General features: G+C 35.8%; 10 protein-coding genes and 1 long non-coding RNA gene across 17 annotated transcripts; 1 reads left to right on the forward strand and 10 right to left on the reverse strand.

The window, feature by feature from the left end:
* Nucleotides 1-810: 810 nt before the first annotated feature.
* Nucleotides 811-2,216, reverse strand: LOC140176905 (uncharacterized). Its single transcript, XM_072208468.1, has 2 exons — nucleotides 1,172-2,216; nucleotides 811-845 (listed from the first exon to the last, which is right to left on the reverse strand). Exons 1-2 carry the CDS (start codon nucleotides 2,214-2,216, stop codon nucleotides 811-813), a joined length of 1,080 nt encoding a protein of 359 aa, XP_072064569.1.
* A 565-nt stretch (nucleotides 2,217-2,781) lies between these two features.
* LOC112728740 (putative disease resistance RPP13-like protein 1) lies at nucleotides 2,782-7,419 on the reverse strand. Its single transcript, XM_025779019.3, has 3 exons — nucleotides 3,574-7,419; nucleotides 3,341-3,444; nucleotides 2,782-3,243 (listed from the first exon to the last, which is right to left on the reverse strand). Exon 1 carries the CDS (start codon nucleotides 7,284-7,286, stop codon nucleotides 3,591-3,593), a length of 3,696 nt encoding a protein of 1,231 aa, XP_025634804.1. The 5' UTR covers nucleotides 7,287-7,419; the 3' UTR covers nucleotides 2,782-3,243; nucleotides 3,341-3,444; nucleotides 3,574-3,590.
* Nucleotides 7,420-8,095: 676 nt separating this feature from the next.
* On the forward strand, nucleotides 8,096-9,341 carry LOC140177158 (uncharacterized). Its single transcript, XR_011868973.1, has 3 exons — nucleotides 8,096-8,235; nucleotides 8,767-8,892; nucleotides 9,102-9,341. It is a non-coding gene; the product is annotated as an uncharacterized lncRNA (long non-coding RNA).
* Nucleotides 9,342-9,482: 141 nt separating this feature from the next.
* Nucleotides 9,483-12,631, reverse strand: LOC112728743 (pentatricopeptide repeat-containing protein At2g02980, chloroplastic). Of its 3 annotated transcripts, none has more exons than XM_025779021.3 (2): nucleotides 12,190-12,631; nucleotides 9,483-11,704 (listed from the first exon to the last, which is right to left on the reverse strand). In XM_025779021.3, exon 2 carries the CDS (start codon nucleotides 11,671-11,673, stop codon nucleotides 9,859-9,861), a length of 1,815 nt encoding a protein of 604 aa, XP_025634806.1. In that variant the 5' UTR covers nucleotides 11,674-11,704; nucleotides 12,190-12,631; the 3' UTR covers nucleotides 9,483-9,858. The 3 variants fall into 3 exon arrangements, with proteins under 3 accessions (XP_025634806.1, XP_072066073.1, XP_025634807.1); XM_072209972.1 differs by having other exon boundaries at nucleotides 9,483-11,754; nucleotides 12,190-12,564; XM_025779022.3 differs by having other exon boundaries at nucleotides 9,483-11,707; nucleotides 12,190-12,504.
* A 1,172-nt stretch (nucleotides 12,632-13,803) lies between these two features.
* LOC112728742 (putative disease resistance RPP13-like protein 1) lies at nucleotides 13,804-18,579 on the reverse strand. The gene is made up of 5 exons (XM_025779020.3): nucleotides 15,707-18,579; nucleotides 15,435-15,611; nucleotides 15,071-15,281; nucleotides 14,389-14,634; nucleotides 13,804-14,232 (listed from the first exon to the last, which is right to left on the reverse strand). The coding sequence occupies exon 1, from the start codon at nucleotides 18,496-18,498 to the stop codon at nucleotides 15,724-15,726; it is 2,775 nt and encodes a 924-aa protein (XP_025634805.1). The 5' UTR covers nucleotides 18,499-18,579; the 3' UTR covers nucleotides 13,804-14,232; nucleotides 14,389-14,634; nucleotides 15,071-15,281; nucleotides 15,435-15,611; nucleotides 15,707-15,723.
* Nucleotides 18,580-18,714: 135 nt separating this feature from the next.
* LOC140176906 (putative disease resistance protein RGA1) lies at nucleotides 18,715-19,395 on the reverse strand. Its single transcript, XM_072208469.1, has one exon. It carries the CDS (start codon nucleotides 19,393-19,395, stop codon nucleotides 18,715-18,717), a length of 681 nt encoding a protein of 226 aa, XP_072064570.1.
* Nucleotides 19,396-20,112: 717 nt separating this feature from the next.
* Nucleotides 20,113-25,801, reverse strand: LOC112730706 (putative disease resistance RPP13-like protein 1). Its single transcript, XM_025780768.3, has 3 exons — nucleotides 20,935-25,801; nucleotides 20,597-20,708; nucleotides 20,113-20,492 (listed from the first exon to the last, which is right to left on the reverse strand). The coding sequence occupies exon 1, from the start codon at nucleotides 24,630-24,632 to the stop codon at nucleotides 20,952-20,954; it is 3,681 nt and encodes a 1,226-aa protein (XP_025636553.1). The 5' UTR covers nucleotides 24,633-25,801; the 3' UTR covers nucleotides 20,113-20,492; nucleotides 20,597-20,708; nucleotides 20,935-20,951.
* Nucleotides 25,802-25,847: 46 nt separating this feature from the next.
* On the reverse strand, nucleotides 25,848-31,255 carry LOC112730708 (putative disease resistance RPP13-like protein 1). 4 transcript variants are annotated; one of them, XR_003812802.2, is made up of 3 exons: nucleotides 26,627-31,255; nucleotides 26,423-26,510; nucleotides 25,848-26,198 (listed from the first exon to the last, which is right to left on the reverse strand). XR_003812802.2 is itself a non-coding variant. In XM_072209971.1 (2 exons), the coding sequence occupies exon 1, from the start codon at nucleotides 30,367-30,369 to the stop codon at nucleotides 26,647-26,649; it is 3,723 nt and encodes a 1,240-aa protein (XP_072066072.1). In that variant the 5' UTR covers nucleotides 30,370-31,255; the 3' UTR covers nucleotides 25,848-26,198; nucleotides 26,627-26,646. The 4 variants fall into 4 exon arrangements, 2 of the variants coding, with proteins under 2 accessions (XP_072066072.1, XP_029146794.1); XR_011868972.1 differs by having other exon boundaries at nucleotides 26,350-26,510; XM_072209971.1 differs by lacking the exon at nucleotides 26,423-26,510.
* Nucleotides 31,256-33,566: 2,311 nt separating this feature from the next.
* LOC112728739 (putative disease resistance RPP13-like protein 1) lies at nucleotides 33,567-38,934 on the reverse strand. The gene is made up of 2 exons (XM_025779018.3): nucleotides 33,965-38,934; nucleotides 33,567-33,863 (listed from the first exon to the last, which is right to left on the reverse strand). Coding segments are annotated over exons 1-2 (3,702 nt in total). The 5' UTR covers nucleotides 37,666-38,934; the 3' UTR covers nucleotides 33,567-33,862.
* Nucleotides 38,935-61,443: 22,509 nt separating this feature from the next.
* Nucleotides 61,444-65,689, reverse strand: LOC112728745 (putative disease resistance RPP13-like protein 1). Of its 2 annotated transcripts, XR_003166306.3 has the most exons (3): nucleotides 61,893-64,600; nucleotides 61,733-61,790; nucleotides 61,444-61,657 (listed from the first exon to the last, which is right to left on the reverse strand). XR_003166306.3 is itself a non-coding variant. In XM_029290963.2 (2 exons), coding segments are annotated over exons 1-2 (2,631 nt in total). In that variant the 5' UTR covers nucleotides 64,523-65,689; the 3' UTR covers nucleotides 61,444-61,789. The 2 variants fall into 2 exon arrangements, 1 of the variants encoding a protein (XP_029146796.1); XM_029290963.2 differs by having other exon boundaries at nucleotides 61,444-61,790; nucleotides 61,893-65,689.
* Nucleotides 64,734-65,591, reverse strand: LOC112730709 (putative disease resistance RPP13-like protein 1). Its single transcript, XM_072208470.1, has one exon. The coding sequence runs from the start codon at nucleotides 65,589-65,591 to the stop codon at nucleotides 64,734-64,736; it is 858 nt and encodes a 285-aa protein (XP_072064571.1).
* Nucleotides 65,690-70,706: the final 5,017 nt, after the last annotated feature.

Raw genomic sequence — 70,706 nt, forward strand, 5'->3', positions numbered from 1 at the left:
AAAAACACAGTGCAACCAAATACTTTTAAAGGTAAGTCAGAATGCAATCTACATGCTGGAAAATTCTTTTTGAAAGTATCCAACGGTGTGCAGTAATTTAACACACGTGTGGGCATTCGATTTATGAGATAGGCTGCTGTTAGAACAGCATCTCCCCATAAATACTTTGGAACATTACCCTCAAACATAATGGCATGTGCTACTTCAAGAAGGTGTTTATTCTTCCTTTCAGCAATGCCATTTTGTTGGGGTGTATTGGGGCATGTAGATTGATGTTGAATACCTTTTTTTTGAAGAAATTCACCAAGATTTTTATTAAAGTATTCAGTGCCATTATCACTTCTTAATATTGAAATTTTTGTGTCAAATTGTGTTTCTACCATTGTTGAAAAAAACTGAAAAATTTTAGAAACCCCAGATTTTTCATGCATGAGATAGATCCAACATAGTCGTGTGTGGTCATCAATAAAAGTTACAAACCATTTTTTTCCAAATTGAGTTGTTATTTTCGATGGACCCCATACATCACTATGAATCAAGTGGAAAGGTTTAGATACATGATAAGGTTGAGAGTAATAAGGAACTCTATGACTCTTTGAACGAATACAACTTTCACATTTAAGTAAGGAAGAATCAATATTTTTAAACAAACTTGGAAACAAGTGTTTGAGATATGGAAAACTAGGGTGTCCTAGTCTATTGTGCCAGAGAATTATTTGGTCCTTTATAGGCATAGAACTTATACCACTAAATCCTTGAGCTATTTTATCCTCCGAAATATCCTCAAAGTGATAAAGCCCATCCATCATCTTAGCACTGCCAATCATCTTCCCCGAAGTCCGGTCCTGAAAAATACCATGAGTGTCAAAGAATGTCATAGCACAATTGGAATCCTTGCAGATTTTACAAATAGAGAGAAGATTACAAGAAAGCTTTGGTACATGTAGGACATTTCTTAGGTCAATATTTTTGGACAGTTTAATTGTACCTTTTCCAGCAATAGATGAAAAACTACCATCAACAACTCTAATTTTTTCATTTTCAAAGCAAGGAGAATAAGTTTTAAATAAAGGGGAGAGGTTGGTCATATGGTCAGATGCACCTGAATCGACAATCCATGGTGCATTCAAGTTTGAGATGCAGTTAAGGGACATAGGAATACTAAAATTACCTGTTTGAGCCAAAGAACCACTAGGAGTACTAGACACAGAACTGGAATTTAACAGCCTTATGAGCTGCTCAACCTGTTCCTTACTCAATGATGATTTTTCAGCCTCATGAGCAGTTGGGGTAGAGCGTATTTTGAGACCAGGTTTGCTGCCTTTAAGGTGTGCTGGTTTTCCATGAATCTTCCAGCAGGTTTCTCGGGTGTGACGAGGTTTATTGCAGTGGTCACACCAAAGATTGGAGGGGTGCTTCTGATTTGATGAACTTTTAAGTGCAGTAGGTGCCACTAAAAGTGCATTAGACTCCAAAGAGGTCTGTTCAGTCTTGCCTTTTCCCATCATCACAGCTCTACGAGTTTCCTCTCTTCTAACTTCAGCAAATACTTCTCCAATTGAGGGTAGGATTGCTCTTCCAATAATTCTGCCACGAACTTCATCTAGCTCCACGTTGAGGCCTGCAAGAAACTGGAATATCCTCCCTTCTTCCACTGTTTGTTGGTGGTGTTTGGCATCAGCGGCTGAATTCCACTTGTAGTTATTAAAGTGGTCAAGATCCTGCCACACCCGCTTCAATGTGTGGAAATATTTGGTGACATTGTCACCCCCTTGTTGAATTTCTCTAGCTTTTAGAGTAAGTTCATAAATCTGGGATTTATTCCCAAGATCAGAGTACATCTCCTTGACACTATCCCACAATTCTTTGGCTGTGGTATAGTACATGTAGTTACTGCTGATATCCTCCTCCATTGAGTTCACCAGCCATGTCATCACCATGGAATTTTCGGTATCCCACACATGATATTGTGAGTCAGTGATGTTAGGCTGGCTTTGCTCACCGGTGAGATATCCAATCTTCCCTCTTCCACGGATATACATCTGAACTGATTGAGACCACCTAAGGTAGTTTGACCCATTGAGTCGAAATGTGGTGATCTGAACTGAATGGGAGTCACCACTAACTAGTATCCGTTGCTCAGATTTTAAATCTGATGGAGTAGGAGTGGTGTTCTCCTTCTGTTCAGGATTAATGACTGAGGAACTGTCAGCCATAGCTATAAATCAGAGGCACAGTGCAGAGATCCTGCTCTGATACCAAATTGAAGTGTTTGAATGTATTGTATTATAAAATGTACAGGGAATCAGCCTCTTTATAGAGGAATTACAGAAATAGAAATAACTAGAAAATAGAAAAGAAGGAAAAAATACTAGCCTAAAATAAAGGAAAGATTTCTAATCATAAAATCCCTAAAATTAAGCTAAACCCAAAAAGGAAAAGATTTATAATTAATTCTATTTACATAAGATTCATAAAAGGAATTAGGAATCTTATTTTGATTTGATTTAGTCAACATAAATATCATGAGAGTGAAAAGAAAAATAAAAATTACACATGAAAATTTCTAATTAGTTAATCTTACTATAGCAGCATACATATTGTCTGCATAATTAACAGAAACACTAAGAATTAGAATGGAAGAAAAATTTGTCACAAAAATGTTATAATTTTACACAAAAAACTAAGATAATATTTTTGCTCTTTAATTTTTTATACTGATATGTTTATAATAAGTTATTAATTGCTAGTTGTTCTGAGATAAAGCGACATCATTTGATAATTTCAAATTGACATTGTCAAGAAAAGACTTTTAGTTTCATGAAATACTAATAAAAGAATATGAGAAAAGTAATGTTCTTAATTAGAGGCAATACACAAAAAAACAGAAGAAGAAAAAATCTCAAATCACAAAGGCTTAATGGTGCAAAACAATTAATCACACTGCTCCACTAATAAACGCCAAGGTAATTCACCAATATAGTAGCATATGTCACATCTAAATCAAATTTCAAAAATACCAAATTAAAAAAAATACATGTCTGCAGAAGAATGTACTAACATGAATCTTCCAAAAACGACCATGACCATGAGGTTTCTAGGAAGTAGAAGCAAACCAAAAATCTCAATCTTCAGAAGGGTATGGGTATAGGTTGCAGAAAACATAAAGAAGCTAAGGAATTAAATTTTCCAATGCAATGGTGACTTGCTCAATTGTGTCCATGATTGTTGCTGAATTGGTTTCTGCAAGAAAGTTTCAGTCGTTTCCACCACATATAAGTTATCATATATTTTAAGTAATCCACGTTATTGAAATTTATAAAGTATATAAAAATCTTACTATTCTTAGCAATCAGGCCTATGTATTGCAATGATTGAATATTGTTGATGCAGCGAAAGCAAAAGCATAGGCGGAGAAGTTGTGTTGTTGGGTCCATGGATAATCTGCATGAGAAGGGAATGAAGAATGAAAACTAGTGACTCACTTTAGTATATGCGGAGTATAAATGATGGTGCAAAACATAAATATATTTAGAGAATACGAATAATGTGGTGAGAGAGAGAAAGAGTTACCTGTTGAAGTTGTTGGATTACCAAATCCATCTATCATCAACTAGAATGCCGGGGATGTGGGAAATTTTGGGCCAAAGCTGTGGGTCCTTCATCTCGCAGAGTTTACTCAACAAAGGGCTTCGAATGATGGTGAGTCGTATTAGAGAGGCGGGCAGCTTTTCTCCCTCGATATTCTCCAACTTGGCACATCCATCAATTCTTAATCGTTGGAGGGAGGTGAGGTGGGCAAGTCCCTTGCATTCCAACGTCTCCACACTTTTCATGCCAATCAGTGAGAGAGACTCAAGTGAGGCAGGCAACCAACCTTCTTTTGGGAAACACTTCACACTTACACTCTCCCGGTATGCACCTTCAATGTGAAGATCAGTTAACCCATGAAATTGGGAATTCATGAATGCTGCAGAGATGACCTGTTTCTGGTAGTAGCTGATGCTAAGAGATCTCAGACTACGGTGTGGATCCCCTGTGGGAGACAAATCGATCTCTGGGCAAGCCACTAATGCGAGACGCTCTAGCTGAGGTGCTGCCATCCATAGTGTCGACACGGATTTCAAACTCCAACAATGGTTCATCTCTAAAGAACGGAGACGTGGAAGAGAGCGTGATATCGCAACAGACTCCATCTTTTTACAGTACATGATTTGAACCCGCACGAGATTTGGAAAAGAATCCAACAACGAGAAGGATGTAAGTGAAGAACAGCTTTTTTCTATTAGTAGTTCCTGCAGGGAGTGATGTTGCTCATCCATTTGGAATTCTAATTTTCTGCACTCAGATATCTTCAACTGTTGTAGTGATGGGGGAATAGCACTCACTGGAAACCATATTTGAGAGGAACAACCTGAGATGCGTAAATACGTCAAGCAAGTCAATTGCGTGAGGGTAATAGCCTCTACCACGGACTGCACTAGATGATCACTTCTTTCAATTGATAGATTACCCAGTAAAGGAGGTAGCTCCCCAATTCTCACTTCATTGCTGCCTTCTATCCTTAAAGAGGTCATCCCAGGAGTTCTTGGAACACAATAACTAAGCAGATCGCAATTCTGGATCTCAAGTGAATGCAAAGATGGTAGATGATTGGGCAAATCTCCTCTCAACATCGGACACCTACTTATGGTAAGCTCCCTAAGTCGGGGAAATGCATTGAACTCCAATGAATGCCACTTCTCCCACCAAGGCATTGACGAAAATTCAAGTGTTTCAAGCATTGGAAATGGCGTCTCCAAGAAAGATTTATCGTTCTGGCAGAAGTAAAACTCAGCACCCACAATCCCCAGATTTACAAAATTTGAAATTGTAAGGTGCTTCAAAGAGGGCAATTGTCCAAGTGAAGGAAGCACACAACAGTTCCTGCAACCATCCAGAGTAACTTTGGTGATGTTGTGATAAGAAGAATCCCCCAACCAATCTGGAAACGTTGTACCCCTATAACCCTCGATTTCTAGTTCTTTCAAATCAATGGAAGGTTGTAACTTGTCCAATATATCTCTTTCAACTTCGAAATCAACTATATTCTCATCTTCATCCCAAGACCACCTCAACCACAAAGAATCAATACCGTCCTTATCAGACATTCTTGCCTCCAAAGCTTCACTACTATTCCCCACATTCTCCAATTTGGTAATGGAAATTGATTCCTGTAGATTTGTCAGTGCTCCCAATTCTTTGATCTTGTTCTCTTCATGCTTCCCAACAACATAGTTGCTTAAAAAATGCAAACTTTCCAATTTGCTCATACCTTTCGGCATCTCATGTAACATAGTCCCCCTAATATCAAGATAGCGCAAATTTACAAGATCTTGCATGCTAGCCGGAAGCATTTTCAGATTGCAACATAGAATTAGCTTCAAGGTTTGCAAATTGTACAAATTACCCAAGGACTCGGGCAACGCCACAATGTAGGTCTCAGAGAGATTCAAATAACGCAAATGAATCAACTCACCTATTGAATCAGGCAATGATTCGAGAGGAAAGCATTTGAATGACAAAGCTCTCAGGTACTTCAACTGTGACAACAAGATACCAGGTGCATTTTCCATATTAAATGGGATATGTGACTCCAAATTGATTTCAAGAAATGTCCTTGTATGCTTTATTCTATCACAAACTTTCAAAAGTTTTGACATTGGATAATCGCCTTTGGCATTATGTGACAAGCGACGAGTTTTATCAACCTCAATTGTATTCTGAAACTTTTCAGCTCGGAAATAGAATTCTCTGGCAATGAGCATTGCTAAATCATGCATGATATCATGCATCACAAATATGTTTCCACGAGTATTATGAGGTTGGAAAAATGATCTCGCAATTAATTCATCAAAATATTCACCACCAACTTCTTCCATAGTCTTTTCTCCTATTGGTTGCAAAAAATTCTCTGCCATCCATAACAAGATCAATTCATCTTTGCTAAATTCATAGTCCTTGGGATACAAGGAACAATAAACAAAGCACTCCTTCAGATGTGAAGGAAGAAAATAATAACTTATTCTTAATGCTGGAACAACATTTATTTTGCCATCGGAGTGTTCCCAGATCTTACTCTTCAATATATGATTCCAATAGTTGACATCAGAATTTCCACGCAATAAGCCTCCAAGAGCTTGAGCTGCCAAGGGCAATCCACCACACTTCTTTACTATCTCTTTGCCGACATTTTCCAGGGTTGGATTCTTCATAGAAATAGTTGAAAGACGAGCATGTTTTAAAAACACCAACCAACAATTTTCATCAGACAATGGAGTTAGTTCATGAGGCAAAACAGTTTGCACCACAGAAGCCACCTTTTTACTTCTAGTAGTTATGAGAATTTTACTTCCCTTAACCCCTTTTTGAAAAGGTTTTAGAAGCTTATTCCAATCATCATAATTTTCATTCCAGACATCGTCCAAGACAATGAAGAACTTTTGCCTAGACAACTTTTCCTTTAAATCTAGCTGAAGTAAATTCAAATCTGTCAAGTTACAAGAAGTCGAAGTTATTGCCTCGATAATAGTCTTGGTGACCTTGAAAACATCAAACTCTGCTGACACGCAAACCCAACCTCGAAAATCAAAATTCTCCTTCACTTTATCATCGTAGTAAACCAATTGGGCCAAAGTAGTCTTTCCTATTCCGCCCATGCCCACAATGGGAATGACAGATAAATCACCATCAGCAGCATCATCATCATCGAACAACAGTTTCAGTATGGCCTCCTCGTCTTCTTTCCTGCCACATATCTCCGATGGTTCAACGAGAGATGTGGATGGAATTCTCCATGACATGTCCACCTTGACACTCTTCTCCAGACCAAGATAACGTTTGCGTCTTACAACGAACTCTAGTTTGCCAACTACTTTTTCCATGTCGCTATTATCTTCAATATACGAATCAACAAGACGAGACCAGGAAGAAGAGTTACCTGGATCCCTTTGAGTAGCAGCAATAGCGGCTTTAGTGGAGAGTTCGTCGAGCAAGTCATCAGCCATATAGAGAGCATCTTGAAAATCAACAAGCCACTTCTTCACTTTCTTGTCAGTGAACTGCTTCAGCTCAGCATCATCAAGAACAGGTCCAACATCATATAGACAATTCTGCAACCTTTCAAGCAATTCTAGGGCAGAGTCATTTCCATTGAGGATAGAGTCATCAAGTATTGAAGACAGGTTGTCCAAAATAGCATCAACAAAGGGAGAGAGGTAAGCTCCACCATAGAGTTTTGCAGCCATGACTATATTGAGTCTCAAGTGCAGCGGATGAGATCACGACAAAGAAAGAAAGAGACAAAGAAAGGTGATGGATGAGGGAAGAAGGGTTTGCAGTTTGGAATGTAGTCTCTGGGTTTTCTCAAACAGAAGCTAAGGGAAGTGTTTGTTACTTTTAGGTACACCAAAAAGTTGATGTTGAAAATTCTCACCTTTTCATATTTTATTCTCATTTCTCAATTATCATATTTTAACATATAATTTGTTTCCACAAATTTTGTTTATTGGTTTATTATATAAAAAAATAATTTACCAGAAACAATAAATTGTAACAAAAATATCTGTATTCAATGATTCATTTTCTTTTTTTCCTTGAATATGCATGGAGGTTTTTTTTGGTTCTTTTACCGATACATGTTTGAAAATAATAACTTTGTTAATACATGTTTTTGTGCTTTACTACTTAATTACTGATTAGCGCTGCCTTCACATGTTGTCTTCTTTTCTTATTGCTTCTCTTATTTTGATGGTTTATGGTGGAAACTTTCACTTTTATTGATTCTCAAGGATTTTATTGTTTATTTTATTGTTACTAGTGGACATACTCTGTTGTTATTGTCGTATTAATTTAGTATTTTGAGAACAGGGTGTAGTGCATTAGCAATTAGTAAACTAAAAATTAGGTGTAGCTAGTCAACGGTCATTAACAGATGATATAATTATAGTTATTGGGAAGAAATTTCTATAAGGTGGCGACTCTCTCATTATACTACTATTAGTCTGTCATGTTTTACAACTACATATTTATCTCACTCATTTCTCTTTGCCGCCATAGTTGAATCTCAAGTGAAGCAGATCAGATGGGATCAGAACAAAGAAAGAAAGAAAGGTGATGAATGAAAGGGTTGGCAGTTTCCGAAGTACTCTCGGGGTTTTCTGAGGCACAAGCTATGGGAAGCATTTGGTTTGTGTGGTGAGCAAAGGGTTAAGTACCAGTCAAATGACGCAACTAAATTATAGAGTTGAAAAATTAGAAATTTGTATAAAATATGATAAGAATTGAATAGCTTTTTTAAGAATTATAATTTTTCTCTTTTTTTACAAAAGGAGAACACTTCCCTCTAAATATATAGAAAAATACCTCAATTTTTTTTTTATATTTTTCTCTATCACTTTTCTCTTTTTCGATATCATTTGTTATCTAATGAGATTATCTATTTATGTTCAAATTCTTCTCACCTTAACCATACAATAACTATAGGTGGATAATGAGTATTACTTTGGACAGTTAATGTTTGATAGCTTATAAGTAAGATAATTTTCTCCTTTCATTTTGTTAGATTTTTATTTCTTTTTCATAAAAATTAACTTTACTCTTTTTTTACATGAAGTTGACTTTGATGAACTTTATGATTGTCTTCTGAGGTGATCACTGATCATGCTGAATGCTAGCACGCCACCAAAAATAAATAAATAAATAAATAACATTATGTTTCCTTTTCAGTGATTTCAGAGGACAATTATTTGAGGTTATTTTATTCTCAATCTTAGACAGAATGGCAGAAAATGCTGGCTATTGCTGCTTTGAAGAAATCTTACAGAATGGCAGAGGAAGAGAAGAATAGAAAAGGTAGAAGAGAATAGAAAGCAATGAAAAATGAATCTGAAGTTTGATTTAGTATTTGGAAAATTATTACAAGCCTTGAGTCTTCTACCTAAGTCAGAGGTTATATATATATATACTCTTTTGTAAGCATATTACCGGTTCACCAGTTATACAAAAAAGGCTATATATATGAGATTTACAGCAAATTAACATTAGCTAAATCATAATTTCAGCAACAAACTCAACTTTCAACAACAAATTCAAGATGTACTAATAATTTACAGCAATGAAATTGAAAGAGGAATAACAGGGCCGAAGTAAAACTCACCTGGGCAGAGAGACAAAGCAAGCGTTGATGAAAGACCTGGGCCGAAGCTGAAACCCTAAACCCAGACTCACGGCAGAGGAAGCGTTGATGGCCGAAGCAGGTTCACCAGTTAACCGCCGGTTCGCACACTGGTTTTTTGTCAGGCAGTTTTTTATCTTAACCGGACCGGCTACCGATTCCTGGCTAACCTGGTTGAACCAGTCGGTCCGGTTCGATTTTCAGAACCATGACTAATTAACGTTTTGCACAACTAAAAATTAGTCATGTTAGTTTCCACTAATTCAAATTGCTAATTCCACGAAAACTATCATATCATCATAAGCTGAAATACAAAAATCATCATTTACATAAACACGAGTGTCAAAATATACTAACAATAAGTTATATTACATTAGAATGAATCTGAGGTTCTAAACTATCCAAAGTATCCTTATATTACGTGATTTATAACATCCGTGTGTACAACTCTGTTGATTAATTACCTAAATTTGCCCAAGATGATGATAGCATTCCTATTCCTATTCCTCTCCCAGTGTTAAAGTAACAAATCTCTTCTTTTCGGCTGCATAGAGTTGGTATTCCAAGCACAAATAATAGCACTAAATTCTTTGGTCATGAATCAACCTATCATTTCAATATTGCAGAAGAATCAATAAAATCCATTACCAGTAATCCCCACAGGAACATTCCCCATCTTTGAAATGATGAAATCGCTGCACGTCTCTAAGTATGATTTGCCTACCAAATATGAATGATATAAATTTAGCAGCATTGTGGCAATCCCCACAGACCCGAAGGTTCTTCATGACACGAATAGTTGTTCCAGGAGGCGTATTCAGAAGCCCGAAAGTAATAGCTAGTTTCTCACTGTGATATCTGAGAATAATTTCTTTCTCTTCATCATCCATGTCTGCATGAAAAACTAGAGAGGTGTCAGGTACATACCCAGCCAGCTTCAATTCCTTTACCAATTCGTCAAGTGCATGGTGCAATGCATTCGAAGTTGAATGAACGCCATCCCCAGAGAAGAATTCATGCACAATATTGTTGACTTCTATAGAGCTACAACCAGGAATCTTCACTGCTCCTTTGTCTACCATCTTTTTCCTTAAGAAATTCACATCTTCCCATTTTCCATATCTTGCACACAAGTTTGACAGAACAACGTAGTCCCCACCATGTGAATCATCCAGCTCAAAGATTCTCTCAATTACTTGCTTTCCCATTTCAACATTACCATGGCTGCTACAAGCAGATAGCAATGTCCTCCAGAGAATCGGTGTGGGCTTGATTGGGAGTTCGTCTATGAATTTATAGGCTTCATCTAGGCGTCCGGCTCGGCCAAGCAAATCTACCATACAACCATAATGCTTGATATGAGGAACAATCCCATACTCATTAGTCATACTATGGAAACACTCGTAACCTTCCTCTACCAATCCATTGTGACTGCAGGCAGACAATACCGCTACAAAAGTTATCTCATCAGGCTGCACTTTCTCCTTCTTCATTTCTTCCAACATTGATACAGCACGGGAACCATGTCCGTGCGTTGCATACGCGACAATCATCGCTGACCAAGCCTGCGTGTCCCCCCTGCGCATTTGCCTAAACACCGAAACTGCATCATCCAAGCTCCCACACTTGGCATACATATCAATAAGTGCTGTGTTCACCTTTACATTGCGATTAAAACCGTGCTTCTTGACATACTCATGTATCCACTTCCCCAAGTCCAATGATCCAACCAAAGTGCAACATGATAGCACGAGAAGCATGGTGACATCATTTGGCTTAAGTCCACTCCCCTGCAGTTCCCTGAACAGAGCCAACGCCTCATTGGGCCTACTGTTCCTAGCATAACTAGTAATGATAGCATTATATGCTACCACACATGGTTCATCAATCTTATCAAATACTCTCCGAGCAGTGTCAACCTCATTACACACAGTGTACATATTTATCAATGTTGGACACACGTAAGTGTTCTCACTTACCCCAATCTTCATAGCAAGGCAATGCAATTGCTTACCTTCCTGCAAAGCCTTAACCTTTGCACAAGCCTTGAAGAGCGAGGAAAATGTGTAACCATCAGGAAGGATTCCGGAGCGAAACACTTGGGAAAACATCAGAATTGCTCTAAACGGGTCATCAGAGTGCACGAACCCACGTGCAATGGTGTTGAAAAGGAGAATATCTGGTAGGGGAATTTGGTCGAACAGGTGGTGTGCATGGTCCAATGAAGCTGGTGTAGGTCTGGCGGTGCATGAATTGATGATTTTGGTGATGATAGTGAGGTCATTTTGGAGATTGGTCTTGATGGTGTAGCCTTGTATCTGCTTCAGTTCTCTGAGAGAGGAGCATTTGGGTATGAGCGAAAGGAGGTATCGTAATGGCAGAAGTGCAGTTGTTGTTGATGTGTCTGTGTATGAGGGAAATTGTGGTGGGAGTCCAAGAATGGATAATGAAGATGCCATTTCTGTTATTGTGAATCTTCCAATTTTGCTGCTGCTTTTGCATTGAAGTGTTTCAGTGTTTGCGAGTGAATCAAGGACAATCTCAATTGCAAGGATCATAACAACAATTTAACAAATTAACAAGAACAAGACCCGAATAAAAAATCCATCAACTCAATAACAAAAAAACAAGGACAATCTCAATCTCAAGGAACACAACAACAACAATAATTTAGCAAATTAATAATCTGAGAAGAACACAGCAACCCAATAATCTCAAGGACAATAATAGGTACACAACAACAACAACAATTTAGCAAATAAACAAGAACAAGACCTGAATTAAAAATCTAGCAAATTAAATCGCAGCAACGTAACAATTTAGCAAATTAAAACAACACCAGCCGTAATTTAGCAAATTATCAACTTAACACGTTCAAGACCAGAAAATCACAAGGGCTGGAACAGCAACTTACTAATTAAAACAACAACCAAACTGAACAATTAATACAGGAAAGAAGAAGGAAAAGAAATCACCTTAGTTTTCACATGTTCTGAAAATCAACAGAGGAGGGAGAGGGAGCTAGAGCTTTAAAACTCGACGGAGATGGCTGAACGGAGGGCTGCACAGCGGTGGATGAGAGGCTGAACAGCGGCGGAACGGCGGCTGAATGGAGGCTCGAAAATGCGACGGAACAGACGCTGAACAGAGACTGGAAGACCAGGGCCGCGGAACGGCGGCTGAACGGAGGCTCGAACACACGACGGAACTGAGGCAGACAGAGGGGAAGCACGCGGAAGCGCGGCGAACAAGGGCGGAACAGAGGCGTTTCGATGACGCTGGAGCAGCGCGGACCACTATTCAAACCCACTATTTATTTGAAGGATAAAGTATTCTCCCGCAATTCAAAAATACCTAATCAGTCCCCAATCAAACAACTACCTATGTAACTTATTTGGTTACGATAATGTGAATGATGACTATTAAGTGATTCAATGTGTATATTATATTTATGATAAAAAATTTTTAGAAGAGCCTATTAACAATTTGACAAATTTATAGTCTAAAAAGTAATTATTGAAAGAAACTTGATCTTGAAATGACTAAGAAAGAAAATATAGATAAAGCTTTTGTAGCGTACTTAAATGGAGTATGTCACCGGTGGGGTAGCGAATTTGTCATTAATGGACTCGAAAAACAAGTACTTGTATCATTTAATATTTAACCTCAGCACTGAAACGTTTCGAACCACATCGATTGTTTGACTGCAAATAGATGATGCTCGCCCTACTAGAGCTTTGGCAGTGCTCAACGAATCTGTTACTCTTATTTCCTCTTTTGATGAGAATGGTCGCATTGAAATATCCATTTTGGGCAAAGTTGGTGTGGAGGAATATTGGGTGAAACCTTTCACAGTTGGACTTGGACCCGTTACAGATCTTTGTTATGCAATGGGAATGGATAACAAATGTGATGTAATATCCTTTATCAGAAACGGCAGCAGTGAATTGGCTTCCTTTGATGTCATCACGGGCAAAGTAATTCACAATATTGGATTTGAATCCAAAGTCATCACACAGTTCAATTCGACTTTAGTCATTGGACAAAGTTGCATGTCACTTTTGGCAGTTGGAAACTCACTGAGTTACACTTACACCCTTAGCTTGTAACTCATTTGACTTTTTTGATAACAAATCATGTTTAAACAGCAATTAGTGGACTAATTAAAATTCCTTTCCATTTTTAATATTTATCTCTTCCTTTTGTCTGTTTTATAGCAGCAAATTAACAAAAGAAAAAAAGAAAAAAAAAAGAAGAGCATGGGATGTTGTTTTGAATGATAAGGAGTTTGTTGATGCACTTCTAAGTCTGTGACGTTCTTTGGAGAGGAATCTAACTCTTGATGATACAGAGTGCTGCCTTCCCATGTCTTCCTATTTTTCATTGTCTCTCATTTGATGATTTGAGGTGGAAAATTTTATTGATTCTCAAAGATCTTACTGTTACTATTTAAATCTTCACTTATCATTTGTGGGATAAACATAGTTGTTGCTGCATTATTGACTAATTTTTGTTATTTTTCTAACGAAACATGCAATTCTTAATCAAATGCACAATAAGAGAGAGAGAGAGAGAGAGAGAGAGAGAGAGAGAGAGAATCTTAGACCATAAACACTTAAGGGTGAAAAACAATTAATCTCATTCCTCCAACATTAATCTTCCAAAAAGGACTATGTAGGGAGGAAAAATAATGTCATGGTATTAGAGTGACTAATGATGAATTAAACTCCAATAACAAGGAGCTGCTGTCAACTAATGGAGAGAGAGAGAGAGTGTAATCAGTTCTTAGAACAATAAGGAGGACTGTAATCAATATGGTAATGATCATTATTGCCACGTGGCTCTCTATGCAACTAATTGATCCCCTTGTGATTGGACCAAAAGAGCCATATCCAAGAACACATGATGAAGCTCATTGAGGCTCCTCTCTATATCAATAACTGTCATGCCTCTCTAAGCTCTCTTGAATATCATGGATTGTTGTTGAATTGCTTTCTGCAAGAAAGTTTCACTCTCTCCTGTTCCCACCACATACAAATTGTCATATTTTTTTAGTAATCAAAGTTATTTGAACAGTATAAAGTATATATTCCTTCTTAGAGAATTTTAAAATTCTCATGAAATGATTTTTTTTTCAAAAAGAAAAAAGAAAGAGTTAGTTCAGCCATCCATACCACTTTTGCCATCAGGTTTCTTAACCACCACTTATATGAAAGCAATCAAGGTGAGAATTCCATTTTCTTTGGAAGTTTTCTATTTTTGGCAGGGACTATGATCTTCTTCAAGAACCTTATTATCCTTGTCTTGTTTCTCAGAATTACCCACTGAGTATTACAACGATGGAATATTCTTCATGCATCAAAATTCAAAAGCAAAATCGTAGCTGCAGAAGTTATCTCTTGTTGGCTTCCATGGAAAAGCTGTATGAGAAGGTAAAAGTGTTAACTGTGTCAGTAAAGAATGAAGGATATAAGACATTTAAAAAAAAGAAGAATAACAATAATGTAAAACATAATGAAGAATGAAAAATTAGTGACTCATACTTTATATGCAGAGTATAAATATTGTTAAGATTTGGACTAGTGTTTGAATTTCATGTACATATTATTACTGTCGATTCACTGTACTAGCAAAATTACAATGAATAAATGCCATCATCTTTCTCTAATTCAGATGATGAGGTCAAATTATGCAAAGCTGAAACATAATTTAATGCAGATTAGTATCATCATTTTGTTTTATTAACCTCCGAAATATCTAATTACTTAAGTCCTACTATAGCAGCATGCATATCTTCTGCATTATTAACAGAAACACTATGAACTGAAAGATGAATATTTGTCATAAAAATCTTACATTTTTACGCACAAGATCATGTTTTTGATCTTTAATTTGTCATACTGATATGTTTATACTAAGTTGTCAACTTGTTACTTGTTCTTAGTTAAAGTGAAATCATTTGATAATTTCAAATTGTCATGCCTCTCTTGAATCTCTTGCATTGTGTCCATGATTGCTGCTCTCCCTTGTTGCTGAATTGCTTTCTGGAAGAAAGTTTCACTCTCACCTGTTCCCACCACACAAATTATCATATTTTTTGAGTTATTTATTGGAACATTATAAAGTATACACTCCTTATCAGGGAATATATAAATTTCCATGAAATGAAATTTAAACTTAAAAAAAAATTAGTTCAACTATCCATTTCAGTTGTGCATACCAATTTTGACATCAGGTTTCTTAACCACTTATTTGAAAGCAATCACGGATGAGTACTCCATTCTGTGTGGAAGTTTATATTTTGGCAGCAGGGACCTTGAATCTTGTCAAGAACATTATTAATCATCAAAAGCAAAACCATAGCTGCAGAAGATATCTTGTTGGGTCCATGGATAAGCTGTATGAGAATGTATAAATCGTTAACTGTGTTAGTAAGGAATGATCCAAGACATTAATAACATTTTGAGGGAGAGAGAGAGACAGTTAAGTTACCTGTTGAAGATGTTGGATTAATAAATAAACCTTTCATCAACTTGAATGGTGCGGATGTGGGAAATTTTGGGCCAAACCTGTGGATCCTTGATCTCGCAGCGTTTACCCAGTAAAGGGGTTGCTGTGATGTAGAGTCTGATTAGAGAGGCAGGCAGCTTTTCTCCCTCAATGTTCTCCAACTTGGGACAATGATAAATACATAATTCTTGGAGGGAGGTGAGGTGGGCAAGTCCCTTGCATTCCAATGTCTCCACACTTACAATCCCCATCAGAAAGAGAGACTCCAGGGAGGCAGGCAGCCAACCTTCCTTTGGGAGACACTTCACATTCTCACATTCACGTCCAATAGAAAGCTGAGTAAGTCCTTGAAATTGGGAATTCATGAATGCTGCACTACTCACTAGTTTCTCGCTGTAGCTGATGGTAAGAAATCTCAGGCTACTACGGTGTGGATCTCCTGTAGCAGACAAATCCATCTCTGGGCAACACAGTATTTGAAGCTGTTCTAGCTGAGGTGCTGCCATCCATAGCGTTGACATGGATTTCATACTCCTACAGCTCTCTATAGTCAAAATACGGAGACATGAAAGAGAACGAGACACCACAATAGACTCCATCTTTTCACACTCCCTGATATAAACTTCCTTGACATTTGGAAAGGCATCCAATGAGAAGGATGTAACTGAATCACAGCTGTTACGTATCCATAGTTTCTGCAGTGAGTTGTGTTGGCCTTCCACTTGGAATTCTAGTTTTCTGCAACCCCATATCCTCAACTTTTGGAGTGATGGGGGAATATCACTCACAGGAAACCAGATGTGGGAGGAACAATTTGAGATCTCTAAATATGTGAGGCAAGTCAGTTGCGTCTTCGTAATAGCCTCCACCACGGGATCCGCTAGATGCTTTCCTGAAATTGATAGATGACACAGTAAGGGAGGTAGCTCCCCAATTTTCACTTTATTGCCGCCTTCTATGCTCAAAGAGGTCATCGCAGGAGCTTCTGGAACACAGCAACTGAGATTGCTGCAATCCTTAATAGTAAGTGAATGCAAAGATGGCAGATGATTCGGCAAATCTCCTCTCAACATTGGACATTCGCTTATGGTAAGCTCCCTAAGTCGAGGAAATGCATTGTACTCCAGTGCACGCCATTCCTTCCAGCAACGCATTGACGTAAACGAAAGAGTTTCAAGCATTGGAAATGGTGTCGGTGCCTCCAAACAGCATGTATCTTTCTGGCAGAAGTAAAACTCAGCACCTACAATCTCCAGTCTTTCAAACTCTGAAATTGATAGGTGCTTCAAAGAGGGTAACTGTCCAAGTGAAGGAAGCATACGACAATTCTTAAAACCACCGACGGATCGATTGCCCAGTGTAATTTTGGTGATGTTGCGGTAGGAAGAATGTCCCAACCAATTTGGAAAAGTTGTACCCCTGTAACCCCACATTTCCAGTTCTTTCAAATTACTGTGAGGTCGTAACTTGTCCAGTATATCTCTTTCTATTTCGGAATCAATTATATTCTCGTTTCTGTCCGATGACCAACTCAAGCTCAAAGAATCAATGCCATCCTTATCAAACATTCTTGCCTCCGAAGCTTCTGTGCTGTCCACCACATTCTCCAATTTGTCAATGCAAATTGATTTGTGTAGATAGACAAGTGCTCCCAATTCTTTGATCTTGTTCTCTTCATGCTTCCCAACAACGTAATCACTTAAGAACTGCAAATTTTTTAATTTGCTCATGCCTTTCGGCATCTCATGCAAACTAGTCCCTCTGATATCAAGATGACGCAAATTTACAAGATCTTTCATGCCAACAGGAAGCATTTTCAGATTTGCACATCTAACCAGCTTCAAGGTCTGCAAGTTATACAGCTTACTCAATGACTCCGGCAATGTCACAATGTAGGTCTGAGACAAATTCAAGTAACGCAAATGAATCAACTCGCCTATTGAATCTGGCAGTGACTCAAGAGGAAAGCATTTGAATGACAACGCTCTCAGGAACTTCAACTTTGACAACAAGATACAAGGTGCGTTTTCCATGTCAAATGGGATCCATGGCACCAACTTGATTTCAAGAAATGTCCTTGCATGTTCCGCTCGGTCACATTCTCTCGAAAGTTTTGAGATTGGATAATTGCCTTTAACATTATGTGACAAATGACGAGTTTTAATATTAATCTCAGTAGCATTCTGAAGCTCTTCAGCTCTGAAATAGAACTCTCCAGCAAACATCATTGCCATATCGTGCACGAGATCATGCATAACAAATATCTTTTCATCGGTATTACGAGCATGAAAAAATGATCTCGTAACTAATTCATCAAAATATTCATCACCAACTTCTTCCAGAGTCTTTTTACCTATTGGCTGTAAAAAATTTTCTGCCATCCATAACAAGACTAATTCATCTTTATCAAATTCATAATCCTTGGGATACAATGAACAATAAATAAAGCACTTTTTTATCGCCGGAGGCAGATAATAATAACTTATTCTTAATGCAGGAATAACATTCATCTCGTCATCGGAGAATTCCCAGATCTCGCTCTTCAATATACGATTCCAGTACTTGACATCAGAATTTCCACACAATAAGCTTCCGAGAGCTTGAGCTGCCAAGAGCAATCCATCACATTTCTTTACAATATCTCTGCCGATCTTTTCCAAGGTTGAATTCTCCACAGAAACAGTTGAAAGACTTGCATGTTTTGAAAACACCAACCAACAATCTTCATCGGACAACAAACCCAGCTGGTAATGTAGATTGGTAGTCGCGACCATAGAAGCAACCTTTTCACTACGGGATGTTAAAAGAATTTTACTTCCATGTTTTCCATACCTAAAAGGTTGTAGAAGTCTCTCCCATTTTTGGTCTTTCTTATCATGCCAGACATCATCTAAAACAACTAAGAATGTCTCTCCTGTCAACTTTTCTTTCAAATGAGTTTGAAGTGAATCAAAATCATCTCTCTTGTAAGGTTAACAGGATCAAAATTTTCAGCAACACACACCCATTCTGGTGTTAAATTTTCCCTCCACTTTGGCATCACTGTAAACCAGTTGAGCCAGAGTAGTTTTTCCTATTCCACCCATACCCCAAATTGGGATAACAAGTGATTCAGCATGATGAGTATCATCTAACAACAATTTGATTATCTCCTCCTTGTCTTTGTTCCGACCAAATATGTCGGAACTAACAAGAGATGTGGATGGAATTCTACACGACGACATGTCCACCTTGATACTCTCTTTGAGACGAAAATAATTTTTCTTTGCTACAACAGACTCTAGTGTGCCAACTATTTTTCCCATGCCACCAGTATCTTCAATATATGAATCAACAACACGAGACTTGGAAGAAGAGTTACCTGGACCCCTTTGAGTGGCAGCGATAGCGGCTTCAGTGGAGAGTTCATCGAGCAAGTCATCGGCCATATAGAGAGCATCTTGGAGATCAACAAGCCACTTCTTGACTCTCTTGTCAGTGAACTGCTTTTGCTCAGCATCATCAAGAACAGGTCCAACATCATACAGACTTTTCTCCAACCTTCCAAGCAACTCCTGGGCAGAGTAGTTTCCTTCAAGGACAGAGTCATCTTCAAGTATTGAAGACAACTGGTCTAAAACGGCATCAACAAAGGAAGTGAGATAAGCTCCGCCATCAAGTTTTGCAGCCATATTGAATCTCAACTGCAGCAGCAGATCAGATTGGATCAGAACAAAGAAAGAAAGGTGATGGTTGAGGGAAGGGTTCGCAGTTTGCAATGTACTATCTGTGTTTTTTGAAACCGAAGCTAAGGGAAGTGTCTGTTTTTGAAAGTTGACTTCATGAACTCATGATCTTCGGACAAAATCACGTGGTGGAATAATGCTAGTTTTTGGGTACGGCACCAAAAAATTAATGTTGATTTTTGTAGCACAATTACGGAATTACCCATTAATGAAAATTAACAATACACGTTTTTAGGCTCTGCTTCCTTTGTTTAAGATCTGATATAACAAGAGCTGTGAAATGGGGAAAGATAAACAGTTGGTGGATGCAATCATAAGTGTACCAATCACATGCTTAGGAAAGTCTATGTAACTAACTCTTCATGAAATCATGATACTTATTGCTGCCTTCTTTTTTTATTGGTTTGAGCTGGAAACTTTCAAGTTTATTGATTCTCAAGGATTTTATTGTTTCTATTTAGTATATAAGCTTTGTTGTTGAATTATTTTAGTAGTTCAAGAACATGCTGTAGCCCATTACCAATTAAATAAACTAAAACAAGCTGTAGTTCTACTATATATGATTATCACTGATGATACAATTATAGAGTCAATGGAAAGAAATTTCTATTAGCTGGCAATCTCTCGTTGTTTTAGTTTCATGAAATACTGATAAAAAGAATATGAAAAAAGTAATGTTCTTAATTAGAAGCAATTTGTTGTCCACAATTCACAACAAACAAAAAAGAATATCTTATATCACAAAGGCTTAATGGTGCAAAACAATTAATAACGCTCTTCACCAATATAGTAGCATATGACACATTCTAATCAAATTCAAAAATCCCGAAAATTCAAATACATGTCTGCAACAGAAGGTACCAACATGAATCTTCCAAAAAGAAGCATGACCATGAAATTTCTAGAAAAAGCAGAAACGAAACCAAAAGTCTCAATGTTCAAAAGGGTAGATTCCAAAAGGAAATAAAGAAGCTAAGGTGTTAAATGGTGACTTGCTCAATTGTGTCCATGATTGTGGCTCTCCCTTGTTGCTGGTTTGCTTTCTGCATAAAAGTTTCAGTCTCAGCTGTTACGCCACATATAAGTCATCATATTTTTTGAGTAATCAATGTTATTCGAACATTATAAAATATGTAAAAAATCTTACTGTTCCTGTCTTATTTCTCAGCATTCAGCCCTGTGTATTGCAATGATTGAATATTGTTCATGCAGCGAGAAAGCATAGGTGGAGAAGTTGTGTTGTTGGGTCGATGGATAATCTTTATGAGAAGGTATAAGTGTTAAGTAAGGAATGGTATAACAGATTAATAAGAATGATTGAATGAAGAATAAGAATACTGTAGACAGAATGAAGAATGAAAACTCGTGACTCACTTTATATGCAGAGTATAAATCATGATGAAAAGTATAAATATATTTCGGGAATAAGAATAACGTTGTGTGTGTGTATGAGAGAGAGAAAGAGAGAGAGAGATAAACAGTTACCTGTTGAAGTTGTTGGATTACCAAATCCATCTGCTATCAACTTTAATGGCGCGGATGTGGGAGATTTTGGGCCAAAGCTGTGGATCCTTCTTCTCACATCGATTGCCCAGCAAAGGGCTTTCACAGATGCTTAGTTTTATTAGAGAGGAAGGCAGCTTTTCACCGTCCATATTCTCCAACATGGGACATTCATTAATAGTTAAACGTTGGAGGGAGGTGAGGTGGGCAAGTCCCTTGCATTCCAACGTCTCCACATTTTTCATGCGAAACAGTGTGAGAGACTCAAGGGAGGCAGGCAACCAACCTTCCTTTGGGATGCACTTCACACTCTCATCATGTTCACCAGAAATCCAAAGATCTGTAAGCCCATGAAATTGGGAATTCGTGAATGGTGCAGAGCTCACCAGTTTCTGGCAGTAGCTGATGGCAAGAGATCTCAAGCTACAGTGTGTATCTCCTGTAGCATACAAATCCATCTCTGTGCAACCCAATATTCCGAGTTCATCTAGCTGAGGTGTTGCCATCCATATCGTCCATATGGATTTCAAACTCCTACAATTCTTGATGAATAAAGAACGGAGACTTGAAAGTGAGCCTGACACCACAATAGACTCCATCTTTTCACACTCCATAATATAAACATCCTTGAGATTTGGAAATGCATCCAACAACGAGAATGATTTATGTGAATCACAGCTGCTACGTATGTATAGTTCCTGAAGTGAGTGGTGTTGGCCATCCATTTGGAATTCTAATTCTCTGCAATCCACTATCGCCAACTGTTGCAGTGATGGGGGGATAGCAGTCACTGGAACCCAAATGTGGGAGGAACAACATGAGATGGATAAAGACGTGAGGTAAATCAGTTTCGTGTGCGTAATGACATCCACCACGGACTCCACTTGATGGTTTCCTTCAATTGATAGACGACACAGTGAAGGAGGTAGCTCCCGAATTCTCACTTTATTACCACCATCAATGTATAAAGTGCTAACTGCAGGAGCACTTGGAAGGCAACAACTGAGCTGCTCGCAATTGAAAATAGTAAGTGATTGCAAAGATGGTAGATGATTCGGCAAATCTCCTCTCAACATGGGACACTCCCTTATGGTAAGCTCCCTAAGTCGAGGAAATGCATTGAACTCCAATAAACGCCATTCCTTCCAGTGAGGCATTGATTGAAACCAAAGAGTTTCAAGCATTGGGAATGGTGGTGTCTCCAAACAAGATTCAGCATTCTGGTTAAAGTAAAACTCAGCATCCACAATCCCCACACTGTCAAACTCTGAAATGTATAGGTTCTTCAAAAAGGGCAACTGCCCAAGTGAAGGAAGCATTCGACAATTCCTACAACTAAGCAATGTTATTTTGGTGATGTTGTGGTAGGAAGAATGTCCCAACCAATCTGGAAATGTTGTACCCCTATAACCCACGATTTCTAGTCCTTTCAAATTACTATGAGGTTGTAACTTGTTAAGTATCTCTCTTTCTATTTGGGAATCAGCTGTATTCTCATCTTTATCCAATGACCACCTCAAGAGCAAAGAGCTAATGCCATCCTTATCAAACATTCTTGCCATCGAAGCTTCACTGCCGTTGACCACATTCTCCAATTTGGCAATGGAAATACATTGCTGTAGATTTGCAAGTCCTCCCAATTCTGTGATCTTGTTCTCTTCACACTTCCCAACAACATAGTCGCTTAAAAACTGCAAACTTTTCAATTTGCTCATGCCTTCCGGCATCTCAGACAGACAAGTCTTTCTAATATCAAGATGGCGCAAATTTACAAGATCTTTCATGCCAACCGGAAGCATTTTCAGTTTTTTACAACGAAATAGCTTCAAGGTCTGCAAATTGTACAGACTACCAAAAGACCCCGGTAGTGACACAATGTAGGTCTCAGAGAGATCCAAATAACGCAAATGAATCAACTCACATATTGAATCAGGCACTGACTCAAGAGGAAAGCTTTTGAACGACAAAGCTCTCATGTACTTCAACTGTGACAACATGATACAAGGTGCATTTTCCATGTTAAATGGGATCCATGACTCCAAATTGACTTCAAGAAATGTCCTCGTATGTCTTACTCTATCACATACTCCGAAAAATTTTGACATTGGATAATTGCCTTTGGCATTATGTGATAAACGACGAGTTTTAATATCAACCTCAACTGCATGCTCAAGTTCTTCAGCTCTAAAATAGAATCCTCCAGCAAAAATCATAGCCAAATCATGTATGAGATCATGCATTACAAAAACCTTTTCCAGAGTATTATGAGGTTGGAAAAATGATCTTGCAATTAATTCATCAAAATATTCACCACCAACTTCTTCTAAAGTCTTTTTTCCTACTGGTTGTAAAAAATTTTCCGCCATCCATAACAAGATCAGTTCATTTTTTTCAAATTCATAGTCCTTGGGATACAAGGAACAATAAACAAAGCACTCCTTCAAGTATGAAGGAAGATAATAATAACTGATTCTTAATGCTGGAACAACCTTTATCTTTTCATCTGAAAGTTCCCAGATCTCACTCTTCAACAAATGATTCCAATACCTGACATCTGAATTTCCACGTAATAAGCCTCCAAGGGCTTGAGCTGCCAAGGGCAATCCATCACACTTCTTTACGATATCTCTACCAATTTTTTCCAGGGTTGGATTCTCCACAGAAACAGTTGAAAGACGTGCATGTTTTGAAAACACCAACCAACAATCATCATCAGACAATGGACTTAGTTCATGAGGTAAAACAGTTTGCACTACAGAGGCCACTCTTTTACTTCTAGTAGTTATGAGAATTTTACTTCCCTTAACCCCTTTCTGAAAAGGTTTTAGAAGTGTATTCCAATCATCATAATTTTCATTCCATGCATCGTCCAAGACAACAAAGAACTTTTCCCTTGACAACATTTGCTTTAAATCATGTTGAAGTAAATTCAAATCTGTCAGATTACAAGAACTCGAAGTTATTGCCTCGATTATAGTCTTGGTGACCTTGACAATATCAAACTCTTCTGACACACATACCCAAGCTTGAAAATTGAAATTCTTCTCCACTTTGTCATCATGGTAAACCAATTGGGCCAAAGTGGTCTTTCCTATTCCGCCCATGCCGACAATGGGAATAACAGATAAATCAGCAGCATCATCATCATCCAACAACAGTTTCAGTATGGCCTCCTTGTCTTCTTTACGGCCACATATCTCGGATGGTTCAAGGAGAGATGTGGATGGAATTCTCCATGACATGTCCACCTTGGCACTCTTCTCCAGACCAAGATAATGTTTGCGTCTTACAACAGACTCTAGTTTGCCAACTATTTTTTCCATGTCGCCATTATCTTGAATATACCAATCAACAAGACGAGAGCAGGAAGAAGAGTTACCTGGATCCCTTTGAGTGACATCGATGGCGGCTATAGTGGAGATCTCATCGAGCAAGTCATCGGCTATATAGAGAGCATCTTGGAGATCAACAAGCCACTTCTTGACTCTCTTGTTAGTGAACTGTTTCAGCTCAGCATCATCAAGAACAGGTCCAACATCATACAGACAAGTCTGCAACCTTTCAAGCAAGTTGTTCCTTTCGAGGAAAGAGTCGTCTTCTTCAAGTATTGAAATCGTGTTGTCCAAAACAGCATCAACAAGGGGAGAGAGGTAAGCTCCACCATAGAGTTTTTCAGCCATGATGGGTGGATTTCAAGTGCAGCAGATCAGATGGGATCAGAATTCAGAACAAAGAAAGAAAGACGATGGAAGAGGGAAGGGTTAGCAGTTTGCAAAGTACTCTCTGGGTTTCTGAAGCAGAAGCTAAGGCAAGTCTTTGGATCGTGTGGTGGTGGTGGTGAGTGAAGTTGACTTGATGAACTTTACGGTGGTCTTTCACCCATTGCTGTAAATTTTTTTTTTTGGACAGCAAAATATTGAGGAATCTCGAATTAAGGAATGAAAAAATACTCTCCATTGTGATCTTTTACTATTAATTTTATAAGTGAAACAAAAAAAAATATGAGAAAAAAAATAATAAAAAGTTAAAAATTATACTTTACTCTTTCAATCTTTTTTAACAATTAAAAAGATCCATTCCCACGATTTTTGGTTCCAATACATCATGCATAGTGGTCTAGTGGATAGTGCAGCAACCACATCAATTTGTTCAAGAAATTAGTAATTTCTGGCCATTTCCGAGTTTATCATTTTATCATATGTGTGTAATGGAAAAATAATAACCACGACAACAACAACCGCAACTATTTTAATCTCTCTTGCTCTCTCTCATATTTGGTCTAATTTGACCTCTCTCACAATTTTATAAAAATATTTTAAAATAGTTATTAATCCTTAAATTTCTTATAAATTTTTTAATCAATTAATCTGTCTATTTCTCTATCTATTTTTATTATATAAAAATTAATACAAACCTATTATAGAATAAACTTATGCTATACTGATTTCTATAATTATGCTTCATCATCAATTTTACATAGATGGTAATTTTACAATATAAAAGATAATAAAAATAAGACATTTGACAAATGAATATTATAACGGTTTTCTTTTTAGTTGCTACTTTAGTTATACCTTCTGCATAATTAACATTTAACAGAAACACTTTGAAACAGATGAAATATTTGTCATAAAAATCTTATCTTTCTACATAAGAAGCTAAGTTAATGTTTTTAATTTTTTATACTGATATGTTTATAATAAGTTGTTTAATTGTTGATTGTTCCTTAGTTAAAGTAACATCATTTGATTTTCAAATTGACATTGTCAAGCAAAGACTTTTAGTTTGATGAAATACTAAGAATATAAGAAAAGTAATGTTCTTAATTAGAGGAAATTCTTTGTCCACAATACACAAAAAACAGAAAAAGAAAATCTTAAATCACAAAGGCTTAATTGTGTAAAACAATTAATCACAATGCTCCAATATATAAACGCCAAGGTAATTCACCAATATAGTAGCATATGACACATTCAAATCAAATTCAAAAATCTCAAAAAAACAACTATATGTCTGTAAAAGAATGTACCAACATGAATCTTTCAAAGAGAACCATGACCATGAAATTTCTAAAAAGTAAATACCAAAACCAAAAGTCTCAATCTTCAGAAGGGTAGGTTCCAAAAGAAAATAAAGAAGCTAATGTATTAAATTTTCCAATGCAATGAACACTTGCTCAATTGTGTCCATGATTGTGGCTCTCTCTTGTTGCTCATTTGCTTTCTCCATGGAAGTTTCACTCTCACCTGTTTCCAACACATATAAGTTATCATATTTTTTGAGTAATCAATGTTACTCAAACATTATAAAGTATATAATTATTCCTTGTCTGTGAAGATATAAATTTTCATGAAATGATATTTTGTCCAAAAAAACCGTTAGTTCAGCTATCCATACCACTTATGACATGAGGTTTCTTTCTTAAGCACTTAAATGAAAGCAGTGATAGTGAGAATTCCTCAGCATTCACCTGTGTGTATTGCAATGACTCAATATTATTCATGCAGTAAAAGCAAAAGCATAGCTGGAGAAGTTGTGTTGTTGGGTTCATGTATATTCTGTATGAGAAGGTGCAAGTGTTACTGTTAAGTAAGGAAAGGTATAACACATGAACAACTAAGAAAAAAGAATGAAAAATAGTGACTGAATTTATATGCAGAGTATAAACAAATACCTGTTGAAGTTGTTAGATTACTAAATCCATCTCCAATCAACTTGAATGTGGGGGATGTGGGAAATTTTGGGCCAAAGCTGTGGGTCCTTCAACTCACACCGTTTACCCAGCAAAGGAGTTCCACAGATGATGAGTTGTGTTAGAGAGGCAGGCAGCTTTTCTCCCTCAATGTTCTCCAACTTGGGACAATGATAAATACATAATTCTTGGAGGGAGGTGAGGTGGGCAAGTCCCTTGCATTCCAACGTCTCCACACTTTTAATGTCATACAATGTGAGAGACTCAAGCGAGGCAGGCAACCAACCTTCCTTTGGGAAACACTTCACACTCACACTCTTGTCGTTTCCACCTACAACGGTAAGTTGAGTAAGCCCATGAAACTGCGAATTCATGAATGCTGCAGAGCTCACCAGTTTCTTGCTGTAGTCGATGGCAAGATTTCTCAGGCTACGGTGTGGATCCCCATCCCCTGTAGCAGACAAATCCATCTCTGGGCAACCCACTAATACGAGTAATTCTAGCTGAGGTGCTGCCATCCATAGCCTTGACACGGATTTCAAACTCCCACAATTCTTGATATCTAAAGAACGGAGACATGAAAGAGACCCTGACACCACAATAGACTCCATCTTTTCACACTTTATGATTCCAACATCCTTGAGATTCGGAAAGGCATCCAACAATGAGAAGGATGTAACCGAATCACAGCTGTTCTGTATTGATAGTTTCTGCAGCGAGTGATGTTGCCCATCCATTTCGAATTCTAATTCTCTGCAATCCCGAATCATCAACTCTTGTAGTGATGCGGGAATACCACTCACTGGAAACCATATTTGGGTGGAACAACCTGCGATGGATAATGACGTCAGGCAACTCAGTTGCGTGTGCCTAATGGCCTCCACAACCCACTCCACTTGATGATGGCTTCCTTCAATTGATATTTGACGTAGTAAAGGAGGTAGCTCCCCAATTCTCACTTCATTCCCGCCTTTTATGATTAAAGAGGTCATTGCAGGAGCTCTTGGAACACAAAAACTCAGCTGCTCGCAATTCTCAATCTCAAGTGATTGCAAAGACGGTAGATGATTGGGCAAATCTCCACTCAACATCGGACACGAACTTATTTTAAGCTCCCTAAGTCGAGGGAATGCATTGAACTCCAATGAACGCCACTCCTTCCAGCAATCCATTGACGAAAACGAGAGAGTTTCGAGCTTTGGAAACGGTGGTGTCTCCAAACAACATTCATCTTTCAGGGAAAAGTAAAACTCAGCACCCACAATCCCCAGACTATCAAAAAATCCAATTTCAAGGTGCTTTAAAGAGGGCAACTGTCCAAGTGAAGGAAGCATACAACAATTCCTGCAAAGATACAGAACTACCCTGGTGATGTTGTGGTAAGAAGAATTTCCTAACCAATCTGAAAATGTTGTACCCCTGTAATTCCAGATTTTTAGTCCTTTCAAATTTCTGTGAGGTTGCAACTTGTCCAGTATCTCTCTTACAATTTGGGAATCAACTATATTTTCATCTTCATCTGGCTGCCAACCCAACGTCAAAGACTCAATTCCATCTTTATCAAACATTCTTGCCTCCAAAGCTTCACTGCTGCTCACCACATTCTCCAATTTGCCAATGCAAATAGATTCCTGTAGATCTGCAAGTGCTCCCAATTCTTTAATCTTGTTTTCTTCATGTTTCCCGACAACATAGTCACTTAAAAACTGTAAGTTTTTCAATTTACTTAAGCCTTTTGGCATCTCATACAAATGAGTCCCTCTAGTATCAAGATGACGCAAATTCATAAGATCTTTCATCCCAACAGGAAGAATATGTAGTTCCCGGCATTCAACCAGCTTCAAAGTCTGCAAATTGTACAGGTTACACAATGACTCTGGCAATGTCACTATGCAGGTCTGAGACAGATCCAAGTAACGTAGATGAATCAATCCACCTATTGAATCCGGCAGTGACTCAAGAGGAAAGCATTTGAACGACAATGCTCTCAGGTACTGCAACTTTGACAACAAGATACAAGGTGCATTTTCCATATTGAATGGAATCCACGCGTTCAAATTGATTTCAAGAAATGTCCTTGTATGATTCACTCTATCACAAACTCCCAAAAGTTTTGACATTGGATAATTGCCATTGGCAATATGTGACAAACGACGAGTTTTAATATCAACCTCACTTGCATTCTGAAACTCTTCAGCTCTGAAATAGAATTCTCCAGCAAAGATCATTGCTAAATCATGCACGAGATCATGCATCACAAACGTCTTGTGGGGAGGTACGAAAATCGTCTTTTGGCGAGTATGATGAGGTTGGAAAAATGATCTCGCAATTAATTCATCAAAATATTCACCACCAACTTCTTCCATAGTCTTTTTACCTACTGGTTGCAAAAAATTCTCAGCCATCCATAACAATATCAATTCATCTTTGCTAAATTCGTAGTCCTTGGGATACAAGGAACAATAAACAAAGCATTCCTTCAAATATGAAGGAAGAAAGTAATAACTTATTTTTAATGCTGGAACAACATTTATTTTGCTATCGGAGTGTTCCCAGATCTCACTCTTCAATATATGATTCCAATACTTGACATCAGAATTTCCACGCAATAAGCCTCCAAGAGCTTGAGCTGCCAAGGGCAATCCACCACACTTCTTTACGATCTCTTTGCTGACATTTTCCAGGGTTGGATTCTCCATAGAAATAGTTGAAAGACATGCATGCTTTGAAAACACCAACCAACAATCTTCATCAGACAATGAACTCAGTTCAAGAGGTGAAACGGTTTGCACTACAGAAGCCACCTTTTTACTTCTAGTAGTTATGAGAATTTTACTTCCCTTAACCCCTTTCTGAAAAGGTTTTAGAAGCCTATTCCAATCATCATAATTTTCATTCCAAACATCGTCGAAGACAACAAAGAACTTTTGCCTAGACAACTTTTCCTTTAAATCAAGCTGAAGTAAATTCAAATCTGTCAAGTTACAAGAACTCGAAGTTATTGCCTCGATTATAGTCTTGGTGACCTTGACAATATCAAACTCTTCTGACACACATACCCAAGCTTGAAAATTGAAATTCTTCCCCACTTTGTCATCATGGTAAACCAATTGGGCCAAAGTGGTCTTTCCTATTCCGCCCATGCCCACAATGGGAATGACAGATAAATCAACATCAGCAGCATCATCATCATCCAACAACAGTTTCAGTATGGCCTCCTTGTCTTCTTTACGGCCACATATCTCTGATGGTTCAAGGAGAGACGTTGATGGAATTCTCCATGACATGTCCACCTTGGCACTCTTCTCCAGACCAAGATAATGTTTGCGTCTTACAACGGACTCTAGTTTGCCAACTATTTTTTCCATGTCGCCATTATCTTCAATATACGAATCAACAAGCCGAGACCAGGAAGAAGAGTTACCTGGATCCCTTTGAGTGGCAGCAATAGCGGCTTGAGTAGAGAGTTCGTCGAGCAAGTCATCAGCGAAATAGAGAGCATCTTGGAGATCAACAAGCCACTTCTTGACTCTCTTGTCAGTGAACTGCTTCAGCTCAGCATCATCAAGAACAGGTCCAACATCATACAGACAAGTCTGCAACCTTTGAAGTAAGTTGTTCCTTTCGAGGAAAGAGTCGTCTTCTTCAAGTATTGAAGTCGTGTTGTCCAAAACAGCATCAACAAGGGGAGAGAGGTAAGCTCCACCGTAGAGTTTTTCAGTCATGATTGGGATTTCAAGTGCAGCAGATCAGATGGGATCAGAATTCAGAACAAAGAAAGAAAGGCGATGGAAGAGGGAAGGGTTATCAGTTTGCAAAGTACTCTCTGGGTTTCTGAAGCAGAAGCTAAGGCAAGTCTTTGGATTGTGTGGTGGTGGTGATGAGTGAAGTTGACTTGATGAACTTTATGGTCGTCTTTCACCCATTGCTGTAATTATTTTTTTTTTTGGACAGCAAAATATTGAGGAATCTCGAATTAACGAATAAAAAAATTTGGTTCCAATACATCATGCATAGTGGATATTGCAGCAACCACATCAATTTGTTCAAGAAATTAGTAATTCATACCCTAGGGCGGAAATTATCATTTTATCACGTGTGTAATCGAAAAATAATAACAAGGACAACAATCGTGGCAATTTATATCTTATATGTGGTATCTAATTCGAACCAAATTCGTTCGAATAGGATTGACTACTTGATTTGCTGCAGATAGGGTAGGATACCGTATTTATCTGCCTATAAAGTAGGATACCCTATCTTACGTTATCCATACTCTTAGTGTATTATGTAATATATATGTAAGAGTTATATATGTAATAAAAAAAATGAGGGTTGAAATCACAATTTTTTTCTTATAAAAATTTAAAATAACTAAGTTAGTTGATAATTCTATTATTTGTAATTTTATATTAGATTTTTTTAAAATTTTATTGTTTTTAATTTTAATTTAAATTTAATTTTTTATTTTTTTATTTTATTAATATGTATAAAATTTAGAAAGATTGGCTTTTATATTTGTTTAAATTTTTTTTATTTTTCCGCAGGTAGGATACGAGTATAGTAGAGTTTAGAATTTTAGGGTGTGGATAGAATTATGGTTGAAAAATTCTAAACCCGCAAATAAAATATGGTAAATTTTTAAAAACATTTTCAACCCGCGAAATAGGATAGGATAGAGTCCAAACTCTACCCTACCTTACCCATTGCGAGCCTAACAAAAACCGTAACTATTTTATTTTCTCTCGGTCTCTCTCATATTTGGTCTAATTTGATCTCTCTCACAATTTTATAAAAATATTTTAAAATAGTTATTAATCAAACCTGATTTTCTTAATTTTTTTATAAATTTTTTAATCAATTAATCTATCTATCTATCTATCTATATAAAAATTAATACAAATCTATTATAGAATAAACTTATGCTATATTGATTTCTATAATTATGCCTCATCATGTAATTTTACAATTTTACAATATAAAAGATAATAAATCAAAACTTTAATTCTCTTAATAATCAATCAAATATGTATTATTATTCAATTGAATTAAAAAGTAACGATTAAATACAATTAATATTTATATTAAAATTATAATAATAACAATTTGAAGTTATAAATATTTAAAGTGTATATTATTATTCTATCTCTCAAATAAAATATCTAAAATATTTTTAAACACATTTAACATTGACAAACAACATGTTCTTACTAAATATATATTCCAATATATCATGATTAATGAAATTTATTTATAATTTTATAATGTATTTTTTATATTTTTATTTTTAATTATTTTTTTTATAAAAATACTAGAAAACACAAATCAATATTTATGAAAGAGACTAATTTCACAAGGTTTTATTATTGTTATACATTTTTCTTTACTTTTTTTTAATAAGTATATTAAATTATATACATATTATAAATATTTTTTACAAACGAGCATTTAAATTTAATATTAATTTATATATTATTTAATTAATTTTTAAATGATACAATATTTTTAAATTTATACTATATAATATAATTTGTATAATTAATTTAGCTTTCTATGTAATGTGTAAGTCTTAATCTAGTTATAGTAATTTTTATTGTATTTATTGTATGAGGAAGTATAGGGAGCTAATGGAGTATCTATACAATGTGTATGGGGTATAGGGATGTTCGATTCAGTAGGATATTAGATGTTTATTATCTCTAGTATTCGGATGGTTATTCTAGATAGTATGGGTGTATTGTGTTTGAAAAATTAGTAATATTTTATCCTAAATGTTCATTTTTTAACTCATATTGAGTCAAATAAATAGTCTATTGTACACATTATACAAATACTTCATTGGCCCTAGCGGAACTCGTATTGTATTATATGAACACTAATTAACGAAAATGTAACAGGCATAGATTGTTAAGGAAAATGATAGTAATAATATTTTAAAACTTATCAATGCTAGTCCAAATTTAATTTAATTTATACCTATTAAAAAAATTAATATTAATATTAAAAATATAGAGTAACTTATTTTTTTATTACATAATAAATATAACAATAGTAACAGACTTTTTTATTTTATAAAAGAATTAAAATATATTTTAAATAGAAACAAAAGGATTACAAAGTAATTTAATTAGATAAGATGTACCAGTAGTTTAGTAGTAAAAAATTAAAAGACTAATAATACATTTAGATACTACTGTGAGTTCTGTTTTAATATATTACTAATAGATAGATAGATGTTTTTATTTGTCATAAAAATTTTATATTTTTACAAGAGAAGCTAAAATAATATTTTTGTTTTTTGATTTTTTATACAGATATGTTTATAATAAGTAGTTAACTGTTCTGAGTTAAGATGACATTATTTGAGCCAATGAGTTATAGCCCAAATGGCATAGTCTTCCCATACTCAATTAAGAGGATGCGGGTTCGAGTCTCCTATCTTTGGTAAAAAAAAAAGATGACATTATTTGATAATTTTAAATTGACATTATTAAGCAAAGACTTTTAGTGCATGTTTGGGCGCCATTATTTTGTTAAAAAAAGATCTTTTTTCAATGAAAAAAGATCTTTTTTTATTTTTTAACGTGTTTGGCAAATTTCTAGTAGTAAAAGTAAAAGCACTAGTAAAATCAAAAAAAGATCTTTTTTGAGAAGCTATAATTTACATCTTTTTTTAAAAGATCTTTTTTCCTAAAAAAAAAAGATGTTTTTCATGTAATAAATAAACAAAAAAGTGCTTTTATATTGTTATACCCAAACATAATTGATAGATAAAAAGACCTTTTTACATGAGATATCTAAATATAAAATTACTTTTACTTCTCTATAAGATCTTTTAAAAAAAGATAACTCAAAAAAAGATCTTTTAAGAAAAGCTCACCCAAACAAACCCTTAATTTCATGAAATACTAATAAAAGAATATGAAAAAAAAAATAATGTTCTTAATTCTGCAACAGATTGTACCAACATAAAATTTCTAAAAAACAGAAACAAAACCAAAAGTCTCAATGTTCGAAAGTGTGGATTCCAAAAGGAAACAAAGAGGCTAAGGTATTAAATTTTCTAACGTATTGTTGCTCGATTGCTTTCTGCATGAAGGTTTCAGTCTCAGCTGTTATCATGTTTTTTGAGTAATCAAATTATAAAGTATATAAAAATCTTACTATTCTTGTCTTATTTCTCAGCATTCATCCCTGTGTTGTTGGGTCCATGGATAATCTGCATGAGAAGGTATGATATAACAGTATAACACATTAATAAGAATGACTGAATGAAGAATAAGAATATTGTAGAGAGAATGAAGAATGTTGTTGGATTACCAAATCCATCTGCGATCAACTTGAAGGGCGGGAATGTGGGAGATTTTGGGCCAAATCTGTGGATCCTTCTTCTCGCATCGTTCGGCCAGCAAAGGGCTATCATAGATGCCGAGTTTTATTAGAGAGGCAGGCAGCTTTTCTCCCTCAATATTCTCCAACTTGTCACAATAGTCAATACGCAGTTCCTGGAGGGAGGTGATGTGGGCAAGTCCCTTGCATTCCAAAGTCCCCACACTGCTAAGGCCTTTAATTGTGAGGGACTCAAGGGAGGCAGGCAACCAACCTTCCTTTGGGAAGCTCTTCACACACTCACTGTAATCAGAAACTTCAAAACAAAAGATAAGATTAGTAATCCCATGAAACTGCGGATGCATGAATGCTGCAGAGCTCACTAGTTTCTCGCTGTAGGTGATTTCAAGATATCTCAGGCTACGGTGTGGATGCCCTGTATCATACAAATCAATCTCTCGGCAATCCACTAATGAGAGTTTCTCAAGCTGAGGTGCTGCCATCCATAGCGTTGACACAGATTTCAAACTCCCACAAAAGAAGATATATAAAGAAAGGAGACAAGAAAGAGAGCGTGACACCACGAGAGACTCCATCTTTTGGCAACCGCTGATACGAACACTCACGAGTTTTGGAAAGGCATCCAATAACGAGAAGGATGTATGTGAATCACAGCTGTTCCCTATTGATAGTTTCTGCAGCGAGTGATGTTGCCCATCCATTTGGAATTCAAATGATTCTCCACAATTCTCGATCGTCAACTCTTGTACTGATGGAGGAATAGCACTCACTGGAAACAATATGTGGGAGGAACAATGTGAGATGCATAAAGAAGTGAGGCAACTCGGTTGCATATGCATTATGGCCTTCACACTCGGCTCCTGATCGATTCCTCCAATTGATAGTTGACGCAGTAAAGGAGGTAGCTCTCTAATTCTCACTTCATTCCCGTATACAAATATGCTTAAAGAGGTCATTGCAGGAGCTTTTGGAACACAACACCTCAGCTGCCCGCAACCCTCAATAGTAAATGATTGCAAAGATGGTAGATGATTGGGCAAATCTCGTATCAACATGGGACAGCACTGTATTGAAAGCTCCCTAAGTCTCGGAAACGCATTGAACTCCAATGAACGCCACTCCTTCCAGCAATCCAATGAGTCAAACTTAAGAGTTTCAAGCATTGGGAATGGTGGTGTCTCCAAACAAGATTCACCATTCTGGTTAAAGTAAAACTCAGCACCCACACTTTCCAGACTTTTAAAATGTGAAATTGATAGGTGCTTCAACGAGGGCAACTGTCCAAATGAAGGAAGCATACAGCAACTCCTGCAACCATCCAGTCTTATTTTGGTGATTTTGTGGTAGGAAGAATGTCCCACCCAATCTGGAAATCTTGTACCCCTGTAACCCCACATATCTAACTCTTTCACATTAGTGTGAGGTCGTAACTTGTCAAGTATATCTCTTTGCATTTCAGAATCAACTCTATTCTCTCTACTCCACCACCAAGTCAACATCATAGAATCAATGCCATCCTTATCACACATTCTTGCCTCCAAAGCTTCACTGCTGTTCACCACATTGTCCAATTTGGAAATGAAAATTGATTTGTGTAGACCTGCAAGTGCTCCCAATTCTTTAATCTTGTTTTCTTCATGCTTTCCAACAACAAAAGTACTTAAAAACTGCAAACTTTTCAAATTGCTCATGCCTTTCGGCATCTCATACAACCCAGTCCCATAAATATCAAGATGACGCAAATTTACAAGGTCTTTCATGCCAACAGGTAGCGTTATCAGACTCCCACAGGTATTCAACTTCAAGGTCTGCAAATTGTATAGGTTACCCAATGACTCTGGCAATGTCACAATCTTGGTCTCAGAGATATCCAAGTAACGCAAATGAATCAACTCACCTATTGAATCAGGTACTGACTCAAGAGGAAAGCGTTTCAACGACAGCGCTCTCAGGTACTTCAACTGTGACAACAAGATACAAGTTGCGTTTTCTATGTTAAATGGGATCCATGTCTCCAAATTGATTTCAAGAAATGTCCTTGTATGTTTTACTGTATCGCAAACTCCCAAAAGTTTTGACATTGGATAATTGCCTTTGGCATTATGTGACAAATGACGAGCTTTAATATCAACCTCAACTGCATTCCGAAGCTCTTTGGCTCTGAAATACAATTCTCCAGCACACGTCATTGCTAAATCATGCACAAGATTATGCATCACAAATATCTTTTCGCGGGAATTGTGAGGTTGGAAAAATGATCTCGCAATTAATTCATCAAAATATTCACCACCAACTTCTTCCACAGTCTTTTTATCTACTGGTTGCAAAAAATTCTCAGCCATCCATAACAATATCAATTCATCCTTGATAAATTCATAGCTCTTGGGATACAAGGAACAATAAATAAAGCACTGCTTCAAATATGAAGGAAGAAAATAATAACTTATTCTTAATGCTGGAACAACATTTGTCTTGTCATCTGAAAGTTCCCAGATTTCACTCTTTAGTAAATGATTCCAAGACCTGATATCCGAATTTCCACGCAATAAGCCTCCAAGGGCTTGAGCTGCCAAGGGCAATCCATCACACCTCTTTACCATATCTCTGCCGATTTTTTCCAGGGTTGGATTCTCCGAAGAAATAGTTGAAAGACGTGCATGCTTTGAAAACACCAACCAACAATCTTCATCAGACAATGGACTCAGTTCATGAGGTGAAATAGTCTGCACTATAGAAGCCACGTTTTTATTTCTTGTAGTTATGAGAATTTTACTTCCCTTAACCCCTTTTTGAAAAGGTTTTAGAAACCTATTCAAATCATCATAATTTTTATCCCATACATCGTCCAAGACAATGAAGAACTTTTTCCTTGACAACTCTTCTCTTAAATCATGCTGAAGTAAATTCAAATCTGTCAAGTCATAACGCCACCAAACTATTGCCTCAATTATAGTCTTGGTGACCTTGACAACATTAAACTCTTCCGACACACAAACCCAACCTCGAAAATCAAAACTCTCCTTCACTTTGTCATCGTGGTAAACCAACTGGGCCAAAGTAGTCTTTCCTATTCCGCCCATGCCCACAATGGGAATGACAGATAAATCACCATCACCAGCATCATCATCATCCAACAACAGTTTCAGTATGGCCTCCTTGTCTTCTTTCCTGCCACATATCTCCGGTGGTTCAACAAGACATGTGGATGGAAATCTCCATGACATGTCCAACTTTGCAACCTCCTTCAGAGGAAGTGAAATTTTGCCTGCTACGACAGTCTCTAGTCTTCCAACTATTTTTTCTATGTCACCAGTATCTTCTATATATGAATCAACAAGGTGAGACCAGGAAGAAGAGTTACCTGCATCCCTTTTAGTGGCAGCGATGGCGGCTTTAGTGGAGATCTCATCGAGCAAGTCATCGGCCATATAGAGAGCATCTTGAAGATCAACAAGCCATTCCTTCACTTTCTTGTCACTGAACTGCTTCAGCTCAGCATCATCAAGAACAGGTCCAACATTATACAGACAATTCTGCAACCTTCCAAGCAACTCAAGGGCAGAGTGGTTTCCGTTGAGGACAGAGTCATCTTCGAACATTGAAGACAGGTTATCCAAAACAACCTCAACCAAGGGAGAGAGGTAAGCTCCACCATAAGGTTTTGCAGCCATGGGTGAATCTCTAGTGCAGCAGATCAGATGGGATCATAACAAAGAAAGAAAACTTTTATTAAAACTCTTCTCACCTTAACCACACAACAACTATAGGTGAATAATGTGTATTACTTTCCACCATTAATGTTTAATGGCTTAAATGTAAGATAATTTTTCTCCTTTCCTTTTGTTAGATTTTTATTTCTTTTTTCTAAAAATTAACTTTACTATTTTTTAGATGAAGTTGACTTTGATGAACTTTATGATCGGGTTCTTTACTAATTCTTTAACAACTGAATTCTAGTAATTCTTATCATATCTATTATCTTAAATAAAAAGAATAAATACTTTTTTGGTCTTTGACCATTTATTCGAATGACAGTGTCTTTTTACAATTCGAAAATACTTGATCGGTCTCCAACCATCTATATATTTGGTCAATCTTTTAAAATATTTGTTATACTGAAAGTGTACAAAATTAAGAAAATTTAGACATCTGTTAACAATTTCTTTAGAAAAAAGTAATGTTAAAACATATGTGAAAAAATAACATTACGAATTGTGAATTATATTAACCATTTTCTGATGATAAATTCTATGGGATGTTGTTTTGAATGATAAACAGTTGGTTGATGCACTTGCAAGTGTGTGATTTACATCCTTAAGAAAGAAATCTAAATATGTAATTCTTGATGATACTCAGTGCTGCCTTCACATGTCTTCCTATTTTTTATTTCTTCTCTTATTTGATGGTTTGAGGAGGAAATTTCAACTTTTATTCTTGTCAAAGATCTTATTGTTACTATTTAAGTTTTCACTTATATTTAGTGGGATAAACATAGTTGTTGCTGCATTATTGACTAATTTTTTTATTTTTCTAATGAAACATACAATTCTTAATCAACAATGCACAATAAAATAGAGGGGGGAAAATAAATACGTGTATGCAAAAGAATAATGGCCAAGGGATTCGAGTGGCTAATGATGAATTAAACCCCAATAACAAGGACTTGTTGTCACCTAATGGAGAAGGAGAGTTAGTGAATGCAAGTGGACAGATGGTTATTAAAAATCGTTCACCATCATCATCTTAATTCATTCCCTTTTCATTGTTTATCCATTATTAAAAATTTTGAATTCTCTTAACTTATCATTTCTTTGGTGTTGTACTGTTTCATTGGTTAACTTTTGCCACTCTTACTTCACTATAAAAATAATACAGAAAATTTTCCGTTGCAGACCATGAACATAGAAGTCTCAATCTCCAAAAGAGTAGGTTCCGAAAAAAAAAAAACAAGCTATTATTTTACAATGCAATGGCATACAGACGATTCTGCAACCTAACAAGCAAGTTGTTCCTTTCGAGGAAAGAGTCGTCTTCTTCAAGTATTGAAGTCGTGTTGTCCAAAACAGCATCAACAAGGGGAGAGAGGTAAGCTCCACCGTAGAGTTTTTCAGCCATGATTGGGATTTCAAGTGCAGCAGATCAGATGGGATCAGAATTCAGAACAAAGAAAGAAAGGCGATGGAAGAGGGAAGGGCTAGCAGTTTGCAAAGTACTCTCTGGGTTTCGAAGCTAAGGCAAGTCTTTGGATTGTGTGGTGGTGGTGGTGAGTGAAGTTGACTTGATGAACTTTATGGTCGTCTTTCACCCATTGCTGTAAATTTTTTTTTTGGACAGCAAAATATTGAGGAATCTCGAATTAACGAATAAAAAAATTTGGTTCCAATACATCATGCATAGTGGATAGTGCAGCAACCACATCAATTTGTTCAAAAAATTAGTAATTTCTGGCCATTTTAGAGATTATCATTTTATCGAAAAATAATAACAACCACAACAACAAGAACTATTTTAATCTCTCTTGGTCTCTCTCATATTTGGTCTAATTTGATCTCTCTCACAATTTTATAAAAATATTTTAAAATAGTTATTAATCGAACCTAATTTCTTTAAATTTCTTATAAATTTTTTAATCAATTGATCTATCAATCTCTCTATCTATCTATCTATTTATCTATCTATTTTTATTATATAAAAATAATATAAACCTATTATAGAATAAACTTATGCTGTATTAATTTCTATAATTATGTCTCATCATTTAATTTTACAATATAAAAGATAATAAATCTTTCCATAGTAATGATACAAAAATTTAATCCTCTTAATAATTAATTAAATTTAATATGTATTATTACTCAATTAAATTAAAAAATAACGATTAAATACAATTAATATTTATTCAGGGTTGTTACACATTTACATATTTTTTTCATCCAAGTTCATTCAAATAGACCCAACACCAACAAAAACCACAATCGTTAAAAGAGTGTGATTACTGATTACACGTGCTTCTTCTCCTTCTTCTTCTTTTCCTTGTTCTCCTTCTTCTTCTTCTCCTTCTTCTCCTCCTTCTCCTTCTCCTCACGTTCGTTTATGCACGGAACTTCTTCTTCTTCTTCGCCTTCTTCTTCACGTTCCTCCTCCTCCTCTTTGATCTTTTTCGCGTTCCTTTTTCTTCACGTGTTTTCTCCTTATCATCATTCTTTTGTTGTTGTTGTTGTTGCTGTATTTTTTTTTCTTTTCTTCCTTCTCTCCTTGGTGAAGAAGCCATAGAAGGTGAGGAAGAAGAGTTTTGAATTGTGCAGAACAGAAATGAACTGAAATTATGTTGAGAAATGAACTGAAATTATATTTAGAATGAATCGAAAATTAAATTCAGAATGTAAACTCGTTTCAAAACAAGAACATATTAAATGCACCTTATTTAAATCCAGAATAAATTGAAATTACCTAATAATTGTGACACACAAACTTAATTCGAAAATAAACACACAAATAAAATTGAATCATGAACAAAAACATATCCAAATCTATCAAGTGATTTTGTAGTATTATGTATTTCTTCTTCTTTATTTGATTAGATGAATAAGACAAAAAAAGAAGAATATAATGAGAAATTTTGAAGAACTTTTTCTTCTTATTTCTTCTTTTTTGTTTGATTTTTTTTCTTTTTTTTCTTGGCTTTATTCCTATCAAGATAGTGAAATAAGAAGAATCATAACAAAATAATTCACTCAAAAATAAACTGAAATTATATTCAGAAATGAACTGAAATCATATTCAGTTCATTCTAAATGTAATTTCGATTCATTTCTGTTCTGCACAATTCAAAACTCTTCCTCCTCACCGTCTACTGCTTCTTCACTAGGAAAAGAAGGAGGAAAAGAAAAAAAAATACAACAACAACAAAAGAACGATGATAAGGAGAAAACACACGAAGAAGAAGGAACGCAAAAAAGGAAGGAGAATGAGAAGAAGGAGGAACGCGAAGAAGATGCTCCGTGTATAAACAAGCGTGAGAAGAAGAAGAAGAAAAAGCTCCTCACGTGCGTGAATTTGAAACAAGGAGAAGAAGAAGGATCGGAGAAGGAGAAGCGCATGCCTCTAAATTACTTGGATAAATTTGGATGTGGAGAATAATTCATATTAATGAGTTTGGAAAACTCTAAGTTAACATTTGTGATGACTAAACATTATTAATTTGATTAATTGCAAAAATATTAATTTAATTTCAATTCATATATGTTGATTAAATTAATTTTTGTTATGCAGGTTCTGTTTGGGCAAAAAAAGAAAGTTGTTACAAGCCCAAAATAAATTTTACTTTCAACCTTGGTTAAATTGTTTGGCTGAATTAAATACTTTGCTATTGGACCAGAAAAACCAATTTAAAAGCCCAACAAAGAGGCTAGTCCGAAATCAAAAGGAGATGGGGCACAATATATTGCTTTATACAAATGAAACCCATTCCTTTTGTTACATTGCTGCATCCTTCCAACGGATCCCATTTCTTATTTTGAGATGGATTTCAAAATTTAATTTGCTAGCTGTCACGGCCGAAAATGAGCCATGATCGGCACTCAGGAAAATAATCCCCAAGCAAGCCTAACATACGCAAATATAAGTTGAATAAGAAATTTACAAATATTTTTCAAGTTCTAAAATAAATAATTATACATTTTTAACAAAAATTAAAATAATTAAGAATAGTTAGATCCTGCCTGTGACATATGGAGCATATACACCTAGGAACTCGATAAAGAATAGATACTCGTTGCAGATTATTACTCTTGAATAGAAAGTCTCACATAGTCAAGTATCTATTCCTGAAAAATAATTTTAGGAAAACGGGGTGAGTTTTGCAACTCAGTGACTAGACAATACATCTATAATCGGCATGAGACCATATAAATAGTATTATCAAAGTAATTTTAATTAGAAAATAATAATTGATAATAATAAGTTAATCAATAAGGGAGTTCTCATACAGAAATCAAATCAAAAGTCCACACCTGGGCGGCTCCACCTCTATGGGTAGCCCTTTCCTCTTGTGTGTCCTAACAGAATAACAGATCTAACGTGTGGCCTACACGTTAGGCTAGCAACACCCCTGCTAGCTGGAGTCTGAGTTAGATGCATCTAAGTTAACGTCATAACCGCCGTTAACTACGGTTTTCTAATACGAGTCTCCCAAACCAATTCAAAACATATACTTTCAAATACAACAAATCTTTGATATTTCTAATATATATAAGATATCGAATCAAATCAATCAGATAATACTTTCTTATCAGAAATCTTTTCAAATCATATTTTCTCAATCATAAAAACATATCTCATAATTTAAAAGTGAGTGCCAACAAATACTTTAATATTTCAAAAGTATATATTCGAATAAAATCAATATTCTAAATTAATATAAAGCTTTATCAAACATATATATAGTCTCATGTAAAATTTCTAAAGTATGAATTTCATAAAAATAATTAATCAGCTATAATAAATCAATTATTCTAATCAAATCAAAGTTCTTCAATAATAGTTTTATAAATATAATTAAAAACTCATAATAGCATAAACCAAAAGCTTAACAGTTATAAATGTAAAGCCTACTCACAATGTGGTCCCAAGAGACCGAAGATAATAAACCCGGAGTGCCAAATTCAAGGTGAAGAGGATTGGAGTAGAATAAAACGAATGAGAGCAAAGATTTGGACCGGAGTAGCCACAAAAGATGGAGCTGGCGATAGTTCTGAGAATCTAAAACAGGCAAAACTAAAATCGAATTAAAACAAGGATAAGATAGATTAAATGGTGGCATAATAGGACCAGAAAGCTAGAGCAGAATCAAGGAAAAAGGCTGGACCCGGATAATGACAGGAGCAGTTTAGCTCTAGCAGCACCAACAACTCTGGCGGCAAGGACGATGGCTTAGCTCAGATACATCCGAACGGCGACAGGAACAGCGCAGCAGTGGATGGTCCCTCCTCCTTGGCGTTTCTTTCTCTCCGGGAACTCCTCTCTCTTCGAAGCTCCGAATCTACAACTACGACAATGGCGGTGAGGCTGGCTTCGACGGCGGCGGCTAGGCGTTTCTTAGTGGTAGAGGCGCGGCGGCCATGGCAGCAGCAGTTCCATCTTTCCTCCAATCATGTAACTCCAATGACAGCAGCGGCTTTAGAAAGACAAACCAAAAACAGGGGCAGAGCTCAGCAGCAGTGACAGATTCTTTTCCCACCATCGCGTTTCTTCCCACGGCGGACCCAACAGCAGTGGCGGCGGATCAATCGCGATGGAGGCACGGCAGCGTCCCCTTCCTCTCGGCCTTGGCTTGCATCACGTCGCCCTCTTCTCTCCCCTCTGGCAGCGTTGACGATGAAGGAATGAGCTCGGCGTGCAGCACCAGGCGCGATCGCGGCGACAGCGAGACGCAGCACGACGGTGATGACTGGGCGTGATCCAATCTCTCCCTACTTCCTCTTCTTCCCTCGCGGCTCCCCACTCTTTGGATCTCTCGTCTATCTTTCGTGGGTGTGGCTGGTGGCTGGGTAAAGGGTTTCCCAATTTTGAGAACTAGGGTTTCTGGTTTGGGGGAGAAAAAGAGAAATAAGGGTATTTTAGGGATTTTACATTCTACCCTCCTTACAAAAATTTTCGTCCTCGAAAATTGATATAACCTTCAAAACTTTACTTGGTTTTAGCACTTTACCAAACATGAGAAAGAACTATAATGAGGTGCAAAATTTACAAGATAGGTTTGTGTTAAAAAGATGTGGTTAACATTCACACACACTCTTGTTCCTTTGATAAGACAAACACCTATAGCACTCTTCAACTTGTACCAAAATCTCCTTAACTTTCTCCTCAGAACACTCGCACTTCCCAATCTTCTTATTCTGTTGCACATATGCAATATATCCATGGTAGCAATCGGTCTCACATCAAGAATTGGAATTTCAACTTCTCAAACTTCAGCATAACTTATCTTCACATTTCTTGTAACGTTGCACACTTAAAAATTTCACCTTCCGCGTCCATAATTCGTGTTTTGTAAAACTAACGTATTGCTAGTTATATCTAGGAATTGCACGTGACATCGAAACAAGTTCGAGTTTACTCAGTGGAATACAAAACTTAGGAATAGAAGATCAAACGTCACGGACGGTGTTCGTAAGAATTCAGAAGGATGCATAGGATTGCAACTTAAACGAAGTGTTCTAGAAAGAAAGTCAATTTGCATTTTAAGAAAGAAATCCAAATCAAGGAACTTTGATAGGAACAATAAAAGAAGTACAAAGCTCACAGGAAATGGTTACTAAAGTCAATGTCAATGTTCACAAGGATTTAAGAGAATGATTAGGAATACAATCAAATAAGACATTCATCAACAATAGATAAAACTAAGAGAATTATTTCACATGCTCAAAGAAAAAATATGAAACGAACATTTCAAAGGAAATGATAAAAGGATAAATGCTATCACGTCAAAAAAATTTAAGTTGAAACAAAAGATGCAAGGTTTATGAATTGGAGATTAATAGATGTCGGGCAAATGTTTTTCCTCAAGAACCTCGGAGGATACCTAGGTGCACAATCACACAAGGATATGCATGAGCAAATGGGATGTGGTTGAAAGAGAATCGAGTTATATTCAAAGAAAAAAAAATCCAGGGTGAAGGTCTCTTATAAATTAATGAAATAGGTGGTGCATTGCAAACAAGCAGGCCCAAACAACATAAGGAAGTTACTCAATCCATGTAGAAAAATGCAGGCAAGATCTAGGGCTATCTTATCAAAAATTCAAAGAATGATAGGGACACGATCAGGTAGAAGAAGAATAAAATCAAAACTTTTTCAAAGAAGACCCGAAATAAGAAACTCCAGGAGACTACCACAAGATATAATGTATCACAACAAAGCATGTTCAGATTTACATCAAGTTGTTACATAGTTCACGTGGAGAAAAGCAAAGTCGACACTTATATTGTCAAGAATCTAAGGGATAGCCAGCAGCATGATCAGATCGAGATATGTTTAAGATGTATTGCATTTCAAGAAGAATTAAAACAAGGAACTCCCGATATGAAAGATAGAAGAATGAATGATATGTCAAATCACGTGGCACGATCAAAACGCATACTTCGACACAAACTAACTCGAAAAGAATACCTAGCGTTCTCAAACTTAACGATTACCATTACTTAAATAAAAAGAAAGGAGCTTAAAAGAACTATTTCTCACATGTTATAATTTCTAGTCCTGTATGCACCATGCTCAATAACCACACCACAAGATGTGATAATGCTAGATATTTTAACTCATGTCATGTTCAAGTGCTAAGCTAAACACATTACTATCAGATTATATTCCATGAAAAATATCCAGAAAATATATCTCAAGAAAAAAAAAACATGATCTTGTTTCAAAACTTTCCGGTTTTTTTCATATTGGAACTACCATGTTTACAAACATAGCCAATTCAAATAATGAGATTCATTATATGCACGTCAGTTTAAACATGTTCCATGCAGAATTGCAGATACTAACATCCACATTGCCTACAAAATCAATGAGCAAAATAGATAAAATTTTTAAAACTAATATAATTATAAATAATTCTGTTACTTCGATCAATGAGTGCTTGGCAATTTGAAGACTGAACCATTCAATTTATTTACGGAATGTCTTCCTGAAAATCATCTTATGCAATGATAAGTTTAAAATAGCAGGGAAAAACTAAAACCAAGTAAACCATTCTACTCTAAATCAACTTGGACAAGATTAGGCAATCCACAAAGTTGTGATGGTCTACATGTAGTTGTACATATAACTGCTTCCAAACTCACTTTGTCAAAATTTCAACAACAGCAATTAATTTTTCATAAATTAAAGAGATATAATTAGATGAGAGGGAAGGAATTTAAGATACAAATAGAATGAAGCCCTGACTAAACTAAGGTACAATTGTCTGATTCTTTTTCAAGTGTTTTGAATTTGCTGCCAAAACTCATTTTTTTAAGCATATGATACATGAAAGAATCCATGTCATGGGGGTTCGACTATATTTTTATGTTGGTTGCCGAAGACCTAACACAACCCTCCTCCTTTATCCGGGTTTGGGACCGGCTATGTACCGCAAGTGTACCGGGCTTGGGTTCGGCTATGACACATGAAAGAATGAGTAAACCAAATTCCTTTTTACATATAACAAGATTATTAGATAGCTTCCATCATGCACATGACAGAACATCTGATATTCAACTTAAAAACACTATGTTATTGTAGACCACTGACATGTTGAAGAAAGTTGCTAATAAACGAAAGAATTTTTTTTTCCATAAGCAAAGTACTAAATTAACTGAAAGCTCTTAGATTGGAAAAGACCTTCGATCCAGCTAACTGATTATCTAAATAATTCACTACACCTAAGCAGAAAAAATCATCAATCCAACAAACAACAACACTACATTCATATGTTCATCGCATAGTCCTTTTTCTTGAGCAACTAAATAACCGTTTTCAAAATTCTTGTTTTGAAAGAAAGGATTACAAGCAAATCAAAATTAGGTCATAACTCCAAAGATTATCAACATAAGAAGAAAACTCCAATATCGCTTATCAAATCTAGAACAAAGCAGCTTAATTAGTAACTCAACAAATCTATGCGTTCAACAAATTCAAATAGAATTCCATAAAGGAATCAGATGGTAATTCGCAGCAAACATAGATTGAATCTTTTAAGTAATTCATGAACTATTGACATCAGGAATCATAGAACAACACGAAGACGAAGAAGATTAAAGCATACATTCACAAAAACGAAGAAAATTAGAACTAGATACGAGAGAAATTGCGAACCGGAACCAAAGCTGAAATCATTGCCAAAACACATTCGAAAAAATCTACCAAAGGATAAGTCAAGATTGGGTGCAAAAGGACAGGAGTAGAAAGAAGCGGCAGAAGACGCATGATCACAATAATCAGAAGACAACAATGACATAGAGGACAAAGAGGACATTCCTATAGGCCTTTGATAGTGCCACAATTTATACAAATAGGCGCGCTTCTATTTATACAATTGTGATCCTACCATAGGACACTTGCTCCATATTATACAGATTAAACCTAAGCTCTGATACCACTTTGTCACGGCCGAAAATGAGCCATGAACGGCACTCAGGAAAATAATCCCCAAGCAAGCATAACATACGCAAATATAAGTTGAATAAGAAATTTACAAATATTTTACAAGTTCTAAAATAAATAATTATACATTTTTAACAAAAATTAAAATAATTAAGAATAGTTAGATCCTGCCTGTGACATATGGAGCATATACACCTAGGAACTCGATAAAGAATAGATACTCGTTGTAGATTATTACTCTTGAATAGAAAGTCTCACATAGTCAATTATCTATTCCTGAATAATAATTTTAGAAAAACGGGGTGAGTTTTGCAACTCAGTGACTAGACAATACATCTATAATCGGCATGAGACCATATAAATAGTATTATCAAAGTAATTTTAATTAGAAAATAATAATTGATAATAATAAGTTAATCAATAAGGGAGTTCTCATACAGAAATCAAATCAAAAGTCCACACCTGGGCGGCTCCACCTCTATGGGTAGCCCTTTCCTCTTGTGTGTCCTAACAGAATAACAGATCTAACGTGTGGCCTACACGTTAGGCTAGCAACACCCCTGCTAGCTGGAGTCTGAGTTAGATGCATCTAAGTTAACGTCATAACCGCCGTTAACTACGGTTTTCTAATACGAGTCTCCCAAACCAATTCAAAACATATAATTTCAAATACAACAAATCTTTGATATTTCTAATATATATAAGATATCGAATCAAATCAATTAGATAATACTTTCTTATCAGAAATCTTTTCAAATCATATTTTCTCAATCATAAAAACATATCTCATAATTTAAAAGAGAGTGCCAACAAATACTTTAATATTTCAAAAGTATATATTCGAATAAAATCAATATTCTAAATTAATATAAAGCTTTATCAAACATATATATAGTCTCATGTAAAATTTCTAAAGTATGAATTTCATAAAAATAATTAATCAGCTATAATAAATCAATTATTCTAATCAAATCAAAGTTCTTCAATAATAGTTTTATAAATATAATTAAAAACTCATAATAGCATAAACCAAAAGCTTAACAGTTATAAATGTAAAGCCTACTCATAATGTGGTCCCAAGGGACCGAAGATAATAAACCCGGAGTGCCAAATTCAAGGTGAAGAGGATTGGAGTAGAATAAAACGAATGAGAGCAAAGATTTGGACCGGAATAGCCACAAAGATGGAGCTGGCGATAGTTCTGAGAATCTAAAGCAGGCAAAACTAAAATCGAATTAAAACAGGGATAAGATAGATTAAATGGTGGCATAATAGGACATGAAAGCTAGAGCAGAATCAAGGAAAAAGGCTGGACCCGGATAATGACAGGAGCAGTTTAGCTCTAGCAGCACCAACAACTCTGGCGGCAAGGACGATGGCTTAGCTCAGATACATCCGAACGGCGACAGGAACAGCGCAGCAGCGGATGGTCCCTCCTCCTTGGCGTTTCTCTCTCTCCGAGAACTCCTCTCTCTTCGAAGCTCCGAATCTACAACGACGACAATGGCGGTGAGGTTGGCTTCGACGGCGGCGGCTAGGCGTTTCTTGGTGGTAGAGGCGCGGCGGCCATGGCAGCAGCAGTTCCACATTTCATCCAATCATGTAACTCCAATGACAGCAGCGGCTTTAGAAAGACAAACCAAAAACAGGGGCAGAGCTCAGCAGCAGTGATAGATTCTTTCCCCACCATCGCGTTTCTTCCCATGGCGGACCCAACAGCAGTGGCGGCGGATCAATCGCGATGGAGGCACTGCGTCCCATTCCTCTCGGCCTTGGCTTGCATCACGTCGCCCTCTTCTCTCCCCTCTGGCAGCGTTGACGATGAAGGAATGAGCTCGGCGTGCAGCACCAGGCGCGATGGCGGCGACAGCGAGACGCAGCACGACGGTGATGACTGGGCGTGGTCCAATCTCTCCCTACTTCCTCTTCTTCCCTCGCGGCTCCCCACTCTTTGGATCTCTCCTCTCTCTTCCGTGGGTGTGGCTGGTGGCTGGGTAAAGGGTTTCCCAATTTTGAGAACTAGGGTTTCTGGTTTGGGGGAAAAAAAGAGAAATAAGGGTATTTTAGGGATTTTACACTAGCATTGGAAACATAAATGAGAGAGAGAAATTGATTTGATTGCTTTAATGACTCTACACGCTACTCAGCAAAGGGAAGTGGGAAACTTGAGTTCACTTTTGTTCTCTCTCTTTGCTACATTAATTATTGCTCAAATCCATTGAATATTTTCTTTCTTCTCTCTCTACTCTTTCTTATCTTTCGGTCATATCAATAGAGAAAGCATGGAAGCTAAAGCTAGCCACCAAAGAGATGAAGATGCAAGCAATAAGACCATCACAATGATGGCAAGAAAAAGAAAACAAAAAGTATGCTGTGACTGAGATTCTCATCACTTATGGTAAGATTTGGTGAAGAGATCTTGGCTTCTCCATACCAAAAATGGTTGAAGAAGATTTCGGTCAGTAGAGGAAGATCCTTGGAGGGATGGCTTGTCTCTGATGTTTCTCAACCACCACAGGAGGTAGCTACAGTGGCTACGTGATGGAGGAGGCAGAAGTTGGAGCAGATGAAGCTGTCATCATCATAACTCATCAAGGGCTAGGAGTTCATCTTGGAGTGTAAGGCAAGATGGAAGGCTCGGATTAATGATTATTGGTGACCAAGGAAGGACTAGAGGTAATTGCATGTTGGGTTTTACATTCAGTTCCCTCTTCTCTCTCTAGCCGAATCAGTTTGCATGAAGAAGAAGAAGATTAGCTTGGTTTGTTTGGTTTCAATCGTGGAGGCTTCTCCCTATATATAAGGGTGAACAGCCAGGGCTTGAAGTAAGGAGTGAGAGTGCAAGGCACAGGATTCTCAGAGCTACCTAAGCTAACAGAATTTCTTCTCCTTCAATGTTCTTCATTTTGTAAATTTTCTGTTTAATTTTGTCTGTCTTGAGTCTCATGGAAAAAAGGCAAACAATGAGATTTGTATGAAAAAGCCATAGAGCGGAAAAAGGCAGAGAGTGCAAAATTAAAAGAAAAAGCCATAGATGTCCTTAGAGGTCCTTTGTACATCTGTGTTGTGTTTCATGATTCTGTGGGAATTTCCTTGCAAGTTGGGTTAGCACTTAGCAGTTGAAAGCTTGGCAGTGACCAAGTCAAGTTCAGGATTGGGGTTTAGATTCTGGACTTGTCCCGAATAGGAAGGGTAGTTCCTAGAGAGAATTTGTGATTGTAATCAAAGATGATTATAGAGAAATTCTATCATTGTTGTGATGGAGACTGGATGTAGGCTACACTACACTTAGCAGCTGAACCAGGATATATCTGGGTGTAATTTTCTCTCTCTTATACTCCATTTCTGTTTCTGCTGTACAGGAGATAAAACTGAAAATTATGTCGTGCCGGGTCACGAGATAAAAAGAAAAGTCTCTTGGTTGGGTACGAGACAAAAATAAAAAAGTGTCCAGAAGTTGTTTTAAAAGACCAGCAAGTATTATCAAGTGAAAAAGGGGCTAAGATTCAACCCCCTTCTCTTAGCCACTAAAAACCATCACATATTTATATTAAAACTATAATAATAACAATTTTAAGTTACAAATATTTAAAGTGTATACTATTATTCTATTTTTTAATCTCTCAAATGAAATATCTAAAATATTTTTAAACACATTTAATATTGACAAACAACATCTTTTTACTAGATATATATTCCAATATATCAAGATTAATAAAATTTATTTATAATTTTACACTATATTTTTTGTATTTTTATTTTCAATTATTTTTTTATTATATAAAAATACTAGAAAACACATGTCAATATTTATGAAAGAGACTAACTTCACAAGATTTTATTATTGTTATACATTTTTCTTTACTTTTTTTTTGAATAAGTATATTAAATTATATACAAATTATAAATATGTCATGACCTAAAATGAGCTATAACCGGCGCTCAGGAAAATAATTCTATAACAAGCCTAACATACTCAAATATAAGTTAAATAAGAAAGTTACAAATATTTTACAAGTTCTAAAATAAATAGTTATACATTTTTAACAAAAAGATAAAATAATTACGAATGGTTGGATCCTGTCTGTGACATATGGAGTATATACATCTAAGAACTTGACAAATAATAGGTACTCATTGCATATCGTTACTCTTGAATAGAAAGTCTCACATAGTCAAGTATCTGTTCCTGAAAATTATTTTTAGAAAAACGGGATGAGTTTGGAAATTCAGTGAATAAACAATACACCTATAATCAACGTGAGGCCATATAAACATTATTATCAAAGAAATTTTAATTAAAAAGTAATAGTTGATAATAATAAGTGAATCAATAAGGGAGTTCATACAGAAATCAAATCAAAAGTTCACACATGAGCGATTCCACATCTGTGGGTAGCCATTTCCTCCTGTGTGTCCGAATAGAATAACAGATCTAACGTGTGGCCTTCACATTAAGCTAGTAACACCCCTGCAAGCTGGAGTCTGAGTCAGATGCATCTAAGTTAGCGTCATAACCACCGTTAACTACTATTTTCTAATACCAGCCTCCCAAACCAATTCAAAACATATGGTTTTAAATACAATAAATCTTTAATCTTTCAAATATATAAAGTATCAAATCAAATCAAATCAGATAATACTTTCTCATCAGAAATCTTTTTCAATCATACTTTTTCAATTATAAGAACACATTCCATAATTTTAAAGTAAGTGAGTGCCAACAAATACTTCAATGCTTCAAAAAGTATATATTCGAATAAAATCAAATATTCTAAAATAATATAAAGCTTTATCAAACATATAGGTTGGTATTGGAGTAGGTCTGCTGCCAAAGTCTATGACTCATGCAATGGTTGCTCGTGGTTGTGTAAGCAGCTGTTTGGTTGGGAGGAGCGGGAGAATTGGCTTTGGCTTTGGCGTCAGCTTGTTCTGGAAAAGCATAAATTTTTGGCTTAGTTGTGTCTTAAGGAGGCTCTTCCTACTACAAGTTTTCACTATAGAAGAGGGATGTCGTCATCGGATAGGTGTCCAAGATGTCTTTCTAGCCAGGAATTGGTTTTACATTGTATTCGGGATTGTCCAAAAGCTCAGCTTGTCTGGCATAGGTTGGATATTTCTTGTCATCCTTTGGATTTGAAGAACTGGTTCTTGTATCATAACAGAGAGCATCCGTTCAAGTTCTTTTCGAGACTTTGGTAGATATGGCGAGCAAGGAATAATGACATATTTAATCCCCATGAAACTTGGCCTCCGAAAAAAGTGATTTGTCTATCATTAACTTCAGAAAAGGAGCTTAGGAATATTTTTGAATTACAACGTATGTCCCTTCCCTCTACTCTAAATGGTTTTTGAAATCCCCCATCCATTGGTACTTTTAAGATTAATTGTGATGCTAGTTATTTTGGTTCGGGTGATAGTGTTGGTTTTGCTTGTGTTATTAGAGATTGTAATAGGAGCTGGCAAATGGGGTGTTTGGGAATGATTGAGAGTAATAGTATTCTTCAAGGAGAATTGTTTGCTATTTGGAGAGGATATCTCTTAGCTTGGGATGTGGGTCAACGAGATGTTATTTGTGAGACGGATTGTATGGAAGCATTTAATCTTGTTACTCAAGATGGTTTTGGGTTTATTGATCCACTGGTGCTCAAAATAAGAGATATTATGCATTGGAATTGGCGTGTTGACTTTCGTTTGATTATGAGAGATGCAAACATGGTGGCAGATACTATGGCAAAGATGGCGATGAAGTTACAACTTTCGCATGTGGAGCTTCTTCCACCTTGGAAGGAGTTTAAGAGTAGTCTTAAACGGGACTGTCCCTCTATTTAAGCAGTTCCTTGTTTTGTTTGTTTTGTTTTTCTTTGTTTAATTTATTTCAGTCACCAAAAAAAAACATATATATATATATACTCTCATATAAAATTCTAAGGTATAAACTTCATAAAAATAATTATTCAACTATAATAAATCAATTATTTTAATTAAATCAAAGTTCTTCAATAATAGTTTTATAAATATAATCGAAACTTCATAATAGCATAAACCAAAAGATTAATGGTTATAAATGTAAAGCCTACTAACAATGTGGTCCTAAGGGACCGAAGATACCAAACTCAGAGTACCAAATTCAAGGTGAGGAGGATTGAAGCAAAATAGAACAAATGAGCACAGAATTTGGACCGGAGTAGCGACAAGATGGAGCTGACGATAGTTCTGGGAATCTATAACAGAGAAGAACTAAAATCGAATTAAAACAAGGACAAGACATATTAAAGAGTTAAACCTCAGAGTGGTCATTGAACTTGCACTCGACCCTCAAAGTGGTCCTTAAACTTGCAATGGCCTCAATATTATCCCCGAATTTAACACATGTTCACGGTCATCCCTGAAGCATTTTTCGGGGAATATTCCCTAACGGTGCGCTGACGTGTATGGAGAAGCGCCACGTTGGATATCTGACATGGCTGTTATCATTTTTTAACTCAATTTAGTCCCTGAATTATTTTATAACCCTAATCCCCAATTTATTATCAGAAACCACTTTGTTTCTTCTTATCTGCTCTCCTTCGTCTTCTCTGCCATTGTTGAGCTGCCATTGTTGAACGTGATTTGAGTGGGTCATGATGGATGGAGGCAGCAAATTGAGGTTATGATGAAGGCCCAAATTTTAGAGGTTATGATGCTCATGATGTATATCATGATGAGTTAGATAGGACAAATTCTTGGCATTCCGAAGAAATGAAGACACCCCTGAAGCACTCTGAAACTTTAACATACTTCAAACCCCGCAGAAGAGCCTATTTTTGACAAGATGTATATTTGTCTGGATGGGTGCAAGAATGGATTTAGGGCGGGATGTAGACCTCTAATAGGGCTTGATGGAGCATTCCAGAAAACCAGATTTGGTGGACAAATCTTGGCAGCCATTTACGTCATTGCATATGCCATTGTACCAGTTGAGAACACGAATAATTGGAGGTGGTTTCTTGAGCTGTTGCAAGAGGATCTAGGGAACTACACCCAAAATGGGTGGTGTTTCATTTTGGACATGTAAAAGGTAACGATGTCTTTGCTATTTACTAGTTATTGTATTTTAGTAAGGGTTGAACTCCTTAGGTTGATGTATTTTTTGTAGCCATGTTTTGCTTTCATGATTCTATTTCTATATTTATTGGTTTGTTTCACACATTGTTATTGACTGTATTGATAGAATGGAGTATGAGTAGAACTTAATAAATCGTGGGGATGAATTTGTTGTCACTTATACATGTGTAGGAATTAATTTGATGTCACTTATGTATGTGTAGGGACTATTTTGATGTCACTTATGTAAGGTGAGGGACCATTTTGGGTCCCGATATTGTAAGTTATTAATTTCAGTAGTTTCATGCAGGGGCTAATCACAGCTGTGCAGGAGGTCTTCCCTGATGTCCACCACAGATTTTGTGTATAGCACTTGCGGAGAAACTTCAATAAGCAGTGGAAAGACAATGAACTTAGAAGATTACTGTGGGAGTGTGTAAGATCTACTGCTCAAGAGGGATTCATTGAGGGGATGATGAAAATCTAGAGAGCTAAAAAGGAAGCATGGGAGTACCTTTCCAAATGACGAAGAGATGCATGGAATCGGGCCTTCTTCCCCTCCCAACCAAAATGTGACAACATATGTAACAATGCTTGCAAAGTATTCAATGCCAGAATCAAGGAAGTAAGGGGCCAAACCAATTATCACACCACTAGGTACTTCAACTATTACTCCACCCATCATGACCCACTCAAATCACGTTCAACAATGGCAGCTCAACAATGGCAGAGAAGACGAAGGAGAGCAGAGAAGAAGAAACGGAGTGGTTTCTGATAATAAATTGGGGATTAGGGTTATAAAATAATTCAGGGACTACATTGAGTTAAAAAATGATAATAACCACGTCAGATATCCAACGTGGCGCCTCTCCATACACGTCAGCGCGCCGTTAAGGAATATTCCCCGAAAAATGCTTCAGGGACGACCGTGAACCACATGTGTTAAATTCGGGGATAATATTGAGGCCATTGCAAGTTTAAGGACCACTTTGAGGGTCGAGTGCAAGTTCAGGGACCACTCTGAGGTTTAACTCCATATTAAATGGTGGCATAATAGCACATAAAAGTTAGAGCATAATCAGGAAAAAAGGCTAGACCAGAAGAGTGACAGGAATGGTTCAACTCTAGCAGCACCAACAACTCCAGCAGCAAAGACGATGGCTTGGCAGGTACATCCAAACGGTGACAGGAACAACGTGGCAGCGGACGGTCCCTCCTCCTCGGTATTTCTCTCTTGCCTCAAACTCCTTCTCTCCTCGAAGCTTCAAATATGCAACCGCGACGATGACGGCGAGGTTGGCTTCTATGGCGATGGTTAGAGCTCCGGCAATGACAGCGACGGAACCTCCCTCTTTGTTCATCGCGCCTCTCTTTTCCACGCGTTCTCTTCTCTCTGCTCAGGCTTCGCTCAGCGACGACGACAGTCCTCCACAGCCACGACGACAACAGCGACGGCGGCGTGGCCCTCACCAGTGTCGTTCTCCCCCTCTTTTTCTTTATTTTTTTCTCTTTCTCTCTTTTTCTTTCATTCGTGTTAGGAGAGGGTTAGAATTTGGTTTGGAAAAAAGAAGAATAAGAGTATTGTAGAGATTTTACAAAATATTTTTTATAAACGAGCATTTAAATTTAATATTAACTTATATATTATCTAATTAATTTGTAAATAATACAATATTTTAAAATTTATACTATATAATATAATTTGTATAATTAATTTAGCTTTCTATGCAATGTGTAAGTCTTAATCTAGTTATAGTAATTTTTATTGTATTTATTGTATTATATAACACTAATCAACGAAAATGTGACGGGCAAAGATTGTTAAGGAAAATGATAATAATATTTTAAAACTTATCAATGCTAGTCTAAATTTAATTTAATTTATATTTATTAGAAAAATTAATATTATTAAAAATATAAAATAACTGATTTTTTTATGACATAATAATAGTAACAGACCTTTTTATTTTGTAAAAGAACTAAAAAATATTTTAAATAAAAACAGAAGGATTAAAAAATAATTTAATTAAATAAGATGTACCAGTAACCAGTTAGCTATTTAAGCTAACGTGGTTTAGTAATAAAAAACTAAAAGGCGAGCAATATATCTAGATATTATCGTGGGCTCTGTTTTAATATATTACTAATAGATAGGTAGATAGATATTTATTTGTCAAAAATAATTTATATTTTTAATAAGAAGCTAAAATAATATTTGGTTTTTTAATTTTTTATACAGATATATTTAAAATAAGTAGTTAACTGTTTTGAGTTAAGTTGATATCATTTGATAATTTCAAATTGACATGGTCAAGTAAAGACTTTTAGTTTCACGAAATGATAAAAGAATACGAGAAAAGTAATGTTTTTAATTAGAGACATTTAGAGTTAATGGTGCAAAACAATCTATTCTTAATATATAAAAGTAGATACATAGGTTTACTCACATTACTTCTAAGTTATTTCTCTTCTTTTACTAACGTCACCATCGCTTACTTGGCAAAATTTTAGAATCCACCATTCAAATCTTGCTAAATCAACTTTTATTTTCAAATAAAAAAATACAAAAAAAAACTAAAAAACATGGCTTAGAATTCGGTGGTCCCAGAACGTTTGGACCATTAAATGGTCCCATAACAAAACATATTTTTTAAAGTTTTTTAATAATTGCTAAATAGTCATTTTTTAAATTTAATTACAAATTAACCCCATATATTTTATTTAATTATAAAAACGATTTTTTATTTTATAAATAATTATTTTAACCAAAATCTATCATCTTTATTAACAATCAAGAACAAAAACAATAACGAATTAGATCTTCCATTGATCCTAATAAATTTTTTGGCTATTCTAATCGATTAAAATATTAAATTTGATCTGTCACGTTCGTGAGGAGTCATGAAATCGTGTTTCGTTGAAAACCAATCGATTGGACTATCAAACCAATCGATTGAATTTCAGTTTATCACTAAACAATCGATTGCAAATTGCTGGGAAGCATAGTTTTGCATAAATCAATCATAGTAACCAATCGATTGAACAATGAATTAAATGTGGAATTTATGTCATTCAATCGATTGTTTAGGATTTTCAATCAATTGATTTCTTCAAAACAATCGATTGGTCTCACTATTCAATCGATTGGTTATGGCTAAAAATCGATTGAACTTTGCCCGTAACTTCTAATTCAATCGATTGGTTTGAAACTTCAACCGATTGTGGAGACTTTTCCCTCAAAGAAATACCTAATTTCTTCATCTCCTTTACTTTAATAATGTTTTCTTTAAGTCACTACTTCTTTCTTCCTACCTACCTTGCTTGCTGTGATTTCGTTCATTTGTTGCAGGAAAATGATTTCAGTCTGTTTGTTTGTTCACATTCGTTGTGTTCATGAGAATGTACTATAGTTATAGTGACTCAACCCTATCAATTTTCATTTTTTAATTATCCTAGACTATTCATTGATTGGTTACACCCTCTGTTTTTTCGTCAGTGTTGGACTGCATTGGCGCTTCAAGTTTGATTGGTGCTCAATGAGTACCCGAAACTGAAGCTAACCCAAGGAAGAAAACTGCTTGAAATATGACAATTCCAATGACGTTTTCCCAATTTATATTGGCGATGATCGTACAGACCAGGATGCTTTTAACCTAAAAATAAATAATCAAACTTATTGATATTTAATTAATTACACTACTTGTATTACATATCTAACTGACTACCATAATCATCATCAGGTTTTGTGCAACAGAGGTCAAGGGATTGGGAATCTTGTTTCTAAAATTCCAAAAGACACATAAACTTCATACACCTTGAAAGATCCAGCAGAGGCAAGTTCCAACAAATAATTATTATCTTATAAATATAGTATTTTTTTTGTATTATGGTGAATCTGAACATCTTTGTCCAACCAATATGTTCAGGTTGAGCAATTTTTGCGGCGTCTAGTGGAATGGAAAAGATCGATTACACCAACAAGTGCATAGAGAGATTTATTCCATAAGTAGTATACTTAACTTATTGTAGATTACCTATTGAAGGAATATAAGAGTTTCAAACCAATCGATTGAATTAGAAGTCACAAGCAAAGTTCAATCGATTTTTAGCCATAACCAATCAATTGAATAGTGAGACCAATCGATTGTTTTGAAGAAATCAATCGATTGAAAATCCTAAACAATCGATTGATTTACATAATTTCCACATTTAATTCATTGTTGAATCGATTGGTTACTATGACCAATCGATTGATTTATGCAAAACCATGCTTCCCGGCAATTTACAATCGATTGTTTAGTGATAAACTAAAATCCAATCGATTGGTTTGATAGTCCAATCGATTGGTTTTCAACGAAACACGATTTCATAACTCCTCACGAACGTGACAGATCAAATTTAATATTTTAATCGATTGGAATGGCCAAAAAATTTATTAGGATCAATGGAAGATCTAATTCGTTATTGTTTTTGTTCTTAATTGTTAATAAAGATGATAGATTTTGGTTAAAATAATTATTTATAAAATAAAAAATCATTTTTATAATTAAATAAAATATATGGGGTTAATTTGTAATTAAATTTAAAAAAAGACTATTTAGCAATTATTAAAAAACCTTAAAAAACATGTTTTGTTATGGGACCATTTAGTGGTCCAAACGTTCTAGGACTACCGAATCCTGAGCCAAAAAACACAAGAAAAACCAACAACTTAACTTTTTCCAAATCAATTCTTATTTCTAAAACAACAAAAACACAAATTAACATTTACCCAAAAAAAAAAAAAGCTCTGAAAACCAAAGAGCCTTTCTCATACTTCTCGAAACCCTCTTCCTCTTAGCACCTCTCTGTACCAAGATCCTATTTCTTCCATCCTCTTCCATTCCCATGAGCCATTGTTTTTTTCTCAAAACAAATTGTCCATCACGATGTCCATCTCCGGCGGAGCCGCATTGCATAAATTGCAAAAACTAGGGCAAACTCCATTCCTCCTGTTGCGGTTTTCCTGTCGGAGCGCGATTCTGGGTCTCAGACCAACGTCGGGCAAACTCCATTCCTCCTGTTGCGGTTTTCCTGTCGGAGCGCGATTCTGGGTCTCAGACCAACGTCACCATTCAGCGCCGCCAACGTAGGAAATTCGTCCCAGGTATCTTACTAAAGATTTTCAACTTTGCCGTTTACTCTTCTCATTCTGTTGTTCAATATCGTTTTCAATAGCCCTATTTATTTGTTATAAATAATAACATTTTAATTGTGAACTCATTGTAAGTAGCACATGTTTATGTATTCCTCTTTTTTAAACGGTTCTGTCCAACAGTCATAACCAAAATTAAGTTTACCCACATTACTTCTAAGTTATTTCTCTTCTTCTACTAACCCCATGTCAGCACCATCGCTTACTTGGAAAAATTTTAGAATTCACCACTCAAATCTTGCCAAATCTATCTATCTATTTATAATCTATCTATTTATAATATATAAAAGCTGATACTAACTTTCTCCACAATGAGTTTAAGTCATCTTTTCTTGGCTAATGATGGCACATCAGCAATTCTAATGACTTGGCAAAAGATGAAAATCAGCCAATCACTATTTAGTAAAATGTTTTAAAAAAATTAAAACAAAAAACTCTTATCTATTATTATTCAAGTACTAATTAAATACAATAAACAGACATTAAAAGTGTCATAATAATAATTATTATAAAAAATTTCAGTTACAAATATTCAAATTCTACAACTTATACATATTAAGACTCTTACTACTCTTCATTTCTTAATCTTTCATACTAATTGTCAAAAATTTCTTAAATTTAATTTAACATTTTTATAATATATAGAAGCTGATACTAACTTTTTCCATAATGAGTTTAAGCCATCTTTTTTTTTGCTAATGATGCCACATTAGCAATTCTAATGACTTGGCAAAAGATGAAAATCAACCAATCACTATTTAGTAAAATGTTTTAAAAAAATTAAAACAAAAAACTCTTATCTATTATTATTCAATTGAAACATCAAATATTAATTAAATGCAATAAACATACATTAAAAGTGTCATAATAATAATTATTATATAAAATTTCAGTTACAAATATTCAAATTCTACAACTTATTCATATTAAGACTCTTACTACTTTTCATTTCTTAATCTCTCATACTAATTTTTATAATATATAAAAGCTAATACAAACTTTTTCCATAATGAGTTTAAGCCATCTTTTCTTTTCTAATACTAACTTTCTCCACAATGAGTTCAAGCCATATTTACTTTGCTAATGAGGCCACATCAACAATTCTAATGACTTGGTAAATGATGAAAATCAACCAATCACTATTTAGTAAAATATTTTAAAAAAATTAAAACAAAAAACTCTTATCTATTATTATTCAAGTACTAATTAAATGTGATAAACATACATTAAAAGTGTCATAATAATAATTACTATAAAAAATTTCAGTTACAAATATTCAAATTCTACAACTTATACATATTAAGACTTTTACTACTATTCATTTCTTAATCTCTCATACTAATTGTCAAAAATTTCTTAAATTTAATTTAACATTTTTATAATATATAAAAGCTGATACCAACTTTCTCCACAATGAGTTTAAGCCATCTTTTCTTTGCTAACATAAGCAATTCTAATGACTTGGCAAAAGATGAAAATCAGCCAATCACTATTTAGTAAAATGTTTTAAAAAAATTAAAACAAAAAACTCTTATCTATTATTATTCAATTGAAACATCAAGTACTAATTAAATGCAATAAACATACATTAAAAGTGTCATAATAATAATTATTATAAAAAATTTTAGTTACAAATATTCAAATTCTACAACTTATACATATTAAGACTCCTATTTCTCTTCATTTCTTAATCTCTCATACTAATTGTCAAAAATTTTTTAAATTTAATTTAACATTTTATATGTTTTTCATTCTCATTCATTCATTTTTTTTAATTATTTACAAACAAAAAAAACACAAAAAAAATAAAGTATAGCAATTAATACAAATCGAAAAATGAAAAAAAATGAAAATGCAGATTTATATAACTCTAATATAAATGATCTATGTCTTTCTTAAAAAAAATAAATTCAAAATCTATTTATAATATGTTTTCTAAAATATTTTTAATATAACATTTATTAAAATATATTTATAATATAAGTAATCTACCTTTTCGTGTATTGACCGGGTCTCACTCTAATTTATCATAATGGTGCAATATATAAACACCAAGGCAATTCAAATACATGTCTGCAACAACAGATTGTACAACATGAAATTTCTAGAAAACAGAAACCAAACCAAAAGTCTCAATGTTCAAAAGTGTGGATTCCAAAAGCAAACAAAGAAGCTAAGGTATTAAATTTTCCAACGCAATGGTCACTTGCTCAATCGTGTTGATGCTCGATTGCTTTCTGCATGAAGGTTTCAGTCTCAGCTGTTATCATGTTTTCTGAGTAATCAAATTATAAAGTATATAAAAATCTTACTATTCCTGTTTTATTTCTCAGCATTATTCATCCCTGTGTTGTTGGGTCCATGGATAATCTGTATGAGAAGGTATGGTATAAACAGTATAACACATTAATAGGAATGATTGAATGAAGAATAAGAATATTGTAGAGAGAATGAAGAATGTTGTTGGATTACCAAATCCATCTGCGATCAACTTGAATGGCGGGAATGTGGGAGATTTTGGGCCAAATCTGTGGATCCTTCTTCTCGCATCGTTCGGCCAGCAAAGGGCTATCATAGATGCCGAGTTTTATTAGAGAGGCAGGCAGCTTTTCTCCCTCAATATTCTCCAACTTGACACAATAGTCAATACTTAGTTCCTGGAGGGAGGTGAGGTGGGCAAGTCCCTTGCATTCCAAAGTCCCCACACTGCTAAGGCATTTAATTGTGAGGGACTCAAGGGAGGCAGGCAACCAACCTTCCTTTGGGAAGCTCTTCACACACTCACTGTAATCAGAAACTTCAAAACAAAAGATAAGATTAGTAATCCCATGAAACTGCGGATGCATGAATGCTGCAGAGCTCACTAGTTTCTCGCTGTAGGTGATTTCAAGATATCTCAGGCTACGGTGTGGATGCCCTGTATCAGACAAATCAATCTCTCGGCAATCCACTAATGAGAGTTTCTCAAGCTGAGGTGCTGCCATCCATAGCGTTGACACAGATTTCAAACTCCCACAAAAGAAGATATATAAAGAAAGGAGACAAGAAAGAGAGCGTGACACCACAAGAGACTCCATCTTTTGGCAACCGCTGATACGAACACTCACGAGATTTGGAAAGGCATCCAATAACGAGAAGGATGTATGTGAATCACAGCTGTTCCCTATTGATAGTTTCTGCAGCGAGTGATGTTGCCCATCCATTTGGAATTCAAATGATTCTCCACAATTATCGATCGTCAACTCTTGTACTGATGGGGGAATAGCACTCACTGGAAACAATATGTGGGAGGAACAATGTGAGATGCATAAAGAAGTGAGGCAACTCAGTTGCATATGCATTATGGCCTTCACACTTGGCTCCTGACCGATTCCTCCAATTGATAGTTGACGCAGTAAAGGAGGTAGCTCTCTAATTCTCACTTCATTCCCGTATACAAATATGCTTAAAGAGGTCATTGCAGGAGCTTTTGGAACACAACACCTCAGCTGCCCGCAACCCTCAATAGTAAGTGATTGCAAAGATGGTAGATGATTGGGCAAATCTCGTATCAACATGGGACAGCACTGTATTGAAAGCTCCCTAAGTCTCGGAAACGCATTGAACTCCAATGAACGCCACTCCTTCCAGCAATCCAATGAGTCAAACTTAAGAGTTTCAAGCATTGGGAATGGTGGTGTCTCCAAACAAGATTCACCATTCTGGTTAAAGTAAAACTCAGCACCCACACTTTCCAGACTTTTAAAATGTGAAATTGATAGGTGCTTCAACGAGGGCAACTGTCCAAATGAAGGAAGCATACAGCAACTCCTGCAACCATCCAGTCTTATTTTGGTGATGTTGTGGTAGGAAGAATGTCCCACCCAATCTGGAAATCTTGTACCCCTGTAACCCCACATATCTAACTCTTTCACATTAGTGTGAGGTCGTAACTTGTCAAGTATATCTCTTTGCATTTCGGAATCAACTCTATTCTCTCTACTCCACCACCAAGTCAACATCATAGAATCAATGCCATCCTTATCACACATTCTTGCCTCCAAAGCTTCACTGCTGTTCACCACATTGTCCAATTTGGAAATGAAAATTGATTTGTGTAGACCTGCAAGTGCTCCCAATTCTTTAATCTTGTTTTCTTCATGCTTTCCAACAACAAAAGTACTTAAAAACTGCAAACTTTTCAAATTGCTCATGCCTTTCGGCATCTCATACAACCCAGTCCCATAAATATCAAGATGACGCAAATTTACAAGGTCTTTCATGCCTACAGGTAGCGTTATCAGACTCCCACAGGTATTCAACTTCAAGGTCTGCAAATTGTATAGGTTACCCAATGACTCTGGCAATGTCACAATCTTGGTCTCAGAGATATCCAAGTAACGCAAATGAATCAACTCACCTATTGAATCAGGTACTGACTCAAGAGGAAAGCGTTTCAACGACAGCGCTCTCAGGTACTTCAACTGTGACAACAAGATACAAGTTGCGTTTTCTATGTTAAATGGGATCCATGTCTCCAAATTGATTTCAAGAAATGTCCTTGTATGTTTTACCGTATCGCAAACTCCCAAAAGTTTTGACATTGGATAATTGCCTTTGGCATTATGTGACAAATGACGAGCTTTAATATCAACCTCAACTGCATTCCGAAGCTCTTTGGCTCTGAAATACAATTCTCCAGCACACGTCATTGCTAAATCATGCACAAGATTATGCATCACAAATATCTTTTCGCGGGAATTGTGAGGTTGGAAAAATGATCTCGCAATTAATTCATCAAAATATTCACCACCAACTTCTTCCACAGTCTTTTTACCCACTGGTTGCAAAAAATTCTCAGCCATCCATAACAATATCAATTCATCCTTGCTAAATTCATAGTTCTTAGGATACAAGGAACAATAAATAAAGCACTGCTTCAGATATGAAGGAAGAAAATAATAACTTATTCTTAACGCTGGAACAACATTTGTCTTGTCATCTGAAAGTTCCCAGATTTCACTCTTTAGTAAATGATTCCAAGACCTGATATCCGAATTTCCACGCAATAAGCCTCCAAGGGCTTGAGCTGCCAAGGGCAATCCATCACACCTCTTTACCATATCTCTGCCGATTTTTTCCAGGGTTGGATTCTCCGAAGAAATAGTTGAAAGACGTGCATGCTTTGAAAACACCAACCAACAATCTTCATCAGACAATGGACTCAGTTCATGAGGTGAAATAGTCTGCACTACAGAAGCCACATTTTTATTTCTTGTAGTTATGAGAATTTTACTTCCCTTAACCCCTTTTGAAAAGGTTTTAGAAACCTATTCAAATCATCATAATTTTTATCCCATACATCGTCCAAGACAATGAAGAACTTTTTCCTCGACAACTCTTCTTTAAATCATGCTGAAGTAAATTCAAATCTGTCAAGTCATAACGCCACCAAACTATTGCCTCAATTATAGTCTTGGTGACCTTGACAACATTAAACTCTTCCGACACACAAACCCAACCTCGAAAATCAAAACTCTCCTTCACTTTGTCATCGTGGTAAACCAACTGGGCCAAAGTAGTCTTTCCTATTCCGCCTATGCCCACAATGGGAATGACAGATAAATCACCATCACCAGCATCATCATCATCCAACAACAGTTTCAGTATGGCCTCCTTGTCTTCTTTCCTGCCACATATCTCCGGTGGTTCAACAAGACATGTGGATGGAAATCTCCATGACATGTCCAACTTTGCAACCTCCTTCAGAGGAAGTGAAATTTTGCCTGCTACGACAGTCTCTAGTCTTCGAACTATTTTTTCTATGTCACCAGTATCTTCTATATATGAATCAACAAGATGAGACCAGGAAGAAGAGTTACCTGCATCCCTTTTAGTGGCAGCGATGGCGGCTTTAGTGGAGATCTCATCGAGCAAGTCATCGGCCATATAGAGAGCATCTTGGAGATCAGCAAGCCACTCCTTCACTTTCTTGTCACTGAACTGCTTCAGCTCAGCATCATCAAGAACAGGTCCAACATTATACAGACAATTCTGCAACCTTCCAAGCAACTCAAGGGCAGAGTGGTTTCCGTTGAGGACAGAGTCATCTTCGAACATTGAAGACAGGTTATCCAAAACAACCTCAACCAAGGGAGAGAGGTAAGCTCCACCATAAGGTTTTGCAGCCATGGGTGAATCTCTAGTGCAGCAGATCAGATGGGATCATAACAAAGAAAGAAAACTTTTATTAAAACTCTTCTCACCTTAACCACACAACAACTATAGGTGAATAATGTGTATTACTTTCCACCATTAATGTTTAATGGCTTAAATGTAAGATAATTTTTCTCCTTTCCTTTTGTTAGATTTTTATTTCTTTTTTCTAAAAATTAACTTTACTATTTTTAGATGAAGTTGACTTTGATGAACTTTATGATCGGGTTCTTTACTAATTCTTTAACAACTGAATTCTAGTAATTCTTATCATATCTATTATCTTAAATAAAAAGAATAAATACTTTTTTGGTCTTTGACCATTTATTCGAATGACAGTGTCTTTTACAATTCGAAAATACTTGATCGGTCTCCAACCATCTATATATTTGGTCAATCTTTTAAAATATTTGTTATACTGAAAGTGTACAAAATTAAGAAATTTAGACATCTGTTAACAATTTCTTTAGAAAAAGTAATGTTAAAACATATGTGAAAAATAACATTACGAATTGTGAATTATATTAACCATTTCTGATGATAAATTCTATGGATGTTGTTTGAATGATAAACAGTTGGTTGATGCACTTGCAAGTGTGTGATTTACATCCTTAAGAAAGAAATCTAAATATGTAATTCTTGATGATACTCAGTGCTGCCTTCACATGTCTTCCTATTTTTATTTTCTCTTATTTGATGGTTTGAGGAGGAAATTTCAACTTTTATTCTTGTCAAAGATCTTATTGTTACTATTTAAGTTTTCACTTATATTTAGTGGATAAACATAGTTGTTGCTGCATTATTGACTAATTTTTTATTTTCTAATGAAACATACAATTCTTAATCAACAATGCACAATAAAATAGAGGGGGAAAATAAATACGTGTATGCAAAAGAATAATGGCCAAGGGATTCGAGTGGCTAATGATGAATTAAACCCAATAACAAGGACTTGTTGTCACCTAATGGAGAAGGAGAGTTAGTGAATGCAAGTGGACAGATGGTTATTAAAATCGTTCACCATCATCATCTTAATTCATTCCCTTTTCATTGTTTATCCATTATTAAAAATTTTGAATTCTCTTAACTTATCATTTCTTGGTGTTGTACTGTTTCATTGGTTAACTTTTGCCACTCTACTTCACTATAAAAATAATACAGAAAATTTTCCGTTGCAGACCATGAACATAGAAGTCTCAATCTCCAAAAGAGTAGGTTCCGAAAAAAAAAAAACAAGCTATTATTTTACAATGCAATGGCATACAGACGATTCTGCAACCTAACAAGCAAGTTGTTCCTTTCGAGGAAAGAGTCGTCTTCTTCAAGTATTGAAGTCGTGTTGTCCAAAACAGCATCAACAAGGGAGAGAGGTAAGCTCCACCGTAGAGTTTTCAGCCATGATTGGATTTCAAGTGCAGCAGATCAGATGGATCAGAATTCAGAACAAAGAAAGAAAGGCGATGGAAGAGGAAGGCTAGCAGTTTGCAAAGTACTCTCTGGTTTCGAAGCTAAGGCAAGTCTTTGGATTGTGTGGTGTGGTGGTGAGTGAAGTTGACTTGATGAACTTTATGGTCGTCTTTCACCATTGCTGTAAATTTTTTTTGGACAGCAAAATATTGAGGAATCTCGAATTAACGAATAAAAAATTTGGTTCCAATACATCATGCATAGTGGATAGTGCAGCAACCACATCAATTGTTCAAAAATTAGTAATTTCTGGCCATTTTAGAGATTATCATTTATCGAAAATAATAACAACCACAACAACAAGAACTATTTAATCTCTCTGGTCTCTCTCAATTTTCTAATTGAGCAACTTCAATACCCAAAAAATATTTAATGGCCAATCTTAATTCGGAAGTGTTGGTGTAAATAGACTTGATGGCAGCAAGTTCAGAAATAGAATTACCAGTGAGAACAATGTCGTCAACATAGACTAAAAGGATAGAAATTTGATCACCAATGAATTGACAAATAAACTATAATCAGATGAGGTCTGCTGATATCCATGAGATAGCAAAAGATGAGAAAGTTTGTCATACCACATACGACTAGATTGTCGTAAACCATACAGTGACTTTAGTAGCTTACAGCATTGATTCGGTTGAGGAGATATAAATCCGGGTGGCAGAGTCATATAACATCCTCAGAAAGATCCCCATGTAAGAAAGCATTATTGACATCCAACTGATGTATAGGCCAATGCTTCATAGAGGCCAATGCCAAAACTAATCTGATAGTGGCAGGCTTGACAACAGGGGAGAAAGTTTCCAAGAAATCAACACCTTCAGTTTGAGTGAACCCTTTAGCCACAAGGCGTGCTTTATATCGATCAACTGAACCATCAGGCTTGCGTTTGATGCGATAGACCCATTTACAGCCAACCGGCTTAACCCCTGCAGGGCAATCAACAAGACGCCAAGTTTTGTTCAGCTCAAGAGCATCCAACTCATCTTTCATAGCACTACGCCAATTAGAGTGTTGATTGGCATCCTTAAAAGACTTTGGCTCAATGTCAGAATGTAGAGATAGAAGAAACTTTTTATGTGAAGATGAAAGAGAAGAAAAAGACATGACTGAAGATAAAGGATACTTGCACTTTGAGGGAGATTGATTTGTAGAGATGAGAGAGGAATTACACAAGTAATCAGAGAGATATGCTGGAGGTCGGTGAGGCCGGTCGGAATGACGAGGATGGGGTTGCTCAGGTGGTGAAGAAGGTGACGGGGGATGAGAAGGTGATGGTGGACTAGTGTCTAGTGTTGAAAGGGATTCGGTGGTCATGGGTTCAACTTGGTTAGGAAACGATAGTGAGGAAGAAGGAGAGGTTGTTGGAGAAAATAAAGAACTAGGTGGAATTGGGTCAATGGGTATAGGTGAGGGTTCAACTGGAAGACTAACTGAATCTTGTTTTTGAGAAGGTGTGTTTGGCAATGTTGGGCTAAGTGTCTGGAATTGGACATTTTTTGTGACTAAGGGCAAGATCTTTTCATAAAAAATTACGTTTCTAGAAATCTCAATTCTTTTATCTTCTAAAACATAAACAATATACCCTTTAAAACCAGATTGAAAGCCAATAAATACAGCCTTTTTGGCTCTTGGATCAAATTTTGATCTATTTGCCATTTGGGTAGAAACAAAACATAAGCATCCAAAAACTTTAATGTCATGATAATTTGGTGGAAGATTGAGTAAAATCTCAAATGGTGTTTTAAAATTAATTGCAGATGATGGAACTCTATTAAGTAAATAAACAGCATGTCTAACAGCATAAGACCAAAAAGATGATGGTAAATTAGATTGAAACATAAGAGCACGAGCTATATTCAAAATATGTTGATGCTTGCGTTCTACCCTTCCATTTTGTTGAGGAGTTTCAACACAACTACGTTGATGAATAATGCCCTTTGAAGCATAAAAATCAGGTAAAATAAATTCTGGTCCATTATCAGAACGAATAGTTTTGACTTTGGAGTTGAATTGTGTTTCAATTAAAGTAATAAAATTTTTTATTTGATTCTGTACTTCTCCTTTTGATTTTAATAAAGTAACCCATGTAAAGCGGCTAAAATCATCAACAATAGTAAAAAAAATATTTATGATTATGAATAGAATTTTGTCGAAACGGACCCCAAATATCAAAGTGTAATAAATCAAAACTTGCATTGGCTTTGTTAAAACTTTGAGAAAAAGAAAGTTTCTTTTGTTTAGAAAGATGACAAATGTCACAAGCCTCGTCATGATGCATAGAGATAAAAGGAAATTGTTTATGTAAATGATTAAGTCTTTGCCCAGAAAGGTGTCCTAAACGAAAATGCCATATATTTGAAGGTGTAATGGGTGGAGATTGGATGGAATTTATGGAGTGTGTAGTGGATGAATTTTTATCAAAATTGGGTTCAAAGACATATAATCCCTCTCTCATTCTGGCCAAATCAATTGTCCCCAAATTGTTGCTCTGTAGAGTGCAAGAAGAAGATGAAAAAGTGAGTTCACATATGAGTGCTGAAGTAATTTTTGAAACAGAGATAATATTAAAGTTGAAATGAGGTAAATAAAGAACATCATGAAGAACTAAGGATGGTGAAAATTGAACGATGCCTTTATAAGAAACAGTAGTTCGAGAACCATTTGGTAAATGAACAATAATAGGAGAAATTTGTGTGTAAGAAATAAACCAAGACAAATTTGATGCAATGTGATCTGTGGCACCAGAATCAATGATCCAAGTATTCAAGAATGAATCTCGATTTGAAGAATTGTTAACAGTAGAAAAGATATTGAAATGAGGTAAATAAAGAACATCATGAAGAACCAAGGATGGTGAAAATTGAACGATGCCTTTATAAGAAACAGTAGTTCGAGAACCATTTGGTAAATGAACAATAATAGGAGAAATTTGTGTGTAAGAAATAAACCAAGACAAATTTGATGCAATGTGATCTGTGGCACCAGAATCAATGATCCAAGTATTCAAGAATGAATCTCGATTTGAAGAATTGTTAACAGTAGAAAAGATATTGAAAGAACAAAGATAATGAGTAGTTGGACTTGGCAGAAGTTCAAGTTGGTTTGAAGGACGAGCTTCTTCATTGAAAGGAAGTGCCATGAAAGAAAAGTGTTGGGCTGACGAAAGGTCCAAAAGAGAATCCGGATGAAGTTGCTGGTGTGCCCTTTCTCCTTCATCCATGGATGTCAGCAGAGCTCAAGAGGAGCTCTGATACCATAATAAAATTGTGAAAGAATAGAAAAATAAAAGAATTATGAAAGAAAAAGATGAAGAAATTTTATTGATTGTTGATTGAATGAATTGTAAACTATAAAGGTAAAACTAAGTATATATAGAGTATTAGCCTATGAAAGATAAAATTAGATAAAGATAAGATATAGATAAAGATAGAGATAACTATAAGATAAGATAAAGACTAAATTATAATTTAATTTGTGTATTCTGTTGGGCTGAATTTGTGGGCCGTGAGACGTCTTTATTGTTGTCATGGGCTAAGGTGGAAGAGTGGTTTAATACTTAGTCTCTCTTATATTTGGTTTTTTTGTTCTTTCTAATTATTGGATAGAGTTAAACCTGATTCT

Source organism: Arachis hypogaea, chromosome 12 (genome assembly GCF_003086295.3).
Source record: "Arachis hypogaea cultivar Tifrunner chromosome 12, arahy.Tifrunner.gnm2.J5K5, whole genome shotgun sequence".
NCBI classification, from domain to species: domain Eukaryota; kingdom Viridiplantae; phylum Streptophyta; class Magnoliopsida; order Fabales; family Fabaceae; genus Arachis; species Arachis hypogaea.

Coding starts and splice junctions, on each gene's coding strand:
- LOC112728740 (XM_025779019.3), bottom strand. CDS start 7,286: ATGGCTGCAAAACTCTATGGTGGAGCTTACCTCTCTCCCTTTGTTGAT.
- LOC112728742 (XM_025779020.3), bottom strand. CDS start 18,498: ATGGTCGCGACTACCAATCTACATTACCAGCTGGGTTTGTTGTCCGAT.
- LOC112728745 (XM_029290963.2), bottom strand. CDS start 64,522: ATGGTAAAGAGGTGTGATGGATTGCCCTTGGCAGCTCAAGCCCTTGGA.
- LOC112730709 (XM_072208470.1), bottom strand. CDS start 65,591: ATGGCTGCAAAACCTTATGGTGGAGCTTACCTCTCTCCCTTGGTTGAG.
- LOC112728739 (XM_025779018.3), bottom strand. CDS start 37,665: ATGGCTGCAAAACCTTATGGTGGAGCTTACCTCTCTCCCTTGGTTGAG.
- LOC112730708 (XM_072209971.1), bottom strand. CDS start 30,369: ATGACTGAAAAACTCTACGGTGGAGCTTACCTCTCTCCCCTTGTTGAT.
- LOC112728743 (XM_025779021.3), bottom strand. CDS start 11,673: ATGGCATCTTCATTATCCATTCTTGGACTCCCACCACAATTTCCCTCA.
- LOC140176905 (XM_072208468.1), bottom strand. CDS start 2,216: ATGGCTGACAGTTCCTCAGTCATTAATCCTGAACAGAAGGAGAACACC. Junction 846..1,171: donor TGGTTCTTTGGCTCAAACAG/GTAATTTTAGTA, acceptor GGTATTTTTCAG/GACCGGACTTCGGGGAAGAT.
- LOC140176906 (XM_072208469.1), bottom strand. CDS start 19,395: ATGGCTGCAAAACTTGATGGCGGAGCTTATCTCACTTCCTTTGTTGAT.
- LOC112730706 (XM_025780768.3), bottom strand. CDS start 24,632: ATGGCTGAAAAACTCTATGGTGGAGCTTACCTCTCTCCCCTTGTTGAT.